This window comes from Phocoena phocoena, chromosome 3 (assembly GCF_963924675.1).
Source record: "Phocoena phocoena chromosome 3, mPhoPho1.1, whole genome shotgun sequence".
Classification (NCBI taxonomy): Eukaryota; Metazoa; Chordata; class Mammalia; order Artiodactyla; family Phocoenidae; genus Phocoena; species Phocoena phocoena.
In genome coordinates this window covers 100,300,580-100,372,668 of record NC_089221.1, presented here as the reverse complement: position 1 = coordinate 100,372,668, position 72,089 = coordinate 100,300,580, and positions in this window count along the sequence as shown.

The window sequence follows — 72,089 nt, the reverse complement described above, 5'->3', positions numbered from 1 at the left end:
AACATATTCAACAACATTACTGACCTACTTAATCTGGTACACTGCCCAATGATAGTGAAATGCACATGAATATAATTATATAACTTATGACTGCTGGATGTGGTACCCTGTCCTGAAGACTTTCTCACAGGTCAAAGTGTTTATTTTTATTAACATATGCCCTTTAACATTTAATAGTAACTCAGGCCATGACATAAATTCTTCTATATGGACAGCTACAATTATATATTGAGTTGATCTGAGTCAATGATACATTGTACCCTATTAAAATTTTAATAGGAAAAGAAGTCCTCAAGAAATAAGATATAAACCAAAATGTACACACTGTAAGGGCTGGATCTATGATCTACCTTGTTAACTGCTATGTCTCTAATATTAGCAAGTAGTAGACATTTGAGATTTATTGCACAAAGATATGTGTAAATCCATAAATGAATAAAGATGAATGAATTCAGATGGTCAAAAGTGCATTTAGCTTCTCTCTGGCTTTAATTAGTTAAGTTATATTAGGTGAACAAAACAATGTATCTCATAACATCAACTCTAACAATAGCCTTAAAAAATTCACTTAGATACATCTTTCTTCTCACAAAAGAGTGGCTACTAGTCATAATTTATAAAGAGAAAATGTTAAGAAAGCCACAGACAATTAAGCAATCTTCTTGGTCATATGACTAGTGAGTGTAGAATTTCTATACTAAGTTAATATGAAATGAAATGAAATTAGTCTTTTCTTGACCTAAGAGAGGCTGTATTCTGTTTTGAATGCTGCTCTTAATAACACAGTTTTACTTAGAGCCATTAATTATCAGGTTAATATATCAGTGGAATTTTTGACTTAATAAATCATCTATGAGATATTTAATAACCCCTAACTTTTTATCACTCCCAAACAGCAGATTTTGTAGAGGTCAAAAACATTGACCAGAATAGTACCTGCTTGATGCCAGCTCTCAAGAGGAAGTTTAAATAACAAACTTCACACTCTACTGTAACATCCAATCTTTATCACATCTCCCTATTGAAGCAAAGTTGTCCAGAGAGAAGTGTGAGGCTGAGTAAAAGGAAGAAAAACAGAAAGTATAAAGAAGGTTATGAGTTTCTTCACTGAAGACTCAATTATTTTCTAGCTGACTTTTGCCTCTGACAACTGGTGGAAGGTAGAACAGGGGAAGAGGACTGGGTCACCAAGAAACATATGAGAAAGGGCTAGTATCCCCAACCCTTCTTCCAATCTTCTCTTTAGAATTCTGCCATAATTCTGTATTGAATAGGTAGCTTGAAATGACAGAGACAAGTGAGGTTAGTTCCTGTAATAACATGACTTGAGTCAGTTTTATGAATGTAAAATAGAGTACTTAAAGAGCATGGGCTTGGGAGAAAACTCTTAGTTTAAATCTCAAATTTGTCACTTAGTACCTATTGGAGATTGGACAAGAACACTGAACTTTCAATACCCCAGTTTTTTCATCATAGAATGATGGCAATCTATAGAGTTAAAGATTACATGACAAAAGTCTTAATACACTTCCTGGATGATTACTAGCACTTAACAACTATGTATAAAAAAGTGACTCTATGCTGAGTATTTTCACATAAGATGGTATAAGAAAATACAGATCTAAGATCTAAGTTAAATCTAAATATCAAGGATTAGCACTGAAAATTTGGTAAAACCAAACTGAGGACAATTAAAATAGCTAATTTACTTTCAGCACTTACTCTGTTTAAATATTTTTACATCCTGCTTAATTTTAATGATGAAAGACATTTCAGTCAATTTCCTTTCTTTGTTCTTCTATTTTAGTCCAAAATGGCAATTCTCATTTGCCTTTGACAATCTTATGAAAGAATTGCTTATCTAAAATTCTCTTGAAAATTGGCATTGTGCTGCTTTGATGAATATGTTTCTGTTTTCTATATTTAAATGCACTTTAAAATGGGTGCTCTGACAAATTAGATGCAAAATGTTTTTTCTGTTATCTGGCAATGGCTGTCTTTTACTACCTGTGGTACTAAAAACATCTCTTCCTGTGGTGATAAAAGGATATTTAACATTTAATTGTCTCAAATCACCTGTAGTTAAGTTTCTTTATGAGAGTTTGCATAACAGGAAAAGTAATGTTCAACAAGTTTTTAATAAACTAAATCACCACAGGAGTAGTTACTAACCAACAAATAGTTTGCAAACATACATATTTTAAAAGAGGTATCAGTGCTAAATGCCTGGTGTTAATATTAAAGATTTCTTAGGAACCTATTTTATTTTTATTATATTTTAAACTGTGATAAAAAATAATTTTATTTGTATAATTTTTGTCTGTATACCCATAATAATAGTTACTACCTTAGCTTTTAAGTTAAATTAGGTCTCATTTGTTTATTTTTGCTTTTGTTTCACCTTAGGAGACAGATCCAGAAACAGATGGCTATGATTTACGTTAAAGAGTTTTCTGCCTATATTCTCTACTGGGAGTTTTATAGTTTCTAGTCTTATATTTAGAACTTTAATCCATTTTTAGTTTATTTTTGTATATAGTATGAGAAAATTTTCTAAATCATTTTTTTACATGTAGCCATCCAGTTTTCCCAGCACCATTTATTGAAAAGACTGTCTTTTCTTCATTGTGGATTCTTGTCTCTTTTGTTGTAGGTTAATTGACTATAAGTACATGGTTTTATTTCTGCATTCTCCATTCTGTTCCATTGATACATGTGTCTCTTTTTGTACCAATACCATACTATTTTGATTACTGTAGCTTTGTAGTATAGTCTGAAGTCAGGGAGCATATTTCCCCCAGCTCTGTTCTTCTTTCTCAAGATTTTCTGGCTCTTTGGGGTATATTTTTCTTTCTATACAAATTTTAAAATTATTTGTTCCAGTTCTCTGAAAAATGCCACTGGTATTTTGATAAGGATTGAAGTGAATTTCTAGATTGCCTTGGGTAGTATTGTCATTGTAACAATAGTAATGCTTCTAATTCATGAGCACAACATATATTTTCATATGTTTGCATTATCTTCAATTTCTTTCATCAGTGTCATAATTTTCTAAGAACAGGTCTTTTACCTCTTTAGTTAGACTTATTCTTAGGTATTTTATTCCTTTTGATGTGATTGTAAATGAAATTGTTTTCTTAATTTCTCTTTCTGATACTTTGTTGTTAGTATACATGACAGATTTCTGTATATTTTGTATTCTGCAATTTTACTGAATTCATTGATGAGTTCTTGTAGTTTTTTTGTGGTGTCCCAAGGATTTTTTATGCATAGTATCATGCCACCTGTGAAAAGTGACACTTTTATTTTTCTTTTAGAATTTGGATTTCCTTTATTTCTTTTTCTTGTCTGATTGCTGTGGCTAGGACTTCCAACACTCTGTTGAAGAAAAGTGGCAAGAGTGGGCATCCTTGTCTTGTTCCTGATCTTAGAGGAAATGCTTTCAGTTTTTCACTGTTGAGTATGGTGTTAGCTGTGGGCTTACTGTAATGGCCTATATGATGTTGAGGCATATTCTCTCTATGCTGAATTTACTGCTGTTTTTATCATAAATGGATGTTGAATTTTGTCAAAAGCTTTTTCTGTATTTATTGAGATGATCATAGTTTTATTCTTCAATTTGTTAATGTTGTGTATCATATTGATTGATTTGTGGCTATGGAACTATCCTTGTATTACTGGTATGAATCCCACTTGATCATGGTGCATGATCCTTTTAATGTATAATTTGAATTCAGCTTGCTTATATTTTGTTGAATTTTTTACACCTATGTTCCTCAGTGATATTGGCCTGTAATTTCCTTTATTTGTGATACTGTTGTTTGGTTTTGGTATCAGGGTAATGCTGGCCTAGTAGAAGGAGTTATGAAGTATTTCTTCCTCTGCACTTTTTGGAACAGGTTGAGAAGTATAGGTATTAAATCTTTGCTAAATGTTTGGTAGAATTCACCTGTGAAGCCACCTGGTCCTGGACTTTTGATAGCTGAGATTTTTTTAAATCACTAATTCAATGTCATTCCTGGTAACTGTTCTGTTCATATTCCTGATTCAGTTTTGGGATATTATACATTGCTTTGAATTTGTCCATTTCTTCTAGATTGTCTATTTTATTGGCATATAATTGTCCTTAGTGATTTCTTATTATTCTTTGTACTTCTGTAGCATCAGTTGTAACTTCTCCTTTTTCATTTCTTATTTTATTGATTTGCACCCTCTCTCTTTTTTTCCTTGATGAGTCTAAAAGTTTAACAATTTTGTTTATTTTTTTTCAAAGAACCAGTTCTTAGTTTCATTGCTCTTTTCTATTGTATTTTTAGCCTCGATTTCATTTATTTCTGTTCTGAACTATATGATTTCTTTCCTCCTACTAACTTTTGTTGGGTTTCTTTGTTTTGCTTTCTTTTTCCAGTTCCTTTAGCTATAAGGTCAGGTTATTTATTTGAGATTCTTCTTGATTTCTGATATAGGCTTGTATCATTATAAACTTCCATTTTAGAACTGCTTTTGCTGCTTCCCAAAGATTTTGGATCACTGTGTCTTCATTTTCATTTATATCCAAGTACTTTTTACTTCTTTTTTGATTTTTTCAGTGACCCATTGTTTGTTTAGTAGCATATTGTTTAGCCTCTACATGTTTGTGTTTTTTACAGTTTTCTTCTTGTCATTGATTTCTAGTGTCATAGCACTGTGGTCAGAAAAGATGCTTGTTATGATTTCAACCTTCTCAAGTAGACTGAGAATGATTTTGTAGTATGGCCTGTGATCTATCCTGGAAAATGTTCCATGTGCACTTGAAAAGAACATGTATTTTGCTGCTTTTGGATGGAATGTTCTATACATCCCTATTAAATCTATTTGATCTAATATATCACTTAAAACCAGTGCTTCCTTTTTAGCTTTCTGTCTGGATAATCTGCCCATAGATGTACATGCAGTGTTAAATCCCCTATGATTATGATAATACTGCCTATTTTTGCTTTATGCTTGTTAACATTTGCTTTATGTATTTAGGTGCTCTTATGTTGGGAGCATATATATTTACAATTGTTATATCTTCTTCTTGGAATAATCCCTTAATCATGGTGTTATGTTCTTCTTTGTCCCTTTATACAGCCTTTGTTTTAAAGTCTATTTTGTGTGATATAAGTATTGCTACCCTGACTCTCTTCTTGTTTCCATTTGCATGAAAATCTTTTTTTCATCCCCTCATTTTCAGTCAGTTTGTGTCTTTAGATCTGAAGTTAGTCTCTGGTAGCTAGCATATATATGGGTCTTGTTTCTGTGTCCATTCAGTCACTATATGTCTTTTTATTGGAGTATTTAGTCCATTTACATTTAAAGTAATCATTTATAGGTATATACTTATTGCCATTTTGTTAATTGTTTTGGAGTAGTTTTTGCGGCTTTCTCTTGTTACTTTCTTATTTTGCATTTTTTCATGTTATTTGATGATTATCTTAATATTATATTTGGATTTCTTTTTTCTTTTTGTGCATCTTTTATAGATTTTTAGATTGTTGCTACCATGAAAGAAATAGAATTATACAGTGCTGTATGTGAATTATATCTCAATAAAAGTGGAAGAAAATAAAAATAAAATTTTTTTAAATCTTTATAATTAAAATTTTTGTGAGAGAAAAATAAAACCCTTATTATCATGAGTCATGAATTTTTTCTATAGGAAAAATAATAAATCATGGCATCTTAGAAACACAATGATTAGACATATTAGATTATTAGATGAACAATATCTAGCAAAGGACTCACCAAGTAGAAGACTCAATAAATGTTTCTTTCTCTCTACCCTTTCTCTCCAATGTATACACTATATAAATAGGAAGAAGAATAAAACTCAGAGAAGAAAATAAGAATATAAATTTGAGGAGGCATATGAATAAAAATGGGGAATATAGAACATCAATAGACAGTCTGGCTAAAGCTCTGTGCTTAACTGTGAAAAATCACAAGATTTCTCATATGGTGAGATATTTCTGAAGAAGCCATGGGTTACATGGTAATCTACATCACATAACAAGGAGAATTTTATCTGAGCTATTTATTATATTTACTTAATTCTCACAATTTTAATATTTTAGGTCCGAGATATTCTAAAATACAACCAATACTATATATTAATGTAACAAGTTTTTTCTTTGAAACTAAAATTGCCTCACAGACATAAACCCTCTGTCCCATCATTCTCTTAATATACTGTCAGGGAAGAAATCTATGAAAAAAGAAAGGGCTGAGACTAGAGTGAGAGAGGCTCCTGGTCACAGAATTCAAGGAGGTACATATTTTTAGGGTCCTTCAAGTCTAAGACTCCTTGACTTGTGTGTCTGAGTTATTTCACCCTAGTCCTGGCCATTGGAGGGGTTTGTAGATAAAAGCTCCATATAAGGTGAAACCAAAAGAGTAACCAAAAGAGTAACCAAAAAATTAAAAAATAAAATAATCTACTTTAATTCAGTGTATTTACATTAATATGCCACCTGCCAAATACCTGCCAAATACCTGAACTCTCTTTCAATTATAAATTAAGAAGTTTTCTAGGAGATAAGACTGACCTGAGATTTTGGTCTCTGACATTTTAACCAATCTAGCATAATGACTTAAATAGATTAAAACTAAGTAAGGAAGATATAAGTGGACATACAAAACTTTTTAATGCCATTAATCTAGGTGCAAGAAAAACAATGCAAACACTACCTGGAAGCTCCTGAATACTGGCAGTGGACTGTAGTTTTCCCAGGCTCACATGTTTTCACCTATGTGAGTCACTGTGCCTGTGCCTAACTGTGGATGAAAGTTCATTTTCTAATAGCAAAGCCCAGGAATAAAGTAAACAAGGGCACTAATGGCAAATTTGTCTGAGTGTAAGCTTTAGCAAAATCTCTTATATTCTTTGAACATCGGTTTCTCCATCTCTAATTAAATGGTTGAGCAAATAATCTTTGAGGTTTACTCTGACTTGAAAGTTCTTTGAAATCTTGGCTATTCCATTTGCTTTTGGTCATGTGACTGATAAGACCACTTTTTCTCAAATTCCCTGTTGGGGAAAACAGTTTTTCCTGTCCTTACACAACATGGAACTGTGGAGGTTAGCCTTGGGACTTCCAAAGGCATGGCTATGATAATATCTCATAGCCTCAGCAATTTTGAGTCAAATATATATATAATTTCTACAATAACCTTTAGAAAAGCAAACTGTGAATGTTCTGGTATTTCGTTCTATTGCTTTATTGGTTCTTTCTTCACATGATGGACTTACTAAATAAATTATAGTTTGAACTGATTTTTAAATAACTGTGTATCATTTTCCTGTTAATCCTTCATAATATCTAAGTGGCCATTAATTGGAATCAACAGCAAAAATACTGCTAAATGTATAGAGCAAAGTGCTATCTTTTTCAGAACAGCTTTTCCAAACACACAGCTTAATTTTTAAAATAGTGTAGTTTCAGCATCATTTAACCTCTGCCCCTACGGCCACAGTAAATTTTTCTTAAATTGGGATGATGTCCTACTACAACTGAATACCAAATATGTAGTTAGCCAGCTTTCCATGTTAGGCCACTTCAATTTTGTGGCTTAGGTAAGTCCCTGAACCATTAAGAGGCATTCATTACTGCCAATAAAACAAAGTGTCCTCATGTAGAAATATCCTTAAGCTTCATGGCCTTCGATAAAGTATTAAATTTTCAGAACTTTTAAAAAGCTTAAAGAGTTTTAAAAGTTTATAAGAGGGCAAAATACTGGCAAAACAGAGATGACATATACACCTAGTAATAACATCTAACATTAAAAAATCTTGTAGAATACAGAATGCTAAAAGATAAGATTAGATATAGACACATGAACTATTCCATAGTCATTACTAATGGTTTATTTGTTTCTAGATAATGGCTTGGACACTCAGCTTAATAAATGATATGAATCCTTTACAGCTCACTATTGCAGACAACCCAGCTTACAGTTTTCAATAAGGTATACAGAAGCATCTAACACAAGGGTAGGCAAACTATGGCTTGCAGGCCAAACTCAGCCCACTGCCTATTTTTGTAAACAAAGTTTTATTGGAAGATGCCTGTTTGTTTACTATTGCCTATGGCTGCCTTCCTACTACAATGGCAAAGTTGAATTGTTGTTTGCAACAGAAATCATATAGCCTGAAAAGTTGAAAATATGTACTATCTGGCCATTTACAAAAAGTTTGCCAACTCTGATAGAACACATTAATTTATGCTACTTTAATTGTGACCCACATAAATTACAAGAGTTATGTGAACTGTCATAGTTTTATAAAAGATCTCTCCCAAGCTAATAGAAATATTACATTGCTCTCCTCTAGATGATAGATTATTTTGCTTTTAAAATTAAGATTCTGTGTATTTTAATTACACATAGCATGATTATGAACTTAATAAAAAGAAAAAGGATCATTTAAATAAGTAGTGGATATAGTATATATTTGTTGCCAAGTACCCAGCTAAGTAAACAGTGAGAAATATATCCACTTAAACCTATAGGAACTTACATTTATAGACCATGTTAAAGTACATTCATTTCTCTTCATTATGCCAAGAGATAGAAGGAATACATCCCCTCTTTAGAAGACTAAAGATGGTTAGATAGGTTTCAGAGATTTACAAATATGATATGATGAAATTGTTGCATTAAATATCACATATTCTGTCTTTTAGTCAACAGTTTATCCATTTAACATGCTCATTAATGACATGAAATTGTTTGAATTATCTGCACACTCTCAGAGATGTTTCTCTTCATCAAACTTCCCTCTTGGCAAAACTGCCCTCCTGAGTGTCTCTCAGTGACTTATATGAGAAATAAACAATACTGTTCTTAACTAGACCAGTGTTCATTGAAAGCACTGCTTCAATAATGTTTTCTAGACCTACTCCACCCATCTAGAAAGACTGAAAATAAATTCTAAATCTAGAGGATAATACTAGTTTTTTCTTCTAGCAGAGTTGAGACTGGGATGACACAGTGAGGCATCTGCCTTGGCTGCAAAATTTAGGGGTATGCCAAAAAGTTTGTCCATCAAGAAAAATAATGTTTAATGCTATACTTTAAAAAACTAAAACTGATGCAAAAATCTATGGGAAACAAAATGTCAAGATTTTCAATCAAGATAAGATCAGTAACAGTGCCTTGTAGAGCCATATTAGATACTGAACCAAAGGAAAAATTAGTAACATCAATCTTGTTTTGAATTAATTTTGAATTTTTTTGTGTCCTTTTAATTTTTTCATTCAGAGGTAGGTGTGTCTCTCACCTCACCCTCATCCCATCCCTGTTTTTGCCCAGTTAACTCAAAGTTCGTCAAATGGAAAGTTGAAAAGCCCCTTTGTGAGTAGTTGACTTTCAACAGAGTAAGAGAACTGTAGGCAGTTTGCACTGGTGGTTGATATTGATACTACCAGTCTAAGAGAGGACATTCCTTACTTCTGTTTTTCATCCCTTTCCCACTTCCCTTCTATATCTCTTTATATTCCCTTGGCCTTTTTTTTTCCCCCTCAAGACACATATAACACAAACCTGGTCTTGTGCCTAATATTCAGAGATAAATAAAGGCCTGACCTCTGCTCTTAGACCTAGGTGCTTAGTCCTATGTTATTAGTTTTTTTTTTTTAATTGGATAATTGGTCCAAGGACAGTGAAATCCCAAAGGACAAAAATTGTTTATTATTAAACATAGACGTCACTTCTTTCCCCCTTTAGCTAACAAGCAGCAAAGGAATCTGTGGGTATTCATTGAAATGTGACCATTTACTGCATTCTGCAGCATTTCCCAGGGCTTGGCTAATGTATAGGATATTATATGGCCAGCTTTACCATGAATGAATGAAAAGACAAGAACTTGTGGCAATTTCTTTTCTAGAGACTACTAGGAAAAGATGACCCACAGATTGGCCAGAACAGCCTTAACGTTCCTCTCAATTTGATTCAACTTTAGACAGGGATTTTTCCTGACTAGAGTTCCTGACCTCTCTTTTCTTAGAGCATTTACTTTAGAAACCTTGCAATTGTAAATTCTTTTTCTACCCCTCCGAGCTATAAATCTTCTCTCAGTCTCTTGCCATATTTACAACTCAGAAATATTTTTCACAAGGACTCGAGAGCTCTCCTTGAAATGTAATCATGAAGGAAGAAAGTACCTGCTATAGACTGACTGTGTCGCCCAAAATTTATATGTTGAAACCGTAACCCTGCCCCATGTGCCTGTATTAAAGATAGGGCATTTAAGGAGGTTATTAAGCTTAAACAGAATCATAAACATGAAGCTTTGATACAATATAACTGGTGTCATTATGAAAGAAAAAAACCCGAGAGATCTCAAATCTCTCTCTCTTTCTCGCCTTTGTGAGGACACGGCAGCAAGGTCATCATCTGCAAGCCAGGACGACAGCCCTCTCTAGAATCCAACTCTGCTGACACGTTGATCCTGGAATCCCTAGCATCCAGAACTGTGAGAAAATAAATTTCTGTTGTTTAAGCCACCCAGCCTGGGATATTTTGTTATGGCATCCTGAGCAGACTGAGACAGCACCCCTATCTGCCAGTCTCTGTGGAAGGGTAGGAGCCTAACTTAGAGAAGTGCCAAACACAGATGGCCAAATCCTATTGGCCAGCCTTCCTCGTAACTTCTTCCACTCTTTTTTTACTAACTTACTCTAGTGCTTAAAAATTCTCCTGACTTTTGTTTAAGGCAAGATGAAGTCACTTTCTCTCCTTTATTGCAATAGTGTTAGATAAAGTCTTCTTTGCCTGTTTAACTCAGTCCAGTGCAATTTTTTTCTTTGACAAAGTTAATTATCCACTGGTAGTTTGTTTATTCTCTGCAATCTTTTGCTATTTTTCTTTTTTTCTTTTTTTTCCTAACCAACAGCATGATTATTTTAAATACACATGAAATTTTGTTACTAAATATTGAGCCAATACACTGGGTTTTGTCTGTAATTCTTCAAAGTATTTCCATGAAGAGAATTCTCTTCCTAAAAACATTGATTTCTGATGAATCTGTTGAATTAATTTCATGTAGAGATTTCTCTTTTTTTAAATACTCTGCTTTGTGCTACACGAAGATTGGAGGTAAACACAATCACTAAAGTATTCAGTAAAACAGAAAGATTTCTGTTTTCTAGAAAAAAATACTTTTTAAATAAAAGAACTGTCATTTTTTGTTTTTTTTTTCTTTCCATAAAAGCTTGCAGTAGGTTGCCAAAAAGACTCAGTTTTCGCTGGACTATCTCTGTTTTAGAAACCAAAGTCCAGTTTCCCAGGAAGCTTCAGTCCCATGTAAGCTGGTTTAATAGATTTGTCTTCCTCTTTTGGTTTTCTCTAAGATTAGCTATCCACCAGATCATAAGAAACATAGCCATTGCAAATGATCAACATGTTCTCTATTGGGCTGACAAACTGCATTAGATAAGGATAGTAACAGAGGGAGAGAGAAAAAAAAATGGAGAAAGAGGAAGAAAGAAGAATAACAAAGGTAGAACACTTTCTTATGTCTACTACCACATGAGGAAAACTACGATTCTTAACATATTTGTTTACAATTACTAAATAAAAGTACACAGCTATTGTGTCTGTTTTTAATGCATGTATAAAGACTGCTACATTTAAATATACTTTCAAGTTTACTTATCCCCCAGTAAATGTAAAGACATACCAGTATTGTGAGGGATACCAATGTATTTTCAAACAAAGATAAATGCTTCAGAGCAAAACTGACTCAGCAAATGCACTTCCCTGAAAAAAAAAAAAATGAAAGACAAATTTAATAGCTGAACTAACCACTGAACAATCCTGCAAAAGGGAAAAGTGCTTGAGTTATTGCTCCTGTGAGTACCTCTAACATTTTTATTACTTCCAAATGCATAATAATGACATTTCAGGAAAATTACCATACTTAGAGACAGATTTTTAAGGGAAAAGTTATTTCCTGAGCCCAGATCTCCAGCTATCATGATAATAAAAATTTCCTGCCCATGGCAGCATTCAGCTAGCTCAACCTTCTTACACCTTCAACTTGACAGACCCAAGGACACAGACATCCACACAGTGAAACTTAAAATTTCTTGGTTGGTTTTATAGGAAAAGTGTGTTTTCAATAACCTTAGCTTTTTATATAAGCTATTTTCTTCCGTATAGAAAAAGGAAAGAAATATAAAAGCAATGAAAGAAATATTTATCACACAGTTCTCCCCCTCACAATTCTATTCAATTCATTCTGTCCACTAAGAGAAATCTTTTCAGATGTATGAGTTTAAAAGTGGTTAATATATTTAGGTGTATATTACTGTTTGGGAAAAAGATCATATATGCTTACTCACATATGTACTATGTATGCTTACTTAGCTTTAGAATATATGTACTTTTCTAATCTTATATTTTCTTCAAATTAGCAATCACCACCACCAACAGTCCCACTTTCATACGTTCTCCTTCATCTGAGAAATTTATAAAAGCAATGGATAATATTGTAAAGAATTAAATATACAGAAATGTTTTCCCTTCTTCATGTTTCATCATGCCCTAACATCCAGCTCCCTATTCAGCTTGCCTTTTTTTTTGTGGTATGCGGGCCTCTCACCATTGTGGCCTCTCCTGTTGCGGAGCACAGGCTCTGGAGGTGCAGGCTCAGCAGCCATGGCTCACGGGCCCAGCCTCTCCGCGGCATGTGGGAATCTTCCTGGACCGGGGCACGAACCCGTGTCCCCTGCATCAGCAGGTGGACCCTCAACCACTGCGTCACCAGGGAAGCCCCAGCTTGTTTTTTATCTAGTTTATAGTCTTCCTACTCTGTGTGTATCAGAAATACCTAGAAGGACTGCCAAGCATGCAGAGGTCTCTGCTCAATTCCTGGACGTTCTTATTTGATAATGCCCAGGAATTCTTGTTGACTCTAAGCAGAGCCATCTTAATTAAACATCCCTTGACAGGTCTGAGTAAATTCACAAATAATATAATCCCTTCCCCTAAAAAATAAAAAAAAAAAAGTAAAACAAAATTCTCTGTATTGAGACAACTAGATGGTACTAAACAATATATGAAAATTAGACCAAGAAAACAACACAAGCTCCTGGGGATCAACTAAGTGCTGGACCCTATGCTGGGCATGAAAGGTAAAATAAAGTGGATGAGGTTTACATGGAGCAAGAAACCCAGTATTAAGAAATCGGGAGAGGAACTTCAAGATGGTGGAAGAGTAAGACGCGGAGATCACCTTCCTCCCCACAAATACATCAGAAATACATCTACACGTGGAACAGCTCCTACAGAACACCTACTGAACGCTGGCAGAAGACCTCAGACCTCCCAAAAGGCAAGAAACTTCCCACGTACCTGGGTAGTGCAAAAGAAAAAAGTATAAACAGAGACAAAAGACTAGGGATGGAACCCGCACCAGTGGGAGGGAGCTGTGGAGGAAAGGTTTCCACACACTAGGAAGCCCCTTCGCGGGTGGAGACTGCAGGTGGCGGAGGCGGGAAGCTTCAGAGCCACGGAGGATAGCACAGCAACAGGGGTGCGGAGGGCAAAGCGGAGAGATTCCCGCACAGATCAGTGCCGACCAGCACTCACCAGCCCGAGAGACTTGTCTGCTGACCCGCCAGGGCGGCTGGGGCTGGGAGCTGAGTCTTGGGCTTCGGTCAGAGTGCAGGGAGAGGACTGGGGTTGGTGGCGTGAACACAGCCTGGAAGGGGTTATTGCACCACGGCTAGCTGGGAGGGAGTCTGGGAAAAAGTCTGGACCTACCAAAGAGGCAAGAGACTTTTCTTCCCTCTTTGTTTCCTGGTGCACGAGGAGAGGGGATAAAGAACACCATCCGGAGATGGGCGCGAGCTGCGGCTATCAGTGCGGACCACAGAGACGGGCATGGGATGCTAAGTCTGCTGCTGCTGCCACCAAGGAGCCTGTGTGCAAGCACAGGTCGCTGTCCACACCTCCCCTCCCGGGAGCCTGTGCAGCCCGCCACTGCCAGGGTCCCATGATCCAGGGACAACTTCCCCGGGAGAACACACCGTGCGCCTCAGGCTGGTGCAACATCAGGCTGGCCTCTGCCTCCGCAGGCTCGCCCTGCATCCATACCCCACCCTACCCTCACCTTGAGTGAGCCAAAGCCCCAAATCAGCTGCTTCTTTAACCCAGTCCTGTCTGAGAGAACAGATGCCCTCAGGCGACCTACATGCAGAGGCGGGTCCAAATCCAAAGCTGAACCCCAGGAGCTGTGCGAACAAAGAAGAGGAAGGGAAATCTCTCCCAGCAACCTCAAGAGCAGCGGATTAAATCTGCACAATCAACTTGATGTACCCTGCATCTGTGGAATACATGAATAGACAACGAATCATCCCAAAATTGAGGGAGTGGACTTTGGGAGCAACGATATATATATTTTTTTTCCCCTTTTTCTCTTCTTGTGAGTGTGCATGTGTATGCTTCTGTGTGTGATTTTGTCTGTGTAGCTTTGCTTTTACCATTTGTCTGAGGGTCCTGTCTGTAAGTTATTTTATTTTATTTTTTATTACTTAAAATTTTTTTTTAACTAATTATTTTTTATTTTAATAACTTTATTTTATCTTCTTCCTTCTTTCTTTCTTTTTTTTCTCCCTTTTATTCTGAGCCATGTGGAGAACAGGCTCTTGGTGCTCCAGCCAGGCATAAGGGCTGTGACACTGAGCTGGCAGAGCCAAGTTCAGCACACTGGTCCACAAGAGACCTCCCAGCTCCATGTGATGTCAAACGGCGAAAATCTCCCAGAGATATCCATCTCAATGTCAAGACTCAGGTCCACTCAACGACCAACAAGCTACAGGGCGGGACACCCTATGCCAAACAACTAGGAAGACAGGAGCACAACCCCATCCATTAGCACAGAGGCTGTCTAAAATCATAACAAGGCCACAGACACCCCAAAACACACTACCAGACATGGACCTGCCCACCAGAAAGACAAGATCCAGGCTCATTCACCAGAACACAGGTACTAGTCCCCTCCACCAGGAAGCCTACACAACCCACTGAACCAACATTAGCCACTGGGGACAGGCACCAAAAACAACAGAAACTATAAACCTGCAGCCTGTGAAAAGGAGACCCCAAACACAGTAGGTTAAGCAAAATGAGAAGACAGAGAAACAAACAGCAGATGAAGGAGCAAGATAAAAACCCACCAGACCTAACAAATGAAGAGGAAATAGGCAGTCTACCTGAAAAAGAATTCAGAATAATATAGTAAAGATGATCCAAGATCTTGGAAGTACAATGGAGAAAATACAAGAAACGTTTAACAAGGACCTAGAAGAACTAAAGAGCAAACAAACAGAGATGAAGAACACAATAAATGAAAATAAAAGTTCTCTACAAGGGATCAATAGCAGAATAACTGAGGCAGAAGAATGGATCAGTGACCTGGAAGATAAAAAGGTGGAAATAACTACTGCAGAGCAAAATAAAGAAAAAAGAATGAAAACAATTGAGGACAGTCTCAGAGACCTCTAGGACAACATTAAACACACCAACATTCGAATTATAGGGGTTCCAGAAGAAGAAGAGAAAAAGGGACTGAGAAAATATTTGAAGAAATTATAGTTGAAAACTTCCCTAATATGGGAAAGGAAATAGTCAATCAAGTCCAGGAAGTGCAGAGTTCCATACAAGATAAATCCAAGGAGAAACATGCCAAGACACATATGAATCAAACTATCAAAAATTAAATACAAAGAAAAAATATTAAAAGCAGCAAGGGAAAAACAACAAGTAACATATAAGGGAATCCCCATAAGGATAACAGCTAATCTTTCAGCAGACAGAAGGGAGTGGAAGGACATATTTAAAGTGATGAAAGAGAAAAACCTACAACGAAGATTACACTACCCAGCAAGGATCTCATTCAGATTTGATGGAGAAATTAAAAGCTCTATAGGCAAGCACAGGCTAAGAGAATTCAGCACTCTCAAACCAGCTTTACAACAAATGCTAAAGGAACTTCTCTAGGCAGGAAACACAAGAGAAGGAAAAGACCTACAAAAACAAACCCAAAACAATTAAGAAAACGGTAACAGGAACATACATTTGGATAATTACCTTAAGTGCAAATGGATTAAATGCTCCAACCAAAGACATAGACTGGATGAATGGATAAAAAAACAAGACCCGTATATATGCTCTCTACAAGAGACCCACTTTAGACCTAGGGACACATACAGACTGAACGTGACAGGATGGAAAAAGATATTCCATGCAAATGGAAATCAAAAGAAATATGGAGTAGCAATTCTCATATCAGACAAAATAGACTTTTAAACAGACTATTACAAGAGACAAAGAAGGACACTACATAATGATCAAGGGACCAATCCAAGAAGAAAATATAACAATTGTAAATATTTATGCACCCAACATAGGAGCACCTCAATACACAAGGCAAATACTAACAGCCATAAAAGGGGAAATCGACAGTAACACAATCATAGTAGGGGACTTTACCACCCCACTATCACCAATGGACAGATCATCCAAAATGAAAATAAATAAGGAAACACAAGCTTTAAATGATACATTAAACAAGATGGACTTAATTGATATTTATAAGACATTCTACCCCAAAACAACAGAATACACATTCTTCTCAAGTTCTCATAGAACATTCTCCAGGATAGATTATATCTTGGGTCACACATCAAGCCTATTGGTAAATTTAAGATAATTTAAATCATATCAAGTATCTTTTCTGACCACAATGCTATGAAACTAGATATCAATTACAGGAAAAATTCTGTAAGAAATACAAACACATGGAGGCTAAACAACATACTACTTAATAACCATGAGATCACTAATGAAATTTAAAAAATACCTAGAAACAAATCACAATGAAAACACAATGACCCAAAACCTATGGGATGCAGCAAAAGCAGTTAAAAGAGGGAAGTTTAAAGCTATACAAACCTATCTTAAGAAACAAAAAACATCTCAAATAAACAACCTAACCTTACACCTAAAGCAATTAGAGAAAGAAGAACAAAAATACCCCAAAGTTAGCGGAAGGAAATAAATCATAAAAATCAGATCAGAAATAAATAAAAAAGAAATGGAGGAAATGATAGCAAAGATCAATAAAACTAAAAGCTGGTTCTTTGAGAAGATAAACAAAATTGATAAAGAATTAGCCAGACTTATCAAGAAAAAAAGAGAGAAGACTCAAATCAATAGAATTAGAAATGAAAAAGGAGAAGTAACAAATGACACTGCAGAAATACAAAGGATCATGAGAGATTACCACAAGCAACTATATGCCAATAAAATGGACAACCTGGAGGAAATGGACAAATTCTTAGAAATGTACAACCTACCAAGACTGAACCAGGAAGAAATAGAAAATATGAACAGAGCAATCGCAAGCACTGAAATTGAAATTGTGATTAAAAATCTTCCAACAAACAAAAGCCCAGGACCAGATGGCTTCACAAGTGAATTCTATCAAACATTTAGAGCAGAGCTAACACCTATCCTTCTCAAACTCTTCCAAAATATAGCAGAGGGAGGAACACTCCCAAACTCATTCTATGAGGCCATCATCACTCTGATACCAAAACCAGACAAAGATGTCACAAAGAAAGAAAACTACAGGCCAATATCACTGATGAACATAGATGCAAAAATCCTCAACAAAATACTAGCAAACAGAATCCAACAGCACATCAAAAGGATCATACATTATGATCAAGTATGGTTTATCCCAGGAATGCAAAGATTCTTCAATATACGCAAATCGATCAACATGATACATATTAACAAATTGAAGGAGAAAAACCATATGATGATCTCAACAGATGCAGAGAAAGCTTTTGACAAAATTCAACACCCACTTATAATAAAAACCCTCCAGAAAGTAGGCATAGAGGGAACTTTCCTCAAAATAATAAAGTCCATATATAACAAACCCACAGCCAACATCGTCCTCAATGGTGAAAACTGAAACCATTTCCACTAAGGTCAGGAACAAGACAAGGCTGCCCACTCTCACCACTATTATTCAACATAGTTTTGGAAGTTTTAGCCATAGCAATCAGAGAAGAAAAAGAAATAAAAGGCATCCAAATTGGAAAAGATGAAGTAAAGCCATCACTGTTTGCAGATGACATGATACTATATATACAGAATCCTAAAGATACTACCAGAAAACTACTAGAGCTAATCAATGAATTTGGTAAAGTACCAGGATACCAAATTAATGCGCAGAAATCTCTGGCATTCCTATACACTAATGATGAAAAATCTGCAAGAGAAATTAGGAAAAAACTCCTATTTACATTGCAACCAAAAGAATAAAATATCTAGGAATAAACCTACCTAAGGAGACAAAAGACCTGTATGTAGAAAATTATAAGACACTGATGAAAGAAATTAATGATGATACAAATAGATGGAGAGATATACCATGTTCTTGGATGGGAAGAATCAACATTGTGAAAATGACTCTACTACCCAAAGCAATCTACAGATTCAATGCAATCCCTATCAAACTACCACTGGCATTTTTCACAGAACTAGAACAAAATAATTCACAATTCCTATGGAAACACAAAAGACCCTGAATAGCCAAAGCAATCTTGAGAACGAAAAAAGGAGCTGGAGGAATCAGGATCCCTGACTTCAGACTATACTACAAGGCTACAGTCATCAAGACAGTATGGTACTGGCACAGAAATATAGATCAATGGAACAGGATAGAAAGCCCAGAGATAAACCCACACACATATGGTCACCTTATCTTTGATAAAGGAGGCAAGAATATACAGTGGAGAAAAGACAGCCTCTTCAGTAATTGGTGCTGGGAAAACTGGACAGCTACATGTAAAAGAATGAAATTAGAACCCTCCCTAACACCATACACAAAAATAAGCTCAAAATGGATTAAAGACCTAAATGTAAGGCCAGACACTATCAAACTCTTAGAGGAAAACATACAGAGAACACTCTATGACATAAATCACAACAATATCCTTTTTGCCCCACCTCCTAGAGAAATGGAAATAAAAACAAAACTAAACAAATGGGGGCTTCCCTGGTGGCACAGTGGTTGAGAGTCCGCCTGCCAATGCAGGGGACACGGGTTCATGCCCCGGTCCGGGAAGATCCCACATGCCATGGAGCGGCTGGGCCCGTGAGCCATGGCCGCTGAGCCTGCGTGTCTGGAGCCTGTGCTCCACAACAGGAGAGGCCACAACAGTGAGCGGCCCACATACCGCAAAAAAATAAAATTAAAAAAAAAAAAAAGGGACCTAATGAAACTTCAAAGCTTTTTACACAGCAAAGGAAACCATAAAGAAGTTGAAAAGTGAACCCTCAGAATGGGAGAAAATATTTGCAAATGAAGCAACTGACAAAGGATTAATCTCCAAAACATACAAGCAACTCATGCAGCTCAATATCAAAAAAACAAACAATCCAATGTAAAAATGGGCAGAAGACCTAAGTAGACATTTCTCCAAAGAAGATATACAGCTTGCCAACAAACATATGAAAGAATGCTCAACATCATTAATCATTATAGAAACGCAAATGAAAACTACAATGAGATATCATCTCACACCAGTCAGAATGGCCATCATCAAAATATCTACAAACAATAAATGCTGGAGAGGGTGTGGAGAAAAGGGAATCCTCTTGCACTGTTGGTGGGAATATAAATTGATACAGCCACTATGGAGAACAGTATTGAGGTTCCTTAAAATACTAAAAATAGCACTACCACATGACCCAGCAATCCCACTACTGGGCATATACCCTGAGAACACCATAGTTCAAAAAGAGTCATGTACCAAAATGTTCATTGCAGCTCTATTCACAATAGCCAGGACATAGAAGGAACCTAAGTGTCCATCATCAGATGAATGGATAAAGAAGATGTGGCACATATATACAATGGAATATTACTCAGCCATGAAAAGGAATGAAACAGTTATTTGTAGTGAGGTGGATGGACCTAGAGACTGTCATACAGAGTGAATTAAGTCAGAAAGAGAAAAACAAATACCATATGCTAACGCATATATATGTATTCAAAAAAAAAAATGGTCAGAAGAACCTAGGGGCAAGAGGGGAATAAAGATGCAGACCTACTCGAGAATGGACTTGAGTATACGGGGAGGGGGAAGGGCAAGCTGGGACAAAGTGAGAGTGGCATAGACACATATACACCACCAAACGTAAAATAGGTAGCTAGTGGGAAGCAGCAGCATAGCACAGGGAGATCAGCTCAGTGCTTTGTGACCAACTAGAGGGTTGGGATGGGGAGGGTGGGAGTGAGGGAGATGCAAGAGGGAAGAGATATGGGGACATATGTACATGTATAATTGATTCACTTTGTTATAAATCAGAAACAGACACAGCATTGTAAAGCAATTATACTCTAATAAAGATGTTTAAAAAAAAATGAAATCTGCATTTTCACACACCACTCAGTATGCTGCATGTAAGCTCTCTTCCTTTCAAGGCTACTTTGAGGCTTTTATGCATAGAATTTTCCCATTGTTTTTTCAATTTATTTTTTATTGGAGGGGGAAATGGGAAGCTGGTGTAAGGTAGTGAAGAACTTGTCATAGTCTGGCTCCCTCCATCAGTGCAGACACACACCTGCATTACCTAGGGAAGATGCTGCCTTCACTGACAATAATTGGTGATGTATAGACAGAAAAGTTTCTGTGAAGCCAGAAAAATTATTCTGTACATTTACTTTCTTTCATAAAGAAACATTAACAATCTTTCATACTCCTGACTCTGAAAAATCTTCATTTTAGTATTTGAACCATATTTGCATCTGAAAAAAGATATTTAAAAAACTAAAAGTTAGAGAAAGAAAAGTTATTGAATGACATACATGAAATTTATTATACTGAGCAAGGATAAGTTGTAGTAGCTATGATGTCTTTTTCCTGCTGCCCTTTGATCTTTTTAACTTTCAAGTTCTGTTAGATCCTTTGGTTAGATTTGTAATGTTAGTGGAAAACACTTATTTTTAAGGGGAAGAGAGAGAGAGTTTGTCTTAGTAGTGAAGGCTAAGGGGAAAATTGACTGTTGCAAAGTTGAAAGTAGCATAACTATAAAAACAAAAGTAAATACAAATGAAACAGTCAGGACTTAATCAAATCATAGCCCTTGAACCACATCACAGAAGCAAATACAAATGTTCTATATTTTTGGTGTCAATAATAAGCTTGTGGGTCCTGTAATCCACTGGGATTGATTTAAAATTCCAAAATGTAAAATCATTTTATAATTACTCAGCTAATTTTTTTTTGCATTTTAGTGAAAAGTTTTATTATTTGAATTATTTAAATGAATACTTAGTTTACAAATCTTTAAAGAAAAGAATTGCTAGGATCCCCATTTTTACCTCTGTTGTAGAACTTGAAATATTTTTTCCCTTAACTTTGAAGAGTAGAGTGCATTAAGAGAAATATCGTCATGACCAACATGAAAATTTATAATTTAGAAATTTAAGAATTTTGAGGTAAAAACTTCCTACATCAAAGGTTATTTTTTAATCAAAATTGCAGAATTTAATTAGGTATCTAATAGTTAATGAAAATGAGTAGGTTTACTGATGCTTATTAATTCCTAATCTAACATTTTTAGTGCCATTCCTGAGAGTACTCATGGAATTTATTATTTGCCTAAAAATATACAATAAATAAATTTCCCAAATTATTACTACCTATAGAGAAGAGCTACACTCTGGTAAATTATGTCACAAAGCACATTTGTCTTAAGTAAAACTGAATCCCTCCCTCCTGACCCCTGGCCACTAGCTTTTATCATGCCATTGAAAATACCCACTTTTTTTTTTTTTTTTTGCCACACCATGTGGCTTGTGAGATATTAGTTCCCCAACCAGTGATTGACCCCAAGCCACAGCAGTGAAAGCACCGAGTCCTAACCACTGGACCACCAGGGAATTCTGAAAATACTTACTCTTGAAAAAGATTCTTTGTGCTCTGAAAGAAACAAAGTATGCTTTAAAGTGAAGATATTATTTTATATTATATTCAACTGCTAAATGATAAAATTCTGAAAGAATGCTAAAATATTTATTTACTGTAATTCTAATTATTGAACAAATCTAAGAGAGCAGTCTTTAATGTTTCAGTAAGTATTCTCATTTTCATATAAAATTTCTGATGATAACATTTCATCATTTTTGTAAGCTCTCTTTATCCCTTTTTCTACATGTTGGTAATGTTTTTTAACAAGATGAGAAGTGAAACTTAAGAATTAATGTATGTATTGAATCAGTACTTAACAATGGGAAAGCAAAAAGCGTCTGCAAGAATGAGTAAACTGTGTGGCTACTGGTGAGAATCTAAGCCCAACTACCATTTTAAGAGCTAGGTCAAGGTGGACATGGTAGATCTCTATTTAAAAGCAGTGTATGGGCCAATTAAATAGAACAGAACAAAAACACAATAAAACAAACTAAAGAAAATGACTACAACAATAACAGTGGCAGACTCATGAATGTGTCATGATTTGGAATAACACAGTTCAGGTCTTGGCAAAACCATTTAATTAATTCTCACTGTGATCCTGAGCCATCCATATCACTATTCCATCCATATCCCTCATTTGTGAAAGGAAGAGGTTGGATCAACCATCTCCAAGTAATTATCCAGCTTTAATGATTTCCGTATTCATCTGACAAATAATAACTTCAGTAGGGCCTATGAGCATAGTAAAATTTTGCTAATTGAGTCTGATTAAATTTTTCCAGTATTGCTGTAGAGAAGCAAATTGTCACAGATCACTCACAATAATGTAATAAAAAATGAAATCAGAAATAATCTCAATTAAATGTCAGCACAATAGAATCAATTTGCATATCTGGGGTGTAATTCAGTGAAATCTGTGCTAAAATGCACAATTTCCCTGCTTATATTAATAAAAAGTAAAATATTTTTTTTAGAATAATCTTAAAGTTATCTAAACCTATCAATTTAAGGAGTTGGAAACTGAGGCCCAGAAAGGTAAAGAACCACCTAAGAACAGAATTAATGGCACAGTCACAATTCATATCCTGGCCTTCTGATATCTAAAAATTACATTGTTTTTTCTACTCTATTGTGCTAACTCTCATCTCATCTAAATAAGGAATATGGGAAATTAAATGGCCTAAATTCTTCTGCTGGTCTAAATTTCTTAACTAAATATCATGCATAGGGCTTCCCTGGTGGTGCAGTGGTTGAGAATCTGCCTGCTAATGCAGGGGACATGGGTTCGAGCCCTGGTCTGGGAGGATCCTGCATGCCGTGGAGCAACTGGGCCCATGGGCCACAACTACTGAGCCTGTGCGTCTGGAGCCTGTGCTCCGCAATAAGAGAGGCCACGATAGTGAGAGCCCCGCGCACCGGGATGAGGAGTGGCCCCCGCTTGCCACAACTAGAGAAAGCCCTCGTGCAGAAACGGAGACCCAACACAGCCAAAAATAAATAAATAAATAAAATTTAAAAAATTATATATCATGCATAAAGTAAACTAAAAATTGTTCATTAAATATGTAAAACCAAAACTCTTTAAATAACCTCACCATTTAAAATGAACTAATTGAAAAGTGTGATTTTCTCTGCTCCCTCTTGAAATTATACTACCAAGATTTAAAAAAAAAAAAAAAGACAAAGAATAGGAAAGGTAATTACACAAATGAAATTTGGAAGACAGATACTTTACTATTAGATGACTTAGAAAGCTGAATTCTAAATTGGTTATAGAGGAGCTATGGAGCAAACTAACACCAAATAATCTCAGAGAAATTGAGGAGTTTGAGGGAACAGATCTCTCTGAAGCTGGGTTACAGATCCTCTGCCCTATCCTGTGGGTAAGAACACTTTTCCCCACTCATGGGAAAACTAGAATTTTCCTCCCTAGATTGAACTAGGGAGCTGTGGAAGTGGGAAAACACATGGCTCCCAGTGAGAATGTGGAAACCATACTGGAAAAGGAGATTAAGGGAAATTCTTCCTGTTAAGTGGTAAGTTCCAATATCCTTCCTCTATTTGGCCTGAGAACTTGGGCAGCCAGAGTTATGCCTCTTAGCGGCTTCCTCTTATGCCTAAAGTGGGTAAGTCTTCTCTGGGGAAGTTTATTAGCTACAGGGAAAATCCTCAAGCCACTGGAACTGGGTATCAGATAATAATTTTTTTAAAAAGTCCAGATCTAATATCCTAGAGTAAAGCCCGGCAATCCAGAAGGTACAACGATGCATTTCCATGTAATTTAGTTCCCATGTGTTTAAATAAAGGTTAAAGTAAAGGAAATTGGAGAGTAGTACAAAGCAGTGATCCAAAGAAAAGTGCTAAAATGATTTAATAGCTTCAGAAAGAATAGGGAAAATATTACATCAATAAAATTTTGTGGTATAAAAAGCTATAAGAAAAAAATATTGGATTATGAAGAACCTGAAGTTTAAAATCTGATGGCAAAAATTTAATGTTTAAATAAAATGTTTGGAAAATAAATTGGAAAGAGTCTTTAATGATTTTATTTATTTGCTTAATACTATTTAATGAAATATTCTTTGTCAGGTGCTGAAGATGTAGTAGTAAGGAGACAAAACCCCCTTATAATGAGTTTTTTTACTCTATTAGGAAAGTCATAATCAAGGTAAAGAAGAAAAATAGGGCACTGGTAGTGTTAATAGCTAAGGGAGAAAAAAAAAAAAAAAAGCAGAACGAGAATATGAAATTTTGGAAGAGGACTGAAGCTGTAGATTGGGCCAGCCAGGGAAGGTGTCTTTGTGACTTTTGCAGAAAAGATCCAAAGGAAATGACGCAGCTAGTGATGTTGACAACTGAGTGAAAACATGCTAGCAAGAGAGAACAGCCAAGTCTCTCAAGAGCATGCGGGCCTGTTCCAAGAACACCAAGGAGCAGTGTCCTGGAGCTGAGAAAATCAAGGAAGAGGAGTAGGAAATTAAATCAGGGAGGTAAAGGAAAGCAAGACTGTGTAAGATCTAACGAGTCAAGATGAGGTGGGCTTTGAGCAGTGGGATGATCTGAGATTGCCAGAAATTAGAAATGAAAAGGCAAATATCTCACAAAATTAAAAACAATATTGGCCAGCACATAAAAGAAACAGACATTGTGCAAATATAATCTAAAAAGCAACCAAGAAGTAATAGATTTAAATAGAAGGATTAGAGAGAAAATTTATATATAGAAAAGAGGCAAAGGAAATCCAACATGTACAGATTTAGAGCTCTTTCCAAAAGAAAATCAAAATAAGGTATATATGCTTTTTAGAAAAAAAAATAACTTTCTAGAAATAAAAAAAGGAAGAAAAGAAGACTAATATGCATACTGAAAGTTGTACTATGTTCTAGATAAACTTGATTCAGAATGGTTCATGCTGAAACATATTCTTTAAAAAGGTTAGTAGAATCTAAAGATAAAACATTTGGGGAGTAACCTGGCAAAAACTGATTGGCTTATAAGTGCAAAAAGTAAGATGGCCTCAGATTTCCACCCAGTAATATTCAATCTAACAAGATACTCAAGGAAAGAAAAGTACTCAAGGAAAGAAAATGTAAGTCAAGTAGCTTATTTTTACATGTCTGTCCTTCAAGTATAGAAGTTTCAGAGAGTTTTGAGTACACAAAAATTCACCTACATAAGTCTTTCTCAAGAAAGCTATTAGAGAATAAATTTCACACAATCAAGAATTGGTTTGAAAACCATTGCAAAAGGATTGACAAGGATCACTGTATTTAAGTATAGGACTATGTCTAAAACAAATGTATTAGAATCACAACAAAGAATACAAATATTATATGGTCCAACAATATGTATAGATAGAACTAAGAACCTGGAAAGAAAAGAATGAGAAATTATTTTTAGATAAAGTGAGTCTGTTGATTAACTGCTGCTAATCTACTATAATCAAGTGTAGCACTCAAAGTATATCATTTATAATTTAAAAATTAATGATATACTAACATAGTTAACAATTTCAAGAAAATTTTTGTAGAAATACAGTTTCATCATCTATTATAATATCAGGTGGTGGAGACAAGAAGAGAAGAGGGGAAGAAGAAATTTGCTGATTTTAACATTTTTCACTCTACAGAAATAATAATGTAAATATTTTGTTTTAAGAAATAGGCCTTTTCCACTAAAAGTGAAAAATTAAAAATTTAATATTACCCTCCAGGCTTAGATTATCCTTGATTGTAAACTGAACATGAGTCAAAAAATGTAACGATGGTTAATTAGCAAGTCTTATACAGGGATAGAGCAAGAGCTTCCCAACAAATGTGTCAGAGCACTCTTAAGATGCTAATGGTTTACAGGCAGACTGAGATATCAATTCCATCAAGCTTTATGTATTCAGGGTGGGGCTGAACTAGTCAGACTCCCCAAGGGGTTTTATCCATCCAACAGTGACCAGTCTCTTCTCTTTACCCTAGTAAGTTGTAAAATATAATCATTTCCAATATGCTTTAATGTAAGGGGGAAAAAAAAGACACTTTACAACAGGGTGCTGGGTGAACACGAGAGAAATCTTACACTGTTTACTCACTCACATGTAATTGTTGCCTGGCAATTTGATTTAAGAAAACTCTGGAAAAGTACTAGAGAGAATTAAAATGAAAATCACACAGGTAAATAGAAACTTCGAGAAGAAAAAATTGTAATTGTGCTAGAATTGGTTTTAATTAGACATAAAGGGAACTTTTTTCTGACTTGCTAGGTTGCCAATAAACTACTATAATATTTTATGGAGTTATGGAGAGAAATGATATCTATGATAGTAAAATTCAAAATAGGGGGTGGGCAAATAATCTCACTGTTTCTGAGATTCATTCATCTGGATAAGAACTAAAACTTAAAGTGTCACCTTCATATTGCCCCTTATGAAAGTCACTATACAACTGGATTATTGAGGGAAAAAAGAAGTAATGACACTAGATACTCAAGAATAAAATTCAGGATGTTTCTTTTCCAAGGTTAATAGATTTAGCATTCTACCTAGAATATTTTACTTTCAGGACAGTTTGACGTTATAGACATTATTGTCCCAAATGGTGCCAATGCTATCATTACCACAGCCATCCGTGTTCTAACCTGGAGTCATCCTTTAACCCCAACAGGCAGCAGATTAATAGTCTTAGACTGTGGAAGGGAAGGATGTATTCCAAAGTCCAAAGGAGTACTTTGTCAAAGTCTAAGAGCTAAAAATAAGAGGACTAGATAATATAAACTATATTTATGGGAATCTCTAAAATCAAGTTTGCCATTTCTCAACATGTTTTCAAGAAAAGAGTTAAATTTCCAAAATATTTCTATCAGATTTGTATTCATTTTAATTAATAAAGATTCTACATGCCTCAATTATCTTTTCATAAATATATAATCAATATTAAAATATATTCATGAAGAAAGAGAGAGAGACAGAGAGCACTCCCCTGTTGTATTTTTTGTAGTGGAGGATATTATAGTAATGAAAACAGTACTTAAGGGCTCATTTTTATATCTAGTACATTTCAAGTAAGTGTTAAATCCATTTTCCTTTCTAAAAAGTATGCATTAAAAAACTCTACATTTATTTCACGGTTATGAAATAGGATAGGTAACATGACAGAAACATGTTACCTAAAGTACAGTACACAGTAGGACTTAAACAGGAACAAGGCAATAGATAAAAATGTTAGAATTTTATTGTGTTTCACATGGGAGAATTCCAATATTAATGAAAGAATGAAAGAAAAAACAGGAAGGTAGGAAAGGAGGGAGGGAGGGAGGGAGGGAGGGAGGGAGGGAGGAAGGAAGGAAGGAAGGAAGGAAGAAAAAGGAAGGGGGGTATGTAATCTGGAAAGGCAGAAGTTACATATGACTATAACCAGAGACACAAAGTCATAAGGAATCCATTCCATAATCCTTCCCCTCTAACAAGACAGAATAAGACTGTTTTATTATTTTGGAATTCTGGTTAAAGTCCCAAATCTAAGGATAATGGGTCGCTCTAGAGCAAGGCTTTAGATAACATCCCATCCATTATAAGAATGAGATGGCCAATAGGTCCTTGGATTTTCAATTCTATTATCCACCTTCCTATAATATAAAACAAGGCTGGCGTTTTGTTAGAGATCAATTGATTGATGAAACTTTGCTCATATTTTCACAGTGGCTTGGGTGTATACTGAGACATAGGTAAAAGGTCTGCTAACAAACAACCCAATCCAAAAATGGGCAGGTTCATCAACAGATGAATGGATAAAGAAGATGTGGCACATATATATAATGGAATTATTGCTCTGCCATAAAAAGAAATGAAATTGAGTTATTTATAGTGAGGTGGATGGACATAGAGTCTGTCATACAGAGTGAAGTAAGTCAGAAAGAGAAAAACAAATACCGTATGCTAACACATATATATGGAATCTAAGAAAAAAAAAAAAGGTCAGGAGGAACCTAGGGGTAAGACAGGAATAAAGACACAGACCTACCAGAGAATGGACTTTAGGATATGGGGAGGGGGAAGGGTAAGCTGTGACAAAGTGAGAGAGTGGCATGGACATATATACACTACCAAACGTAAAATAGATAGCTAGTGGGAAGCAGTTGCATAGCACAAGGAGATCAGCTCGGTGGTTTGTGACCACCTAGAGGAGTGGGATAGGGAGGGTGAGAGGGAGGGAGACACAATAGGGAAGAGATATGGGAACATATATATAGGTATAACTGATTCACTTTGTTATAAAGCAGAAACTAACATACCATTGTAAAGCAATTATACTCCAATAAAGATGTTAAAAAAAACAAAAACAAAACAAAAATGGGCAGAAGACCTAAATAGACATTTCTCCAAAGAAGACATACAGATTGCCAACAAACACATGAAAGAATGCTCAACATCATTAATCATTAGAGAAATGAAAAACACAACTACAATGAGATATCATCTCACACTGGTCAGAATGGCCATCATCAAAAAATCTACAAACAATAAATGCTGGAGAGGGTGTGGAGAAAAGGAAACACTCTTGCACTGTTGGTGGGAATGTAAATTGATACAGCCACTATGGAGAACAGTATGGAGGTTCCTTAGAAAACTACAAATAGAGGTACCATATGACCCAGCAATCCCACTACTGGGCATATACCCTGAGAAAACCATAATTCAAAAAAAGTTATGTACCAAAATGTTCATTGCAGCTCTGTGTACAATAGCCAGGACATGGAAGGAACCTAAGTGTCCATCGACAGATGAATGGATAAAGAAGATGTGGCACATATATACAATGGAATATTACTCCACCATAAAAAGAAACGAAATGGAGATATTTGTAGTGAGGTGGATGGACATAGAGTCTGTCATACAGAGTGAAGTAAGTCAGAAAGAGAAAAACAAATACCTTATGCTAGCACATATATATGGAATCTAAGAAAAAAAAAAAGTCATGAGAAACCCAGGGGTAAGACAGGAATAAAGATGCAGACCTATTAGAGAATGGACTTGAGGATATGGGGAGGGGGAAGGGTAAGCTGGGACAAAGTGAGACAGTGGCTTGGACATATATACACTACCAAATGTAAACTAGATAGCTAATGGGAAGCAGTTGCATAGCACAGGGAGATCCGTTTGGTGGTTTGTGACCATCTAGAGAGGTGGGATAGGGAGGGTGGGAGGGAGGGAGACACAAAAGGGAAGAGATATGGGAACATATGTATATGTATAACTGATTCACTTTGTTATAAAGCAGAAACTAACACACCATTGTAAAGCAATTATATTCCAATAAAGATGATTTTTTAAAAAAGAAAGAAACTGGACAGAGTTATGGGCAGGAAGAGTAGAAATTGGCTTCACTGGAAATTGGTACAAAGTCAGAAAAGTGCCCAGTGGCCCCAGGAGAGGCCAATAACCATCTACTCTTTTTTTTTTTTTTTTTTTTTGCGGTACGCGGGCCTTTCACTGTTGTGGACTCTCCCGTTGCAGAGCACAGGCTCCGGATGCGCAGGCTCAGCGGCCATGGCTCACGGGCCCAGCCGCTCCGCGGCATGTGGGATCTTCCCAGACTGGGGCACGAACCCGTGTACCCTGCATCGACAGGCAGACTCTCAACTACTGCGCCACCAGGGAAGCCCTAACCATCTACTCTTTAAACAGCCCTGACTGTGAAGAGGACTGGTTCCAGTATACAGGGTGAAACCAAATCTACATGAAAGGTACCAATAGGTGCAGCTTGAAAAATTAGAGTAATATAGAGTAACATGTGAAGCACATCATTAAATTTATTTCCCCAAAGGTACGTAGAATCAAGTTTTTACCTTACCTCTTGGCTGAACTGTATTTCAGTTGTCAGTCCAAGAGCATGTCTTTGAGAAAAGGTAAAACGATCCTTTCAAGGTCAAAAATTGCAATGTACATGCAAAACTTTGGATACATTAAATGGCTTGTCCATAAACTGACTCAATCAGTGTCAATGAAACATTATAATTTCTGTGTGTACTTAACTCCATTAGTCTTTGCTTCTTGGAGGGGTAGTAACACAGTTAACAACTTAGTTTTAGCTACTTAAATATAATTTTGCTTTGAGAGCATGGATTGCCGTCAAAACCCTAACAGTAAGTGTAATCATGGAAATTATCACCGTCTTAGTTTGAATTCCCCCAAAGCAGGCACCAAGTTACGGTTTGGACATAAGTAATTTATTTAAGTGACAAGAAAGAAGCACAGATGAGGAAGTAGAAAAAGAGACAGAGGACAGAAAATTCAGTAGAACAGCAGTCCCCAACCTTTTTGGCACCAGGGACCAGTTTCGTGGAAGACAATTTTTCCACGGACCAGGGTGGGGGGATGGTTTTGGGATGATTCAAGAGCATTACGTTTATTGTGCACTTTATTTCTAGTATTATTACACTGTAATATATAATGAAATAACTGTACAACTCACCATAATGCAGAATCAGTGGGAGCCCTGAGCTCCTATTCATTTGCCACTCACTGATAGGGTCTTGATGAGCCTGCAAGCAATTGATTTATTATGGTCTCTGTACAGTCAAACCTCTCTGCTGATGATAATCTGTATTTGCAGCCGCTCCCCAGCACTAGCATCCTCACCTCAGCTCCACCTCAGATCATCAGGCATTAGATTCTCACAAGGAGCATGCAACCTAGATCCCTTGCATGTGCAGTTTTCAGTAGGGTTTGTGCTCCTGTGAGAATCTAATGCCGCCGATGATCTGACAGGAGGAGGAGCTCAGGCAGTGAAGAGAGTGATGGGGAGCGGCTGTAAATACAGATGAAGCTTCGCTCGCTCACCCACCACTCGCCTCCCGCTGTGTGGCCCGGTGCCTAACAGGCCACGGACCACTAGCAGTCTGTGGCCCAGGGGTTGGGGACCCCTGAAATAGAAGTTTTGATAAACACTAATACAGACAACTGGGGATAGAATCCCTTGAACTACCCAAATCTATTCATGCCCTGTATTGTATATATTTGGATACTGACATTTCAAGCAATTGGCTAGCCAAAATCTTTGAAAAATTAGAGAGTTAGTAACAAGCTAGTGCTTGTAATTTAACAAGATGGAGTTCTACAGCTCCAGGAGGTTACAAGGCAGTAGTGGTGTTCAGCAACTCTCTTCTATTACCAATTCTTGATTTCTTTTTCCATTTGTTCATTCTTCTACTCATCTAGGTTGTTTACATGAAATGGCCTAGATTTAATCTCTAATAAGTATGAGCCCCTAGTTATCTTGGAATTGTACATTAACCATTTTCACTGATTGTTGAAATATCACCACAGTGATTTCCAGCCTCCAGACATACTCTACCCTTTCTGCAATAACTATTAGCAACCCTAGGTCTTCATGATTATGTGTTGATTATACACAAGAATACAATAACGACTTTCTTTCTCTATTGTTCTATAAGAAAGAGCAGACATGTTTTTTAATTACTGGGGACACAGCTCTATTCAATAGCCATTGGTTCAGTATACACTGTATCCTGTATCATATATACATCCAAGCATCCACTCAAGCCTATCATCCCTATTTTAGATTATTGGTTGAGCTTAAGAGGTCATTCTACAATGTCCTCTAATGCTGTAGCTACCAGATGATATGATAGGGCTGTATGCCTACCCTACTTCTTTATTATAAAATTGATCCCTGGATCTAAGTCAATGTCATGATGGATCACATTTAAGGTAGACAAGAAGATGCTTCACTTAGATCTCCTTTCAAGAAAGAAATTTTGCACACTTTGGGAAGTACAATCCACAGACATGCCTAGCTGCCAGTTTTCAGTATTTTCCTGGGGTAGTCAGTATATGGTGACTAAAATAGATAGAGGTATAAAGCCCCAGCCATTTCTATCTTATGCAGGTCCACTCTGACAAGCAATGCTTGCGCCAAAGCTCCCCAATAGTTGGCCATGACTTGGTAAAATATACATCACAGTTCAACTTTGTAAAATATACATCATAGTTCAACTTCTCCCTATACATAACCCTGCTTTTCTCCTCTTTTCATATGTTTCAGTCTCTAATGAACATTTTATACTCCAAAATCCACTTTGGTCATCTCTAGAAAATCCAACTCAAGATAATTTGTACCAGAGAGGTCCAAAAAGGCAAGATGGCAATTCCTTGTCTTGTCTACTTGCTCATGCACATAAAAAGTCCAAAGTAGCCAGGTGGCAGCCATAGCTGAGAGTTCAATGGGACTTTTGAAGTGTATACTTGAAAAAGACTGGTTTGGGGCCAAGACCTCTAACCATGCAAAGTATAGAGTTTCAGAGACAAGAAGTAAAACGTCCCTCAATAGGTCAATTGGGAATGATGCTAAGTGGGACAACTTCTGCTCTTCCCCCTGTATTTTTCCTGTTAGGGGCAAAGTATAGTATTAAAGTATTTGCTACAATTCATATACTTCATACCTAAGGATGGACTCCGTGAACCTGCAGATTTTTGCCTGTAAATTGGTGTTTTAACTCTATCTCTTGTTGTTCATTCCAAGACTCTAGAAACTTCTGAGTAGTTGAGTACATGGCAGATAAAGTGGATTCCATGGTCTTAGAGACACTTCCATAATTCCATTGAGGGAAAGAAGGTCCCCTGATCAGTTCTAATGTGTGATACCCCATGCTGATAGACTAAACACCCTGTTTGGATAATGGTGCTGATTGGCACCTTGTAAAGATGAAAAGCAAACTCATACTCAGAATGTATTTTCCCTGTTAGAATAAATATATAACCTGTCTAGAATGGAAGGATTCAATGAATAAACTTGCCACCAAGTAGACAATAGGAATTCCAGAGGAATATAGTTACAGCAGTAACTAAATGAGCTTTTGTAAAAGAGAGCCCATGCTTTTGGGTCTATACATAGCCTCTTCTCTGCCACCATGGCCACTTCAGTGAGTTTTTGGTTAAAAAACTTGCTCAGGTCTGGAAACTGGACAAGGAAAAATCACTTTTTATTGTAAAGCCAACACTCAGCCCCCAAGACGTCCATTCTTACCTTCTTCTGCTGGTACAAACTGAATAGTACCCTTGTTAGCTGCTCATTTATTTTTCCCCTAGGAATGACATATTCTGTTAACCAACTCCATAACATTCTGCAGTCAAACTCCTCTAGCTGCCACTCCTACCCTACCAGTCCATGACAAATGCATCCGCCCAGCTCATGGAGGTTAAGTGCTCCTATGTGGCCTCTGTTTTTTCAGGATTCCATTATCCCAATGTTATTTATGATCCTGTGTGTATCCTCTTGTCCTTTCCATAAACATCACCATCTGATAGGTTTTCCAGCCTTGCATAGTATATCCACTCCAGCTTGCTCACCTCTCTGTACCTTTTAATACTTTCTTCCACCAACTGTCACTGCAATTCTGCCATTTCTACTTCATTTAGCGTGAGCCATCAGTTTTTCCATAGATCCTTACCAGGGTATTTAGTCTTATATCCCAGGAGATTGGTCCCAAATAAATGAACTCAGGATGCAATTCCACTTATACATTACTGGCTCCTGATGGTTGTTCTGCAATTCTTATAGAGTGTAAGATAGCTTAGGTTATAACTTAATCCTAGTTTAAGGCCTAGAGGCCAAAAATGGAGGTGGAAACTAATCTTGAGTGCCATATATGACTTGCAGGAAAGAAGCATTTGCACTCCCTTAAGGGAGAATTCTACCTCTTAATAGGAAAGGGTACACCATTTCTGTTGGCTCAGAGAGCTCACAGGAATCTGACAATTCTTGATTTGAGGGGACATTAATCCATTCCCTTTCTATGTATCTGGGATCCAATTTTTTCCCAACTAGACCCTAGCAAGGAAATCTTGACTATGTTGAGAGTTTAACTTCTTTTGGAAATTGTCTTTTCTGATAATTAGAACCTGAGTCTGATTCTCAGCTTGCTATTCTCTCCGACTGCAGGAGATATTAGCCTCTTCATATGCTACCAAGGAAGACTTCAAGCTTTAACATTTAGCTTGTAAATGGAAATTAATCACTCAGTTTTTCCAGAAATAAAAGATTTTCCAAAGCAACAATGAAAGTGGATATAGGTGTTCAACCCAGTCTTCTCCTGCCACCTTAGAATGTTCAGCTGTACTAAATATCTCCCCTTTGGTCAAATATTATAGGATTTCATTTATTTCCATATCAGGGCCTCTGCTTTAGTATAGAAGCATTCAGGGCTATGCATTCCATCTACTTTATAGCTCCACCATTCTTACAATCAAATTCTGGACCTAATTTTTAGCATAATTTTCTCTCCTGCTTTAGCAGATGAGAATATCTTTAAATGTAGCTATAGATGTCTTCTGGATTTTAGAGCATGCTCTGAGTAAAGAGTTGGCTGCACTGATCCTGTATTATCTGTCTTCAAAACTTTTGGGGCAGTTAAAAAAAGCCACCCAAGGCTTTAGAGTCAACATTGCCCTTACATCTTTCAATTAGCAGAACTATTACATAAAATGCTAATTACTCTTCCAGCTAAACACCATCCCAATTTACCACATGGCAAGAAAGATGGTATAACACTCAGTGGTTATTATCACTCTTTCCACTTACTTCCCTAAAATGTTCCATGTTGCCATCTGACAAATGAGTAATTCAATTCCAGAATATTATTCCACAGTTCTGCTTTCTTGGGCCATTTCCTTTACAACCATCATGGTGTGGGAGAAAGCCCTCAGGCAAAAGATCAGAAAGATTTAGAAGGTTGGTGTGGAAAGATATTGTCCTATATATTAACTCTCCACAGTAGTTACTGAGAGTTGAGCTGAAGTTACATAGGTGGGCATCAAAAGTGCCTCTCACAATCATTTAATCATTGTTCTTTAAAAGGTAATTCTGATGAAGTGCTTGAACATATTTCCCCTCTGCCTACTACATAATTTTCCAAAGAATACATCTAAACATAAAATATATAAATTTGAATATTTAGTTAATCCACTGTTTATACCTGTCTTCATGATCAGTTCAACAGCAGAAGAAAACCTGGGTTACTTGAGCCAGCCTATACCAATAAAAAAAATCTCTGTAAAACCATATTTGTTGCAGCCTCTTAAATGATTTAACCTAATATAGATTTTTGTTATCCTTTAGCCTAAAATGAATTTTGAAATAAACTTTTGTTATGAAAAGACAACTTGTTTAATAAAGTAGTATCAAAACTATAAGACACTGATAAAAGAAATTAAAGATAATACAAACAGATGGAGAGATATACCATGTTCTTGGATTGGAAGAATCAACATTGTGAAAATGACTATACTACCCAAAGCAATCTACAGATTCAATGCAATCCCTATCAAACTACCACTGGCATTTTTCACAGAACTAGAACAAAAAATTTCACAATTTGTATGGAAACACAAAAGACCCTGAAAGGCCAAAACAATCTTGAGAAAGAAAAATGGAGCTGGAGGAATCAGGATCCCTGACTTCAGACTATACTACAAAGCTACAGTAATCAAGACAGTATGGTACTGGCACAAAAACAGAAATATAGATCAATGGAACAGGATAGAAAGCCCAAAGATAAACCCATGCACATATGGTCACCTTATTTTTGATAAAGGGGGCAAGAATATACAATAAAGACAGCCTCTTCAATAAGTGGTGCTGGGAAAACTGTACAGCTACATGTACAAAAATGATATAAGAACACTCCCTAACACCATACACAAAATAAACTCAAAATGGATTAAAGATGTAAATGTAAGGCCAGACACTATCAAACTCTTAAGAGGAAAACATAGGCAGAACACTTTATGACATAAATCACAGCAAGGGGGACCTTGAAGATGGCGGAAGAGTAAGACGCGGAGATTGCCTTCCTCCCCACGGATACACCAGAAATACATCCACACGTGGAACAACTCCTACAGAACTCCTACTGAAGGCTGGAAGAAGATCTCAGACCTCCCAAAAGGCAAGAAACTCCCCACGTAACTGGGTAGGGCAAAAGAAAAAACAGAGACAAAAGAATAAGGACGGCACCTGCACCAGTGGGAGGGAGCTGTGAAGGAGGAAAAGTTTCCACACACTAGGAAGCCCCTCCGCGGGCGGAGACTGCGGGAGGCGGAGGGGGGAGCGACGGGTGTGGAGGGCAAAGCAGGGAGATTCCTGCACAGACGATCGGTGCCGACCGGCACTCACCAACCCGAGAGGCTTGCTGCTCACCCACCGGGGCGGGCGGGGCTGCGAGCTGAGGCTCGGGTTTTGGTTTTGGACGGAGCTCAGGGAGAGGACTGGGGTTGGCGGCTTGAACATAGCCTGAAGGGGTTAGTGCACCACGACTAGCCGGGAGGGAGTTCGGGGAAAAGCCTGCACCTGCCGAAGAGGCAAGAGACTTTTTCTTCCCTCTTTGTTTCCTGGTGCGCGAGGAGAGGGGTTTAAGAGCGCTGCTTAAAGGAACTCCAGAGACGGGCGCGAGCCGCGGCTAAAAGCGCGAACCCCAGAGACGGGCGCGAGCCGCGGCTGAGGGCGCGAGCCCCCGAGACGGGCGCGAGCCGCGGCTGAAAGCGCAAACCCCAGAGACGGGCGCGAGCCGCGGCTAAAACCGCGGACCCCAGAGACGGGCGGGAGACGCTAAGGCTGCTGCTGCCGCCACCAAGGGGCCTGTGTGCGAGCACAGGTCACTCTCCACACCCCTCTTCCGCGGAGCCTGTGCAGCCCGCCACTGCCAGGTTCCCGGGATCCAGGGACAACTTCCCCGGGAGTACGCACGGCGGGTCTCAGGCAGGTGCAACATCACGCCGGCCTCTGCCGCAACGTCACGCTGCCTCTGCAGCAGCAGGCCCGCCCCGCACGTAGTGCCCCTCCTACCCCCATCCCCCAACCCCCGGCCTGAGTGAGCCGGAGGCCCCGAATCAGCGGCTCCTTTAACCCCGTCCTGTCTGAGCGAAAAAACAGACGCCCTCCAGCGACCTACACGCAGAGGCAGGGCCAAATCCAAAGCTGAGCTCCTGTGAGCTGTGAGAACAAAGAAGAGAAAGGGAAATCTCTCCCAGCAGCCACAGAAGCAGCGGATTAAAGCTCCACAATCAACTTGATATACCCTGCATCTGTGGAATACCTGAATAGACAAGGAATGATCCCAAATTGAAGAGGTGGAATTTAGGAGCGAGATCTATGATTTTTTTCCCTTTTCCTCTTTTTGTGAATGTGTACGTGTATGCTTCTGTGTGAGATCCTGTCTGTATACTCTTGCTTCCACCATTTGTCCTAGGGCTCTATCCGTCCATGACTTTTTTTTTAAAAATTCTTTTTCTTAATAATTAAGTTTAATTGTAATAACTTTATTATACTTTACCTTCGTTCTTTCTTTCTTTCCTTCCTTCCTTCCCTCCTTTAGACAACGAATCACCCCAAATTGAGGAGGTGGTCTCAGGGAGCAGGATTTATGATTTTTCCCCCTTTACCTCTTTTTGTGAAGGTGTATGTGTATGCTTCTGTGTAAGATTTTCTCTGTATAGCTTTGCTTCCAACATTTGTCCTAAGGTTCTATCTGTCCCTTTTTTTTTTTTTTTTTCTAAATATTTTTTAATTCAATAACTATATTATACTTTATTTTATTTTTACTGTATCATCTTTCTTTCTGTCTTTTTCCCTTCTTTCCCTCCTTCCTTCCTTCCTCCCTCCCTCCCTCCCTCCCTCCTTTCTTTCCTTCTTTGCTTCTTTCTTCCTTCCTTCCTTTCCTCCTTTCCTTCTTTCTTTACTCATACTTCTACTAATTCTCCCTACTTTTTCTCCCTTTTATTCTGAGCTGTGTGGATGAAAGGCTCTTGGTGCTCCAGCCAGGAGTCAGGGCTCTGCCTCTGAGGTAGGAGAGCCAACTTCAGGACACTGGTCAACAAGAGACCTCCCAGCTCCACATAATATTAAACGGTGGAAATATCCCAGAGACCTCCATCTTAACACCAGCACCCAGCTTCACTCAACGACCAGCAAGCCACAGTGCTGGACAACCTATGCCAAACAACTAGCAAAACAGGAACACAACCCCACCCATTAGCAGAGAGGCTGCCTAAAATCATAATAAGGCCACAGACACCCCAAAACACACCACCAGACGTGAACCTGCCCACTAGAGAGACAAGATCCAGCCTCATCCAGCACAACACAGGCACTAGTCCCCTCCACCAGGAAGCCTACACAACCCACTGAAACAACCTTAGCCACTGGAGACAGACATCAAAAACAACGGGAACTACGAACGTGCAGCCTGCAAAAAGGAGACCCCAAACACAGTAAGATAAGCAAAATGAGAAGACAGAAAAACACACAGCAGATGAAGGAGCAAGATAAAAACCCACCAGACCTAACAAATGAAGAGGAAATAGGCAATCTACCTGAAAAAGAATTCAGAATAATGATAGTAAGGATGATCCGAAATCTTGGAAGTAGAATGGACAAAATGCAAGAAACAGTTAACAAGGACCTACAAGAACTAAAGATGAAACAAGCAACGATGAACAATGCAATAAATGAAATTAAAATCACTCTAGATAGGATCAATAGCAGAATAACTGAGGCAGAAGAACGGATAAGTGACCTGGAAGATAAAGTAGTGGAAATAACTACTGCAGAGCAGAATAAAGAGAAAAGAATGAAAAGAACTGAGGACAGTCTCAGAGACCTCTGGGACAACATGAAACGCACCAACATTCGAATTATAGGGGTTCCAGAAGAAGAAGAGAAAAAGAAAGGGACTGAGAAAATATTGGAAGAGATTGTAGTTGAAAACTTCCCTAATATGGGAAAGGAAATAGTTAATCAAGTCCAGGAAGCACAGAGGGTTCCATACAGGATAAATACAAGGAGAAACACGCCAAGACACATATTAATCAAACTGTCAAAAATTAAATACAAAGAAAGCATATTAAAAGCAGCAAGGGAAAAACAACAAATAACACACAAGGGAATCCCCATAAGGTTAACAGCTGATCTCTCAGCAGAAACCCTACAAGCCAGAAGGGAGTGGCAGGACATACTGAAAGTGCTGAAGGAGAATAGCCTGCAACCAAGACTACTCTACCCAGCAAGGATCTCATTCAGATTTGATGGAGAAATTAAAACCTTTACAGACAAGCAAAAGCTGAGAGAGTTCAGCACCACCAAACCAGCTTTACAACAAATGCTAAAGGAACTTCTCTAGACACGAAACACAAGAGAAGGAAATGACCTATAGTAGCGAACCCAAAACAATATATAAAATGGAAATAGGAACATACATATCGATAATTACCTTAAATGTAAATGGACTAAATGCTCCCACCAAAAGACACAGATTGGCTGAATGGATACAAAAACAAGACCCTTATATATGCTGTCTACAAGAGACCCACTTCAGAACTAGAGACACATACAGACTGAAAGTAAGGGGATGGAAAAAGATATTCCATGCAAATGGAAACCAAAAGAAAGCTGGAGTAGCAATTCTCATATCAGACAAAATAGACTTTAAAATAAGGACTATTAAAAGGGACAAAGAAGGACACTACATAATGATCAAGGGATCGATCCAAGAAGAAGATATAACAATTGTAAATATTTATGCACCCAACATAGGAGCACCTCAATACATAAGGCAAATACTAACAACCATAAAAGGGGAGATCAACAGTAACACATTCATAGTAGGGGACTTTAACACCCCACTTTCACCCATGGACAGATCATCCAAAATGAAAATAAATAAGGAAACACAAGCTTTAAATGATACATTAAGCAAGATGGACTTAATTGATATTTATAGGACACTCCATCCAAAAACAACAGAATACACAATTTTCTCAAGTGCTCATGGAACATTCTCCAGGATAGATCATATCTTGGGTCACAAATCAAGCCTTGGTAAATTTAAGAAAACTGAAATTGTATCAAGTATCTTTTCCGACCACAACGCCATGAGACTAGATATCAATTACAGGAAAAGATCTTTAAAAAATACAAACACATGGAGGCTAAACAATACACTACTTAATAATGAAGTGATCACTGAAGAAATCAAAGAGGAAATAAAAAAATACCTAGAAACAAATGACAATGGAGACACAACGACCCAAAACCTATGGGATGCAGCAAAAGCAGTTCTAAGGGGGAAGTTTATAGCAATACAAGCCCACCTTAAGAAGCAGGAAACATCTCGAATAAACAACCTAACCTTGCACCTCAAGCAATTAGAGAAAGAAGAACAAAAAAACCCCAAAGCTAGCAGAAGGAAAGAAATCATAAAAATCAGATCAGAAATAAATGAAAAAGAAATGAAGGAAACAATAGCAAAGATCAATAAAACTAAAAGCTGGTTCTTTGAGAAGATAAACAAAATAGATAAACCACTAGCCAGACTCATCAAGAAAAAAAGGGAGAAGACTCAAATCAATAGAATTAGAAATGAAAAAGGAGAAGTAACAACTGACACTGCAGAAATAAAAAAAATCATGAGAGATTACTACAAGCAACTCTATGCCAATAAAATGGACAATCTGGAAGAAATGGACAAATTCTTAGAAATGCACAACCTGCCAAGACTGAATCAGGAAGAAATAGAAAATATGAACAGACCAATCACAAGCACTGAAATTGAAACTGTGATTAAAAACCTTCCAACAAACAAAAGCCCAGGACCAGATGGCTTCACAGGTGAATTCTATCAAACGTTTAGAGAAGAGCTAACACCTATCCTTCTCAAACTCTTCCAAAATATAGCAGAGGGAGGAACACTCCCAAATTCCTTCTACGAAGCCACCATCACCTTGATACCAAAACCAGACAAGGATGTCACAAAGAAAGAAAACTACAGGCCAATATCACTGATGAACATAGATGCAAAAATCCTCAACAAAATACTAGCAAACAGAATCCAACAGCACATTAAAAGGATCATACACCATGATCAAGTGGGGTTTATTCCAGGAATGCAAGGATTCTTCAATATACGCAAATCTATCAATGTGATAAACCATATTAACAAATTGAAGGAGAAAAACCATATGATCATCTCAATAGATGCAGAGAAAGCTTTCGACAAAATTCAACACCCATTTATGATAAAAACCCTCCAGAAAGTAGGCATAGAGGGAACTTTCCTAAACATAATAAAAGCCATATATGACAAGCCCACAGCAAACATCATCCTCAATGGTGAAAAACTGAAAGCATTTCCACTAAGATCAGGAACAAGACAAGGTTGCCCACTCTCACCACTCTTATTCAACATAGTTTTGGAAGTTTTAGCCACAGCAATCAGAGAAGAAAAGGAAATAAAAGGAATCCAAATCGGAAAAGAAGAAGTAAAGCTGTCACTGTTTGCAGATGACATGATACTATACATAGAGAATCCTAAAGATGCTACCAGAAAACTACTAGAGCAAATCAATGAATTTGGTAAAGTAGCAGGATACAAAATTAATGCACAGAAATCTCTGGCATTCCTATATACTAATGATGAAAAATCTGAAAGTGAAATCAAGAAAACACTCCCGTTTACCATTGCAACAAAAAGAATAAAATATCTAGGAATAAACCTACCTAAGGATACGAAAGACCTGTATGCAGAAAATTATAAGACACTGATGAAAGAAATTAAAGATGATACAAATAGATGGAGAGATATACCATGTTCTTGGATGGGAAGAATCAACATTGTGAAAATGACTCTACTACCCAAAGCAATCTACAGATTCAATGCAATCCCTATCAAACTACCACTGGCATTTTTCACAGAACTAGAACAAAAAATTTCGCAATTTGTATGGAAACACAAAAGACCCCGAATAGCCAAAGCAATCTTGAGAACGAAAAAAGGAGCTGGAGGAATCAGGCTCCCTGACTTTAGACTATATTACAAAGCAACAGTAATCAAGACAGTATGGTACTGGCACAAAAACAGAAAGATAGATCAGTGGAACAGGATAGAAAGCCCAGAGATAAACCCACGCACATATGGACACCTTATCTTTGATAAAGGAGGCAGGAATGTACAGTGGAGAAAGGACAGCCTCTTCAATAAATGGTGCTGGGAAAACTGGACAGGTACATGTAAAAGTATGAGATTAGATCACTCCCTAACACCATACACAAAAATAAGCTCAAAATGGATTAACGACCTAAATGTAAGGCCAGAAACTATCAAACTCTTAGAAGAAAACATAGGAAGAACACTCTATGACATAAATCACAGCAAGATCCTTTCTGACCCACCTCCTAGAGTAATGGAAATAAAAACAAAAATAAACAAATGGGACCTAATGAAACTTCAAAGCTTTTGCACAGCAAAGGAAACCATAACCAAGACCAAAAGACAACCCTCAGAATGGGAGAAAACATTTGCAAATGAAGCAACTGACAAAGGATTAATCTCCAAAATTTACAAGCAGCTCATGCAGCTCAATAACAAAAAAACAAACAACCCCATCCAAAAATGGGCAGAAGACCTAAATAGACATTTCTCCAAAGAAGATATACAGAATGCCAACAAACACATGAAAGAATGCTCAACATCATTAATCATTAGAGAAATGCAAATCAAAACTACAGTGAGATATCATCTCACACCAGTCAGAATGGCCATCATCAAAAAATCTAGAAACAATAAATGCTGGAGAGGGTGTGGAGAAAAGGGGACACTCTTGCACTGCTGGTGGGAATGTGAATTGGTTCAGCCACTGTGGAGAACAGTATGGAGGTTCCTTAAAAAACTACAAATAGAATTACCATATGACCCAGCAATCCCACTACTTGGCATATACCCTGAGAAAACCAAAATTCAAAAAGAGTCATGTACCAAAATATTCATTGCAGCTCTATTTACAATAGCCAGGACATGGAAACAACCTAAGCGCCCATCATCGGATGAATGGATAAAGAAGATGTGGCACATATACACAATGGAATATTACTCAGCCTTAAAAAGAAATGAAATTGAGCTATTTGTAATGAGATGGATAGACCTAGAGTCTGTCATACAGAGTGAAGTAAGTCAGAAAGAAAAAGACAAATACCGTATGCTAACACATATATATGGAATTTAAGGGAAAAAAATGTCATGAAGAACCTAGGGGTAAGATAGGAATAAAGACGCAGACCTACTGGAGAACGGACTTGAGGGTATGGGGAGGGGGAGGGGTGAGTTTTGACAGAGCGAGAGAGAGTCATGGACATATACACACTAACAAACGTAGTAAGGTAGATAGCTGGGGGGAAGCAGCCGCAAGGCACAGGGATATTAGCTCGGGGCTTTGGGACAGCCTGGAAGGGTGGGATGGGGAGAGTGGGAGGGAGGGAGACGCAAGAGGGAAGACATATGGGAACATATGTATATGTATAGCTGATTCACTTTGTTATAAAGCAGAAACTAACACACCATTGTAAAGCAATTATACCCCAATAAAGATGTTTAAAAAAAAAAAAAAAAAAAATCACAGCAAGATCCTTTTTGACCCACCTCCTAGAGAAATGGAAATAAAAACAAAAATGAACAAATGGGACCTAATGAAACTCAAAAGCTTTTGCACAGCAAAGGAAACCACAAACAAGACGAAAAGACAACCCTCAGAATGGGGGAAAATATTTGCAAATGAAGCAACTGACAAAGGATTAATCTCCAAAATTTACAAGCAGCTCATGCAGCTCAATATCAAATAAACAAACAACCCAATCCAAAAATGGGCAGAAGACCTAAATAGACATTTCTCCAAAGAAGACATACAGATTGCCAACAAACACATGAAAGAATGCTCAACATCATTAATCATTAGAGAAATGCAAATCAAAACTACAATGAGATATCATCTCACCAGTCAGAATGGCCATCATCAAAAAATCTACAAACAATAAATGTTGGAGAGGGTGTGGAGAACAGGGAACACTCTTGTACTGTTGGTGGGAATGTAAATTGATACAGCCACTCTGGAGAACAGTATGGAGGTCCCTTAAAAAACTACAAATAGAACTACCATACGACCCAGCAATCCCACTACTGGACAAACCCTGAGAAAACCATAGCTCAGAAAGAGTCACGTACCACAATGTTCATTGCAGCTCTATGTACAATAGCCAGGACATGGAAGCAACCTAAGTGTCCATCGACAGATGAATGGATAAAGAAGATGTGGCACATATATACAATGGAATGTTATTCCGCCATAAAAAGAAACCAAATTTAGCTATTTGTAGTGAGGTGGATGGACCTAGAGTCTGTCACACAGAGTGAAGTAAGTCAGAAAGAGAAAAACAAATACCGTATGCTAACACATATATATGGAATCTAAAACAAACAAACAAAAAAGTGTTCATGAAGAACCAAGGGGCAGGATGGGAATAAAGATGCAGACCTACTAGAGAATGGACTTGAGGACATGGGGAAGGGGAAGGGTAAGCTGGGACAAAGTGAGAGAGTGGCATGGATGTATATACACTACCAAACATAAAATAGATAGCTAGTGGGAAGAAGCCACACAGCACAGGGAGATCAGCTCTGTGCTTTGTGACCACCTAGAGGGGTGGGATAGGGAGGGTGGGAGGGAGCGAGATGCAAGAGGGAAGAGATATGGGGATATATGTATATGTATAGTTGATTCACTTTGTTATAAAGCAGAAACTAACACACCATTGTAAAGCAATTATACTCCAATAAAGATGTTTAAAAAAAAAGGTAGTAACAATGATGATACACAGTGAGTAACACCTGACTAAATTTTGAAATTATAAGGGAAAATTAGTAAAATTGGATAAAGAGGTAAAATGTAAGTGACTATATGTGGAGTGAGAGACAGTGAAACCTCAGTGGACCGTTGAGGAAGAGGAAAAGTTATCTGGCTTTATCATTCTTAGCTATTGTTTTGAGCTTTTTTTTTTTCCCCAAAATATTCAGCTTTTTCAAGATTGATAGAAAAAGTGATTGAAGTTTTCTAAGATTAGTAAGTAAATTTTAGAGAACAATCCTATAATTAAAATATAACTATCTTCTTCTTACTGGTAGACAATCAAATCTATATGTAAATTATAACAAAATTTTTATAATGATTGGATCAGAGAACAGTGTTTAAAAGTGTACATCAATACTATGGAGTCAGATAATCTTTTTCTGCAGTAAATATGGAAAAGAGCTACCAATATTCTCTACTACTGCCCTCTTAGCCATATAGTCTATCCTTGTATGATAAAAAATGGCTTATATCTACTTTCCTAATTGATAATCCATTTAAAAGAAAAGTCCTTCATTATCAGTAAGAAAAAAAATATAGTATGTTTACATAACCTGTGTTTCATAAATTAATAAGATGGAAAAAATTAGAATTTTAACTTTTGTACTATTTTCTTTAACAAATAGCTTAAGTATATAAATGAAATGGAAAAACGTATAGTTAAAATTTAAACCAAAAAGGAAATTCACAAGGGCTCAATAAAAATTTTGCTTCCTAGGAATATGATTTCATTAACATAATCTACACAAATGTATTCCTTCACTTCCTGCTATTTCTTTGCATATTATGTTCTTCTTATTTCATAGAAACAGTACAAGTTATCTCATACCAAGATACTTGTTGTCTCACACTTGCTTTGTTCACTTGTTGATTTTCCCATTGATTTTCCATCTGGCCCAAAACAGTGTTTTTGTAAAACTTTAAAGAAAAGATAAAGGAAGCTTTTTCTGAAATTCTCATAATAACCTCACATGCCTATGCTGTAGTGAGTCTTCAATCAAAGGAAAAGAGGAAAGGATATTTGGGTTCAAGTAAACAGAAACAATGGATTAGAGATGACTCATGACATCTTTAGAAAAAACATGTAAATTTAATGGCAGTGAAGAGCTTTGAAATATGAATGTTTACAACACAGGCAACTGCTCCAAAACTTCAATTCCCCTACAGTGCCCATCCATCTGTAATAGATGATTTTGGACCACTCTTCTCAACTGTGCTTTCCATAAACCCATAATGAAGATGATGCTAAATTATTATTTTTATAAATCATCACAACAAACATATTACTTCTATTTTATAGAGAAGAAAACATACTCACAAATAGGTGCTAAATAACTTTCCCTAAAACTGGGGTTTCTAACTCTAATTCTTTATACAGTATTACCTTCAATCTCATAATATTTCTTCCTGCTTCTCACGCATATATCAATCTCAACTTTTATCTCACGTGCCCATATACCTCTTGTCTTTTTCCTTCCTTCCTTTGAATTCACTCCACACACTCAGTTATCTTTACAGGTGATGCCTCCACTATAAGGCTTTTGTAGTACAGATTTCCCTTTGCCCTAAGGGACAGAGTATATGGAACTCAGCTCTATATACTAACATCAATCATTTCTCTTATACCATTTTGAAGATAAAATCAATTCACCTTTGAAGTAGCCCTAATACCTTGATAAATTGTTAAATGTACAGCAAAGACAGAGGATTATAAGATACTTTCTCTGAAGCATTTGGTGTATTATTGAACTTTATCCAGAGCATCCTTTCTATTAAAGACAATATCTATGCCATAATCTGTGGATTCAAAATTACAAGCATAGTGCTAGCCCCAGAGCTTGTTAAATATTTCCTCAAAAAAAAAAAAAAAAAAAAGCCTTATTTGCTTGCTACTAACCAAATGCCTATCAAAATTCAACTGGAAAAAATGGAATCCTTTTTAAAAAATTGACCCAATATTTGACTAGAAAGATAAAAAGCTAAATAAAATTTATAAAAGAAAAGATAGAAGCATCCTTGGAAAATTTGTTTTCCAATTTTAAGTTTATACCTACGAGTAACATAGAAATTATTTTCAAATTGTTATTTGAAGTTTCTATAAGTAAAAGAGAATTGCCATTTTATTTTCTTTGCCTGTATCCTTATGAAACGTGAAAATATTAGTGTACCGAACACAGGAAAACTCAAGGCAGATATCCCAAATAAATAAATATTTAAAGCAAGGTTGTCAAAAAAAAAAAAAAAAGCCCTGATGAAGACCCATGCTTTAGATCTATATATTTTCATATTACACAGGAATTCGTGGATATAAAAGGAGAGATATATTAAGATTAATTTACATGGTGATATGGAGAAATCAATTTATCTTGTTTCCAACCTAAGTCCTTTCCTTTGATACAGTTTGAAAAGCAAAGAGTGCTGTGGCATCTGTCTTTATGACATAGCAGAGAACAACTAAATAGAGGGCCTGCCCTCATGGAGCTTTGTAATGCTGAAATATTTTATTCCTTCAAATTTTACATCTGCATGCCTTTATTGAAAAAACTGAAGCCAAATAGATAATTGTCATTAATGAAAATGTTCCCACAATCTACAAAATAGATTCATATGTAGATATATATGGTAAGATTTTAGGTCATAAGGTAAACTGGTGACACATGAGATATATATATCCAGCCATACAATTCAAACAAACATTAACCTAATGACATCTTTTCTTCTCTGGTTCTGGTCTTTCTATCACTTACAGGTGTGACAAAAATTTTAGAATAGCAAAGTTCTCAGGATCACTATACCACAGAAGGAGGAATTAACGAAGAGGTAAGAGAAAGTGAGTGCTGATAGAACAAATTTTCTTAAAGCGCAAAATAGCAGGCAAGCAAGAGCACAATTTGAAGAGTTAGCCAAGGAAAGAGTGGGATAAATCAAAATAATCTTAGGTGGAGAGCAGAAATTTAGGGAAGCTTAAGACAACTGAGTAGAGTCACACACTGAGATCTTCTGTTGTGGGAATAAATCTAAATCCCCAAAAATGTTTGGAAATTTTTGAGACATTAGTAGAGGGAAAATAATAGAAAATCAACAAGAAAAGAATAGAACATGAGAAATATGGGTTAAATTTGCTGTGATTACCAAGACTTTGCGATTTTGTAGGTGAAATTCCTTCAAGTAATAAAATTCAGTGGTTGGCTGTGTATACAAATGGTTGAAATAGATCAGACGAAATATCATTAGGCTTGAGGAAGGATTGTGAAACTTGCATGTTCTGTGGGTCATCAGTGGGGATGCTGCGGTCATCAAGATAATAGAATGTGGCCAAGAAGAAATGAAAATATGAGACAAATACAGAAAGCCTTGGCAAAAGATTACAAAAGAGTGGGATGACTTGTTTCAAGAGGAAATTTGATTTTGTGAAAATTTGAGTAATGTAAACTCTAAAAATTAATAGGCATTGAGACTAGGTAAACCTCCTTACTTCTCACTTAAGCTAAGGTGGTATTAGAAGATTCCTTGCTTAGGCTTTTACTGTATGGAAAATGGAATTAGCAGGGGAAAGATTAATTTTAGCTCTGGAACTTAATATTGTGTGAGTAATATTCCTATCATGAAATTTTGGTAGAAGGACTTGAAGCTGTGTTCTCATGACACATTATGGCTATTCATATAAAATATTGGGAAAGGATCCTGAATAGGATGAAGAGTGATTAAATACTGTTTAAGATCATTAATTATTGGGTTAGGACTATCCTGCTATCTAAGACATGTCTTGGTGACTTCAGTAAGAATAGAGGAAGAAAGGAAGAGGAAACATTAGAAGTGATGGAAGGAAGGGCATTTATAACATGTAAACAAAAAGAACAAAGTGTCACTCACCATCCCATTATACAAAGGGTTAAGTCACAACCCTCTGCATTCACCCACCCCCACATCAGTGCAATCTGAGGAGAATTTAAGATGAAAAACAGGATTAAACATTTTGTGCTTTGAATATACAGGCCCCTAGATAGTTAAGATGCATATTTAAGGAAGAATTTCAATGACCCCAGGTTCTAGTATCTTCCCATACCTAGAAAAGCACTAAAATCATTAACTTGAGGTATCTTTTCTTTGTGATTAGTAGTACTCTTTTAACAAGATGTACATCTGACAGCAAGTATTTCCCAGCCCCCCCCACCAAAAAAAAAAAAAAGAAGAAGAAGAAGAAAATGTATATAGGCCACTCTCCTAGCTCTTTGAAGCAGTTCCCTCAGACCTATTGAGAGGCTGTTTCCTGGGCTCTAGTCCTCAGTAAGGTTCCTGAATAAAATTTAACTCACAACTTTTATGATGTGCATTCTTCTTTAAGTCAACAGTTTTGTGACTTAGGTGGGACCCAGAGCAGATTTCTCTACTTAACCTACTATGAGGATCCGGAGGCTTGGTACCAGCAAGGGCTCTTTATGTCCCTCTGCCTCCTTGGTGAGTCCAAATGATTGGGTAAGTTTCTCCTGGTCTTGGATTTCTGATCCTGGTTAACGATCCTGAGCTTTTATTTGGTGGTGGATAAGCTCCTAGCTGTGAGGAGTAGGGTTTCCCTGAACTTCAGGCAGTTCAAGAAAGAGGTACCTTGAATTGAGTTGAAAGACATTGCAAGCAGAATTGAAACCTTTATCTTTTTTCTCTACTTAATCCCTCCAGAATTTCAAAAATCTGAGTATTCTTATTTTTTTATGGCAATATAGTTATTTGTATAAGTTCAATAAGATTTGTTCACCTTATAACAGGACAATTGGAAACATTGGTTATATTACTATAGTTTTGACTGGAAGGTTACATTTGAGAATATACAAAAAATCAAATATAACCAGACAGCTTTAAAGAGCTAAAATAGACTTTATGGAGCCATAAAGCCCCTTGGAAAAACAATCTGGTACTTTGCTAATAGAGTTCCCAGCAGCCTTATCAGGTGAATTATGGAAGGCCATTTCTTGGCAGGTACAGGAATCTCAAGATATTTTGGGGTTCTGGAGAAGAGAGGAATCCACTCTAATCTGTAAGTATTACAGGCGGAATCTGATGACAAATCCTTGGTATGACTTTCCTGGTCTTGAGAGGCCTTTTAAAGTTTAATCTGAGATTCCTTATAAAAAGTTCTAGCAAAACCAACTTAAAAGCATCTATATGATTAATTATATTTATGATTATATTTATGTAAATAATTAAGCCAAGTTTATTGTAACCAGACTGATTTTGCTAACAAATTAGCCTTAATTTTGCAGAAATAAGGGTAATTTTAGTGACAAAAATTATGTTTCAATAATATACCTTTGTGGATATTAAGTTTTAATGTTGTTAACTGTATTGGAGGTTTGGTATTTACTGCCTAAGACTCACTTCCTAGATAGCTCCTTGTTACTATGTTGCATTGTTGTAGGGTTTAATTGAACTATTAAAAGGACATTCTAAGCTTGTTTCTGAGGTTAATCACAGTAATCTACCTTTGGATAAAGATCAGATGCCTCATGACTTACAACCAGGATTATATATACTAGAAAAGACAATTCTTTCCAGCATAAATGGAAAGTCCCTTATTAGGTACTTTTAACTAGCTTGTGCATAACAAAACTGAAGAGGATTAACTCTTGGATTCAAAGTTTCAACTTAAAAGGGCCCCTGTAATGGACTTGTCTACAGAGAGGACTGCTGACTTCAAACTCACTTTAAAACAATGTTCAAACGAGAAGAAACAACAACTACACCAGGATGAGAAGAAGATGACATCAGAAGTAGACAGCTATCTCAAGATACCAGACCTAACCTCAATGATTATTTATAGTGTTTCTGATTCTTGGACTTTTGCACAGTATAGCAAATGTTTTTGTATCATAGACACAATCTATGCAAATTTGAGATATCAATCCAATTGTTGGCTTTGTGATCAATTACCTGTATCCTTTACCTTCTTGTTTATTTTCGTGGATTTTTCCTCTCCAAGGCTCTGATTGGATGGCCCTTAGAAAATTTATTTTAGAAGGAAGCTGTACTTCTTTTCAGACCACTATTGCTATTACTAAATGTGATCCCCTTGCTTGGCAAATCATACTTGCTCTGACCCTGGCCATAAATATGAATTTTCTTTTAAAGTTACTTAAGTTCAGTCAGCACAACAAGCAAAATTCTAGTCAAAGAATAAAACTTCCCAATTATTAGGAGGGCCCCTCCTTCAGTTATGGAATAGATTTATATGGTTAACACCAGGCTATGGTAATTTAAGTTTAAAGGCTCTGCCTATATTGGGAACAATTAAATCATAATAAAGATAATGAGTCTAATAATACCAGGAAATTAGGTTGGTGCTATATGAAAAACACCAACACATCATTTCCCTTAAAGATAGCAGTTGGTATGGAACAGACTGGGTCTGGCGACCAGGAATATACTAGGTCAATCTTAAAGGAACTCAATGGCTTTGTGGCCCTGGTTTCCACCAGTATGGATAGGAAGATAGACCTTAGGATTCCCTTGAACTCAAGACCACAAGTGTGCCACTTTAGATATGACTCCAACAAATTTATCTTTAGTACAAGCCTGATGGATCAAGAATTCTGTATTTCATTGGTATGAACATTTAGCAGCTATTTTTCTGCCTTCAGTAGAACTGGAAGATATAATTGCCCACACCAAAGTCTTAATAAAATTCACCCAACAGGCTTTAAATTATAGTAATCAGGCTATTAGCCTACTGAATTCTGAGGTCTTTATGATGAGAAAAGCAGTATTACAAAATTGCATGGTTCTTCATATCCTTACAACATCTCAAGGAGACACCACCACCACAATTTAAACTAAATGCTGTGCTTTATACCAGATGAATCTTCTGATATAACACATTTAATGACCCACGTGAAAACAGATTTCTGACTTAAGTGATTCCCTTCTTAGTCTTGGTGATTTTTTGATCTTTTAAAGAGCTGGTTTGGTTCTGGATTCTCATGGCTTAAGTCTCTACTTATGACCTTACTAATGCTACTAGTTATGTTCCTTATATCCTGTCCATTTTCTAAGATTGTTGTTTCTTGCATTATACAATGTGTAACCAGGTCTCTGACAAAATCAATGATGGCTAAACACCTTGAAGCAATTGATCACGTATATAGCTCTATGTAAAATTAATTGTAATAGTGCAACTCTAGATATGGGAAGAAGCAACAAGAGACAACATTTTCTGGATCACAAAAGACTAATAAGACAGAGGATTTAGAGAATGTTTAGCTTACTAACAGGGCTTAATCCAAATACAGCACATGAATGGCCTATCAACTAAATTCTCCCCTGACCTAGGAATAAGCCTTCCTCATGCCATAGGACAAATTGGTAATGAAATGTCTCCTAAACCTTGATCAAAGTTATGACCAAAAGAGGGGAAGCTGTAAACAAAATTAACAAAGAGTGTCACTCATCATCCTATTATACAAGAGGTTAAGTCACAACCTACCGCAGTCAGTCACCTCCACCACCAGTGCAATCTGAGGTACAGGCCCGTACATAGTTAAGATGCATATCTAAGGAAGAATTTCAATTACCCCAGATTCCTGTATCTTCCCATACATAGAAAAGCACTAAAATCATTAACTCGAGGTATCTGTTCTTTGTGATTAGTAGTAATATTTTGCCAAGATGTCTGCTTGGCTACATGTATTTCTCAGCCAAAAAATTCACATATATACTGGCCCCTCTCCTACCTCTTTGAAGCAGACCCCTCAGAACTACTGAGAGGCTGCTTCTCAGGCTTCAGTCCTTAGTAATGTCCCTGAGTAAAACTTAACTCACAACTTTTATGTTGTGCATTTTTTTTTTAACTTGACAAACAAAAGGGTTTCTTACAACAAAGTTGAGGGAATCTCAAATGGGTAGATGGTGGGAAGTATAGGAATGGACAAAAATAGGGAAGGTCTGGATAGAGTTGAGTCTAGAGATGGAAAAAGCCACAGTGAAAAAGAGGGTTGGATAAGAAGTTTGGACCTAAGGATCATTGATCATTTCCTCTTTGAGGTTATTTTTTTTAATATAAAATTTGACAGTGTTTGCTTGAATTTGTTTAAATTTATTGGAAATCAAGCATTACTTAAATTTTGCAATATTTTAAACTAATTAGAAAACACAGTAAAGTACTTTCCAAAAGAGAATCTTATTGTAAAAACTTAGTCTTGATTTTGTTATTGAAAATATCTGTATAAAAATCAAACCATTAAGATTATTTATAGATAATATAAATACTTTCTCATACACACAAGCACATAATTAAGTAAATAATTAAATATTTCATTATGTGTTTCTCAGGGGAATCTTGTAAGAATCTATAGAAATATATGCATTTTTAAAAGTTGATTGCAAATATTTCTCTACTTATCAACTGCTAAGAAACATCAAACTACTTTTATAAACATCACATTAAATTGAGACAGATTTCACTGTGTTCTGGCTTTGGTGATGCCCCTATCAAAACATTTTAGAATCAGAAAGTGTGGATTTTATTTAAATAGATTAGTGCAGTTTCAATCATGTCATGATTTCTTTTGTGACATTTCTTGCAATTTATCAGCTTTTTCTGAGTTTCCAGTGGTGGTTGGATGGTGATGATGGTAAACAGAAAAAATGGTCCTGGAAATATCAGCTAAATTCAGGGAAAGGAACAGCATATGCTGCAAATAAAAAAATCTTCAGAAACAATTTCAGTAGCTCTTAGTGTTATATTTCCAAAGGGGGAAAAAAAAACAAAACCGAAAAAAAAACAACAACTTGGTTTTCGATGATGCATTACCAGTGTGTAAATACTTAATTCCAAGCTCTTTGGTCTGTTCAATTTTCTTAAATCTAAAACTGCTCTAAAAAGTAAAGTCTCTTAATTTTAAAAAATAAATAAAAATAAATGGTCTCTCTAGACTCTATATATCTCGTTCTGTGATTCAACAAATAGCTCTGGAAATAGTGATTTAATTATAATTTACAGAAATCATTATATAAATGTCCTGTCTCTATGGTTTTCCTTAGGACTGGGTATTTGGAAAGAGATGGAAAGGATTTTTATTTTGCAATATTTTCCAAAAGAGCTTTCAGATTACATTTAATCTTTATAACTATTATTTTTCTTACTGAAAATTTATGTCATTTATTGCAATTGCTCTGGGCTAACAGATTATTGGTTCACACTGTTTTCAGTATTTTCTGGATAACTTATTTGAGAGTAGATGGTACTGACTGCACATTCCATGGGACAAACATGATTCCAGGCAAGTTTTCAGTCAAAAAAAGTCAGGTGAATTATGAAAAGATAAAGCTTGCTTATCCAGTTTTAATGAAAATTTAAAATCATACATATGGACTCATCAGTGAGCTGAGGACAGTTTTATGTCTTTGAGCTTCAATAGGTTCTATGATTTTGAGGCAACTTTAATTCTTGTGCCTCGAAAACACAAAAAAATTGAGTCCTCTAAAACATGTTTTAAAAGGGAATTCTGCTGGATAGCATGGAAATGCCCTAAATGATATGGTTGCCTACAACTAGGATTTCACACCAGCAAGTCAGTGGAGAAAAAGAAAATTTGTGCTAAGAAATAATCTAGGTTACTTGTGCTTGTGATGACTCATCTGCTATTCCTGGCACAACTTGCTTCCAACAATCATTGAGAAAATCATGATTACCAAAAAGACAAGAGCATAAGACTATTGTGGAAATATTGTTTAATTTTATCAAGAATGTCAGTAACTGGCTCTGGAATATATTGTCATAGTAACTTTATATCTCATTCTTTCCTTAGTTGTTTAGTTTAAATTTTTAAGCAATTAAATTGAGTAAAAAATAAAAATAATGTAAAGCATTCAATGAATTTAAAATGTTATTTTAATAGGTAACTAACAGGTCCCACAGAATATTATAATTAATTTCTTTGAATAAAGTAAAATAAAAAATATAATTCACATTTGGTATGGTCCTTAAACACCCTAAAAATAGATTTTTCATTAAAATATTTTGTATTTTTATTAATGCTTTGGTCTTTTCTTTAACCATGATGGTGGAGGGAATATCTATTGGCTTATTTGTTTTTACCTAAAATGTAAGATCTTTTAGAGGAATATTCTATTATTTGCATAAATTCTTAGAGGATTTTATTAGTAGCTGTGTAAAACTTCTCCAACTGGGTTACATGAAACCTTGGAGGACATGCCAAGTGTATGTGCATAAGTTCTTATAGGACAAAGTATATTTAATTAGAACACCAGTCTTATTCAAAGATTTACAGAGGAAAAGTGAGGTAATGTACTCTTAATGGATCTATTAGGGTAATAAAAATGTGTTGCTCTTTGGAGAAAAATGCAAAGATTTTATGTGTAAATACAAAAGTGCAAAGAAAAGTTATTCTCAAAGCTGGACACTTCCAACCCCAGACCAAGCCCTTGGCTCTGTCCTTACAGGTAGGTAGGGAGCCCAGTTCTAATATAAGTGGATAATAGTAAGCCAGCATGGTTATGTTACTGCTACCCCTGTCCTCTTAAATAAACCTTAGGAAACGAGACATCATGGGTTGTAGCATTAAGAAAGGATGATAACATTGAATTTACTCATTTAATTATGTATTCATGCACCCAACGCATAGGTGTTGAGAACCTACTATCTTGCGAATTCATCAAGGAAAAATATAATCTCAGTCTCTCTTTTCATAGAACTTACATTCTAAGTGGCCTACGCTGTGGCACAAATGGCTTTAATCACAGAAGACTTTTAGGCAATTAAGTATCACTTCAGAACATAATTACGTACTAGGGAAGAAAGAAGAGCATGAGCACCACAAAGAGGGCCAGTCTCTCGTGTTACTTGTCATCAACACTTTCTTTGCAAGACCCTTTGTTCTCACACACATGTAATACCAGACACAGCTACACCCAGAGCTCAATCAGTTTTGAACAAAGCAGCCAGTACAAACTCAAACTCACTAGCTACTAGAGTCTTGGATTTTCTTGCTGCTGCTATACATAGCTGAATTTATGAGCAGTAGTGTACTAGGAAATAGTTAACAACTGGCTCTCTGGCAAAAAAATTTAAAAAAAAGTATACAGCTACAGACCTACAGATATGGATATACAGACATGTATCATAAAATTGTACTAATGTAAAGGATGTACAGCACACAATCTACAAGTAATAGTAAAATGTATTCATTATTGTCATTTCCATATAACCAATTAATTCTCAGGTTGTTTCAGTTGATATTTGCCAACCTTTTGGATTTGTTGCCAACTTATAATTTCAGTTGATGAGCCAGTGTAGTTGCAACATGAATGCTGGTTGATATTTTTCTTTAATGAGTAAAATGATAGTGAAATCATAGGCATGTTGAACTTTACTCATTTGTCAATGATGTAGGCTACTTTTTACTGAAAAGGGTTCTCAAATACTGTAGAATATTTCCTCTTTTGTGTGTGTGCTATACACAATATAACAGCTACAGACACCATGCACTTGGAAGTTTAATCTGCATTATGAACACTGCCCCTACCATTTTCTAGAGAAACAAAGCACCTTTCTTCCTATTTCAAGCTTCCAGCATGATGTCACCGAATGCACAGTGGGAAAAGATACACAATAGTCCCTAGTTTTGTAGTATCAATATTTCTACCATACAGATTGATACAATAAATAACCCCACAATTATAGATGAGAAAAACAACCCTAAAATTAGAAAGCAGTAACTTTTGCATATTGATATGTTATGTAATTAATTTTAATTTATATAATTTAATTTTTAATAATAGTTCTTTAAAAAATGGCTTGCAAAATTTCTGAAAATTTCACAATGGGCTCTCACAAGCACTTATGAACCAACTTCAGCACAGCACTGCTCATGAGCCTCTAGTAAGCCCCAAACACCTGTACACCCATAACACCCTTCCTGGTTTGCTAGGAACTTTTCTAGGTTTTAGCACTGAAAGTCTCACATTCCAAGACACTGGGACATTTGGTTACCCTAATCCATGGACCATCCAAAATAGTTATGTAACTGCCTAGTTACTAATAGAGCTGAATTTTTCGCCTGAATTTATAGCCCTTGCAAATTCCTTTCCCCTCAGCATCCCTGTCCTCTGCTGCAGCTGTTTGCTAGGATGATAGACTCTGTAAGATGAATTATTGTCATGGTCCCAGTCACTGTCAGATTTTGAATAGCACAGTTGTACTATTCACCACCTTGAATTTGTTGTAACTCAAGTACATACAGCCTAAGTTCATCATCTCCTTTTGGTTTATTGAAATCAAGGCTTTGGTACCCTTAAGTCCTCTTTCCTTCACATAATGGGATCTCTAAATATTCAGTTGGAAGAGCAATTCTGAAATTAAATGAGATTATGTTCACACAGTGCCTAATACAGTTGTTCATTAACTAGTAAATATTACAATAGTATTCTTATGATTATTCCCAGTCCCTTCTTAAACCAACCATTTATTTTCCCTGGCAGCCCTTGCTGAGAGCCAGCCTGCCTCTCAGCCAAGTATGTGCAAATCTTGCAGAGCCCCTCTCCATTACATATGATTGAAGAAAGGAGTCCTATGTCTGGCACTTCACACTGGAGTAATGAGGATCAGCCATTACTTGCACCAATGATTCAGTCCCCAATTCTGTCCTTTTTGCCCAAGCAAGCGCTAAACATAGCTAATTCATGCAGTCAGCCTCTATGAGCCACATTTTACTTCAAGTCCTTTATTTCACAGTTGTCTTTCAAATTTAACCCATATTCACATCCAGAAAGAACAGGGGACCACTTCTTGCCAGGGTGAGAAATGCTTCCCACCTTGATGTTATAGTTTTGGCTGGAAATCAAATCTAGGAAAAGGAGTGCAAAATGTGGGTAGTGAAGACTTCTTCAATTCTTTTTTCTTGTTTTTAGGAAATTGTTTATATAGCTAACTTGAGATAGGACCTAAAAGGTAAGCCAGTACTCTAGAGTAGAGGTCAGTAAACCCTGGACGGCCCACATTCTGCTGTTGTAAATAAAGTTTTATTGGAACACAGCCCTGCCCATTCATTTACATACTGTAAATATCAGCTTTTGCACTACAACAGCACACATCACTGCATAGTTGTGACCCAGACCAAGTAGCCTATAAAGTCTATATATTTACTATCCAGCCCTTTATAAAGAGAAAATGTTTGCCAATCCCTGCTCCAGTGTCTAAAAGAAATACTTTAATAGCTTTGCCTGGTCAGGGGTAGATGACTTGGGAAAGGGGAATGCCGATCTCTAGCTGCTCCTAGTTTTTCAAATCAGGAAGAGGACATGCTCTTGCTCCTTCCTCAAATAAAGTTACATAGGCTCTTGCTGTGAATGCATTTACCTAGAATGTATTGGAGACCAGGACTAAGGCTATTGCTTGCTTTGACAGAATTTTCTAAAACCAAAGTCAGAGAGAGTCCTAACAGCCTGCATTGTCAGATATTGATGTTTATTCCGAAAATGCTGGGATGGTTTCTGTTTGCCAGGCAGCTTTCAGAACACCATCATCATTTTCCAAAAATTATATCTGAATTCACCTGACAGTGAAAGATTAACAAGTTGCATCGCCCTGGGCCAAAATTAAATTTGCTCTTTCATGAAAAAACAAATTCATCTTTTGTGTAGAGGAATAATCATGAGTAGAGATTAAGAAATTCTTATCATAGGCTGAGATTTATACAACAAAATCAAGTATAATAATCTTAGTCAAAAAATGCATTAATTACACTGTTATTCTTCTACGGTGCTTCATTGGAGAGTTGCCTGAATTAAAACTATTTCCTTCTCAGTCCTTACATTGTTTTTCTCTACATGTTTTCATAAAATAAAACCAAATCACCATGATTATTGAATTTTGTGAAGTCTGCTTCAATTGATATAGTAGAAAATTAGGTGAGACTGGATTCTTACTCGTCGATAGTTTTTGTTTTTGGTTGTTTGGTTTTATTTTTAGTATCTTTAAACAAGAAACCACATTTTTGCCTGAAGCACTGGCAATATTAGGTGTTTGAACTGGGGAAGCTCTCCCAAGATTGCATATCATGAGTAATTTTTTTTTTTAAAGAATGCCATAAGTCTCCCTTGTTGAGTAGATGTCCTTTAAGTGTTTTCCAGTAGAAATGATAGAATTATTGAGTCAGGCCCTAGAAAGTGGCATAAGTCTACCCTTCATACAGATATGTGAAGAAATAAAGTCTGGGATAGAATGACAATCTACCTTATGAGCAGATCTATTTTTCTACTTCATGGCACAAGTGTGGGGATGAGGGTGGAGGGAGCAAATTGCTTGGGGTGTAGGGACAGGCCTGAACATGTCCAAGTAAGCTGTCATCACCACTGACTCCCTTCTCAGGGCTTACCACTCATGGATATATCTACCCACCAAAAACCCATACAAACACACACACACATGCACACATACTGAGTCATTCATGGTTTCAAGAAATTAAAAGTTCGCTAAACATAGTCACCCGAGAAGCCAATTTGAGTTCAATGCAATAAGTACTGACTCTGCCTAATTCTCCTTCACTCTTGCTTGCACAGCCCAAAACATGATCAGGGTGGAGCAGACGCCCACCTTTATGTTGTCACTCTTGACTGGGCTTTAAACAAAGTCAGTTTTAACTTATAGCAGAATCTTGGGTGTGGGAGGTGGGAAGAATGATAGGGCCTGATGAAAATCATAAGGAAAATGGATTATCTATTCGCCGTTCTGCTTCAGTACTCAGTCTCACAGCCATGTCGTCTTTGGTGGCAATGGAGGGAAAAGAAAGGCACACTCTCTGTTATCTTTGTTGTTAAAACCATCCCCAATCTTTAAGGCAAATAGTGTCCTATGAGAAAAGTATTCCTTCATCTACAGAAGAAAAATTTAATTTTCTTTACTGAAGTACTCAGGAACTTTGGTTACAGCTTCACTTCAGCAATTATTACCCTGTGGAACTGATAAAATAATGAGGCATACACATGATTTGACGACAAGTGAGAGTGGGGCAGGGTTTGGGAATGGGGGCAAACACTTTTGATAATTTATTTGTGAGAAACAACTCCCTCTCTTTTGTTTTGCTCCCTGTAAATATATTTTTTTATCCCCCTTAAAAGCTCCACTCTACGCAAACTCAGTCTTTCCAATAGCCATAGATTTCTAAATAAAGCACTAGTGATTTAAGGTCTTTAAAAACTGAGCAGAAAAATTAACACAAAATGAGATTCATTAAAATTTATATTACTTATTTTTCAAGGTAAAATGTTATTAAATTAGTGAGTGTTTATTTATACACATAAGTACAACTACATTGATAAATGCACTATCAATGTGGCATCTTTATACCACCATTTGATGAATGTTTATTGAATGAATAAATAAATAAGTATTATATGCATGACACCTGTTTAGTGATATAAAGAAGGTCAATCATATGAGACAGACCTTGCTCGAGAGATTACATTTTAATTCCCAAGTCAAATATATACCCTGTGTTGAAGGGTAATATTTTGAACATTAAATTGAGGGTAATTTTTCTTTTAAAAAGTATTATGAAACCTTTCAAACATTGAGAATATTGATAATAATGTAAAAAAAAGAAAAAAGTCCATGAATCCATCATGCAGCTAAAACTATATTTGTCTCCTCAGAAACATAATTTCACTAAACATTAGACACTGACATGTCTATGTTGAGATAAAGATAGATAGATCTATTTCACTCACTTTAACTGCTGAATACGTATAACAATTTATTTTTCATTCCTCTATTGGATGGTTGGATGATTTCCATTGAATAAAGTTTGTATTTCCAGAAAAAGTTCTTGCTACAATGTAATCTCTGAGATCATAGAGCCAGTAGTATCTATTGATCAGGAAGAAAGAAGGTGATGCTTAAAAGAAAAAAAAAATTGTTTGGACTTGATATTTAAGACACATTTTAAAAGCTCTTGTCAGAAATAAAAGTTTGGAGAGAAATGCATGTATTTGCAAGACTCAGATTTTATTAAAAGAAGAAAATCTTAATAGGTTCAAAATGCAAAAATAAAAATTAGAGAACTAAGAGGGCAACAGAAAAAAAATAAAAAGCTATAGGACTGCAGGAGGGCCTTGGAGAGGTTAAGGACCCATACACTGAGAACTATAAAACATTAATGAAGGAAACTGAAGACGATGCAAAGAAATGGAAAGATACCTCCATGTTCTTGGATTTGAAGAATTAATGTTAAAACGTCCATTTTATTAAAAGCAACACACAGATTTAATGTAATCCCTATCCAAATATCCACAATATTTTTTTTACAGAACTAGAATGAATAATTCTAAAATTTATATGGAACTACAAAAGACCCCAAATTGCCAAAGCAATTGTGAGAAGAAAGAACAAAGCTAGAGGTATCAAGCTCCCTGAATTCAGTCTATGCTACAAAACTACAATAATCCAAATAGAATGGTACTGGAACAAAAACAGACACACAGATCAATGGAACAGAATAGAGAGGCCAGAAATAAACCCACACACATATTGTCAATTAATTTATAACAAAGGATGCAAAAATATACAATGGGAAAAATACAGTCTCTTCAATAAGTGGTGTTGGGAAAAGTCAACAGTTCCATGTAAAAGAATGAAATTAGAACATTTTGTCACACGATATACAAAAATAAACTCAAAATGGATTGAAGCCCTAAATATAAGACTGGAAACCTTAAAACTCATAGGAAAATGTAGGCAGAACACACTTTGACATAAGGTAGCAATATTTTTTTTTTGAACCTATCTCCTCCAGCAAAGAAAACAAAAGCAAAAATAAAGAAATAGACCCTATTTAAAGTTTTACACAACAAAGGAAACTATCAACAAAATGAAAAACAACCTATGAGGATGAGAAAGTGTTTGCAAATGATTTATCTGATAAGGGGTTAATATATAAAATATATAAACAGCTCATATAACTCAGTATCAAAAAACAACCCAATGGGGAGTTCCCTGGTGGCCTTCTGGTTAGGATTCTGGGCTTTCACTGCTGTGGCCTGGGTTCAATCCCTGGTCAGGGAACTGAGATCCTGCAAGCTGCGTGTGGCCAAAAAAAAAACCCGAAACAAAAACAGCCCAATATAAAAATGGGCAGAAGGGTTTCCCTGGTGGTGCAGCGGTTGAGAGTCTGCCTGCTGACACAGAGGACACAGGTTCGTGCCCTGGTCCGGAAGGATCCCACATGCCACAGAGCGGCTGGGCCCGTGAGCCATGGCCGCTGAGCCTGCGCATCCAGAGCCTGTGCTCTGCAACGGGAGAGGCCACAACAGTGAGAGGCCCGCATACCGTGCAAAAAAAAAAAAGGCAGAAGACCTGAATAGACATTTTTCCAAAGAAGACATACAGATGACCAACGGACACATGAAAAGATGCTCAACTATCATTAGTCCTTAGAGAAATGCAAATCAACAACCACAATGAGATCTCACCTCACACCTGTCAGAAAGGCTATCTTCAAAAAGATCACAAATAACAAATGTTGGTGAGGACACGGAGAAAAGGCTACACTCGTGCACAGTTAGTAGGAATGTATATTGGTTCAGCCACTATGGAAAACAGTATGGAAGGTCCTCAAAAAACTAAAAATAGAATTACCATATGTTCCAGCAATTCTACTCCTTGGTATATGCACACCTTGGCGTATATCCAAAGAAAATGAAAACCTTCATTTGAAAAGATACATGCACCCCAATGTTCATAGCATCATTATTTACCACAGCCAAGATACAGAAGCAAGCCAAGTGTTCATCAACAGATGGATGGATAAAGAAGATGTGGTGAATGTATATACACAATGGAATATTACTCAGCCGTAAAATAATGAAATTTTGCTACTTGCAACAACATGGATGGACTTGGAATGACTTGTGCTTAGTGAAGTAAGTCAGACAGAAAAAGACAAATACTGTATGTTATCACTTATATGTGGAATAAAAAAAAAATAAAACGAACAATAAACTGTAACAAAACAGAAACAGATGCACTAGTATTGATAACAAGCTACCAGTGGGATATCAGTGGGAAGAGATATGGGGGAGGGGAAAGACTGAATAAAGGATAAAGAGCTACAAAATACTATGTATAAAATAAATAATCTACAAGGATATTGTACAGTACAGGAATACAGCTAACATTTTATAACAACTTTACATGGAGTGTAATCTGTAAAAATATTGAATCCCTCTGTTGTACACCTGAAACCGATATTATATATCAACTATAATTTTAAAAAGGGACAAAAAAGAATAGGAAGGGACAGGAGAGCTCTCTCTATAGGAGCATACACTGAGAAAAGGCCATGTGAGCACACAGAGAGAGGCAGCTGTCTACAAGCCAGGAAGTAGTTCTCACCAGACACTGTATGCCAGCACCTTGACCTTGGACTTCCCACCTCCAAAACCTTGAGAAATAAATGCCTGCTGTTAAGACCACCCAATTTAAGGTAAAAGCCTGCACTGACTGAACAAGCATTTTTTTTCAAAGGCAAACTGAATACTTCTGCCTCTCTTTTCCATATTTTTGATGAATCCTTTTCCTTGAATGTTAACATTTTTTCTAGAAAGGATATTCCCTTGTTAGGTCCTAAGACTGTCCATTTTGATTGCTTACCAAAACGAAAATAAAATAAAAATACAAGCAGTGTTTGTTGACTAACTTTTCCAGAAAATATTCTGAAAACTTGATATTTGTTTGGTTCTTCTTATTGTGCATAATAACATCTTTTTTTTTCTTTTACTTCTTACTTCTCTTCAGAGCAGCCACATTTTTGGTCTTGGATATCTGGACTTCCCTAGAACCTGAAAGGAGTATTTGGTGTTCTGCCATGTCCTAGAATGGCTTCAGTACTTCAAGGGAAAAGGAAATTAATTCAACTACAAAAAGAAAGGGAACTAAATGTTAAGGTTAAGGGAGAAGTAAGAAGGTTCTTAGAAAAGCAGATGTCTTTTAAAAAAATTCCTCCACTGCAACCAGAGAATGCAGAGTACCTGTGAGGGAATAATGTATAGACACCTGCGGTCTGAACACTATGCCTCTTACCCTTATGAGCCACAACTGAGGGTCAGCAACCTGCCTTGTCAGTGAGGAAGTAGGCATTTAATGTTTATGGGGCTCCCTGCTTTGGAAGAGATTAACTCGGCTTGAGCAGTGAGCAGTTCATCAATGACCATGATGGACTGAACAATGGAAGTTCAGCTCCCACATTTCCTGCAATACTTAATCCCAAGGTTTGTGTTGGAAAGGGGGCCCTGAGAAATTACTAATATTGGGCTTTCTGCCAAATGTGATGAGAGGCTAGTTGGGTTAAATCCGAGTTAGAAAAGTAAAAAAAAATTACCAAATACCATCATTTCAATTACAGTAGCACACCTAGCTCACAATGTCTTTGTTTATCTATTTTATATATAGTCATGTTTTTCTGTTCATCCCAGACTCCTAATTTAACCCTCCTCCCCCTTTCCCCTTTGGTACCATAAATTTATTTTCTATGTCTGTGAATCTGTTCCTGTTTCGTAAATAAGTTCATTTGTATTATTTTTTTAGATTCCATATATAAGTGACAGCATGTGATATTTGTCTTTGTCTGACTTACCTCACTTAGTATGAAAATCTCTAGGTCCATCTATATTGCTGCAAATGGCATTATTTCAAGATGAGAAATTATGAGAGAAACAGGACTGTGTCTAGGATCTTGCTTTTCACAGAGATTTCCAGACTTGATATTTAAGTTCAAATATTATTTTATAGCAGGTTATTTTCCTTAGGAGGTAAACACCTTTTTCATACATGAAAGCTTTTATGATCACCGTGTGAGGTATGTAACAATTATAAGGTTCTGAAACTCATTATTTTACTCTAAATGTCACCTTACAGCTGCTAGTCACATTATTACATACTTACCAAAGCTATGTCATTATCACATTTTTAAGAAACTAATCCTAATCATAGCTTGCAATCCTGAAATATAAAAGACCCAGACATGCACAGAAATATAAAAGAAACCAAATCTTTTGAGTGTTCCATATAAACAAACCTATAGAGGTACTGTAGAACCCGTCCGGTGGAACTAACTAAAGGACTGCAGTACCTCTATATTTCCCTTTGACATGGGTCTTTTGACTGACATCCCTTACTAAACAACATTTAAGAGTGCAAAGCATTTTAGGCACCCTCTGCATTATAAAAGGATATTTCCATAGTTGGCTCCATTTTTATTCTCTTTATTACTTCATGTGAAAATATGCAACTTACTATTTAACTTACTTAACATATTAAATTTGTGTCTACTTTGTTTCCACGTCTTAAAAATCCCAAATTATAGTTCAAAAAATTACACATTTTTCATATAGAAATGGCCAAACAAACCAGTTTACTAATAAATTTGTGTTTTAATTATAGGTGAAGCATATTAGAAACCACAGATGTATTTGTGGTAAGTATTGATTTTAATGTTGAGTACTGAAATCCAAGACAGGATATGTTACATGTCTTTGTTTACCTATTTTTAACTTCTCTCTCATTTATTTTTCTTTGCAATAGAGCAGGCAAAGTTTATCAAACCATTCTTCTACATAACACCTAACACCCTACATTTCTTGTTTCCATTTTTATTAATAAAACTTTGACTGCTCATATAAACAAGAATTCTTCCTCTTTGCTCTCTCATGGTATCTTTGCTATATATACTGTCCTTATATATGTAATAATTATGTAATAGCTTATTTCTGCAGAGGGACTCCCAAAGGTCAGACAATTCTTTTTATTAAAAACTGTGTATTTTTACGGGCCTTCCCTGGTGGCACAGTTGTTAAGAATCTGCCTGCCAATGCAGGAAACACAGGTTCGAGCCCTGCTCTGGGAAGATACCACATGTCACAGAGCGACTAAGTCCATGGGCCACAACTACTGAGCCTGTGAGCCACAAATACTGAAGCCCACGTGCCCAGAGCCCATGCTCCACAACAAGAGAAGCCACTGCAATGAGAAGCCCATGCACTGCAACAGAGTAGCCCCCAGTTGCCACAACTAGAGAAAGCCCGTGCACAGCAACAAAGACCCAATGCAGCCAAAAATAAAATAAATATATATTTTTAAAACTGTATATTTTTAAATAGTTTTTATTGCAGCCCCCATTTATACATACAAGTGATCCCACTCAGTAGTGGATATATAGTAAAGTTTTCAGAGAAAACTGAGTAACAGCTACTACCATTACTTCATTGTGAAAGACATCCATCACATATTAAAGACTTCAGGAATGTGACACTAGGTTTGAGATAAAAGAACCACAAGGGAAAAGAAGCCTATTCTCTGACCTTCAAACATTCCTTGTATCTGTTGTAATTCTTATTGTATTTTCTAAAAGTTCTTAACAAAACTATAGATTGTGAATGTCTAATCTGATTGTGAACTATGGAACAGAGTCTGAATCTCCTATTGCTTTTTGAGCATCTACTGCATACCAGATTGACATCAATAAATGCTTCTGTCTAATGGCCAAATATAGATGTTTTGCCAAGGTGACATTAATTACTGGTGGAAAATAAAAAAATATTTCCTACATATTATTCTTCAAGTTATATAATAAGAATAAGATAGATAAGAGTTAATTTGATTAAATCAAGATTTTAGTAATTTTATGGAGGTTTTTAAAAAATTAAACAACTATTATTTGTTATAATTATTCTCTGTATTTTTAGATTTAAAACATATTAGCTTCAAGTCAAAGGGGCACAGCTTGTTTCTTTCCTCAGTCCTCCCTTGTCTTTCTTTCCTTCTTTTTTGTTTTTTGTTTGGAAATAATGTATATTACAGATTTCAAAGCAATGACTTTGAATCTCAATTTATTCTGTGGATAATTAAGGAAGATAAATGCTCATTGGGTCCCTATTTTTCAGCAAATTAGCAGGAGCAGATTGTTACAAAGTCACTGGGAGTTGACCAAGTACAAATTCAAAGGGCTATAAAGGATTTTTGCCAAAGAGCGCTAAAAAGACAACTACAATTTTAAAATAATGTATTTAACTGAAAATAATAAGTTATTTATGAGAGAGTTCTACTCAATGGTGGAGGAATGACTTTAAAATGTTTTCATACAGTGTATCCCCCAGCGTGATTTCTTGACAGGTTTTCTCTTTCTCTTTACTGAAGGTATACCTTCAGTAGGTAATAAACCCAGAATTCACTTAAAAATGATTCCTGGATGATTCTGTTGAATAAATGTTGTTTTGTTTCTCTCTTGATCTTTCCTTCCTTTATTTCTACTATGTTTCTATTATTTTTTGTCATTATTTCATACCTTCCTAAATCAGTTCCTCTCTCCCTCTCTCCCCTTCTCCCCCTCTCTGTCTCTGAAACACACACACGCTCCTCAAATTGTTTGTGTATCAGGTACAGATCTGTCTTCCCTATGTTGGAGTCCCTAAAAGAAAGACCAGAGATGCCTGATTTTACTCTTTGATAGTAATGCAAGAAATTTTCTGAAAACTGTATTATCTTGTGCCGAAATCAGATATAAACTGCAATAGAAACATTGCTGGACAATTTTACTTTTGAATTTTAATGAAAAAATCAAATGAATTATTAGCAAAATGAATTCAAGAATGTATAAAAATAATTAGGGAAAATCATTACCAAGTATAATTTAATCACAGCAATAGAACACGTCTTAAGCTTGGCCAATTACTTTATGTAATTCACCAAACTGAGCCACAAAATTTCAAGGTCAAATAAGTGATCATATTCATATGTGTATAAAAAAATTTTGCTTAAAGTTTAGTAATTCATAATTTTAAAAAATCATAGTGAATAAGGAAAAAATTTAACTTAACTGGTAAAAGATATCTGTCACACAAAAAAAAGAATCACATATAACGGTGATGTCAGAAGATATCTCAAAAGTTAGGAGCAAGACAAGGATGCCTGCTATTATCATCCTCTTCAACACTGTATGAGAAAACTTAGGTAATATAATAGGACAGAGATTGAGAGAGAGACTGAGTTAAGGATTAGAAGAAAAGAAATAAAATGGTTATTGTTCACTTAATGTGTTATAGATTCATAAACCAATCCATGAGAACCTACCAATTATTACAACTAGTGACTTCAAATTTATACATTTGTGAAAGTTTACTACACAAAAATAATTTTTCTATAAACCACTAGAAACATTTAAGAAACAGACATTTTTAAGGTTATTATAATAGAAATAAAAACTGTAAAGCAACTGAGAATACAATTAACAAAAGTCAGGAAAGAATAATGGAAAAACTTTTAAAATGTTATGGAAGGCCATCGAGGCAGACTTGAAATGTAGAATATGCTATCTTTAATGGATGGCAAATAATACAATACAGATGACAATATTTATAAAATGAATCCTATCAATACCTAAATTGGGGTTGTCATAAAATTTAAAGTGTTCTTCAAATTCATAAAGCTAAAATATTGAGAAGAAAGAAAAATATATCCTATCAGATATCAGACTTTTTATCAAGTTTTATTTAAACCATATGGTACTGGCATAAGGATAAACAAATATACCAATTGGCAAAAGAAAGATTCATTCATACTTAGAAGCTTTGTAGAGGAAAGCTGGCATTACAAATCAGTAATGCAAGAAACCTGGAAATAGTACCCTTGAATCACTATTTTACTTTATACAACAATTTACCACAGTACAATCACATAACACAAGACAGTTTGGGCAAAAAGGAGCTGATTTAATAACTTTGGCAAACAGTATTTTGATTAGATGCCGTAAGACCAGAGGCAAAAATAACTATACATAAATACCAGACTCTAGATGATAAATTTGCTTCTCAGAGGGGCAAGAGGTAACATTTCTGGAATTACTTTATGTGTATACTAAGTTTGGAAAAACAAATTATAGGTATGTGGAGTCAGTTTCTCATTGCCATTATCAGATAAAGAAGTTACAACTAGGCAAAGTGGGGGTAGAGGAGTCTAGGATGACTTTTGAGGTAAATCAGAGTCAGGGTTATCAGTATGAACTAAAGTTTATGATACATGTATGAGAAAACATCAGAAGAACCTAAATTGAGGGACTTGAAAAATATCTACCTATTCTAAAAAGTGTCAGTGCCATGAAAAACAAGGAAACACTGAGAAACTCTCACAGATCTCTTTAAAGACTAAGTACACACACCGTCTAAATGCAGTGCATTATCCAGAAATCCATCTCGGAACAAAAAAAGGACATTATCAGAAAAACTGATGAAATCCAAGTAAAGTCTGTGGTTTAGTTAGTAGCATTGCACCAATGTTAATTTCTTAGTTTTAATAAATATAGCATAATTACATAAGGTGTTAACATCAAGGGATGCTGGATGAAAGGTATAATGGAAATCTCTTTGCAATCTTTGCGACTTATTACTAAATTTAAAATTATTTCAAATTAAACAGTTTAACAGAATGATTTCAACTTCACCCAACTTTCTGTTCCTCACTTCTTCTAAATGTAAAACACAAATAATAAATTACATAAAACATGAATTTTATTTTTAAAGACATTTATGTAGAAAAAAAGTATCAGCTAACATGTTTACTTAGTAAAATTACATTATGCAGAATATGACCTCCCTGTACAACCTAACTTCCCATCAAATGAGAATTGTTTAAGTGGGCTATAAAATTAATTGGATGTTTCATTTTCCAGGCAGTTTTATAAAAAGACTTTTTAATATTTTATGTTTTTCTAAATAACTGACAAATATTTTTGGGGTTAACCAAAATATCTCTTTGCATAAAATAAACAGAAAACCTGTAGTATTAAATGATAATGGTCATTTCTTTAGCAATTTTCTCTTTATCCTATTCATTAACACAATAGTTCATTTTGAGAGAAAATGTTTATGAAACAAGATTTGAAACCTAATTATATTTTAGTAGTCAAGACAAGAATTACACAGCTAATCCAGAACAACAGAGTCAAAAAGTAACCTCTATTTGAATTTATTTTATATTGTCTTGTTTGAGTCATGCGTGTATGTATGCATATGTGTGTGTGCATGATGGGATTGTATAATAATTACGTGCATTCCATGAGAAGCCAGTGAATGGACATAGGAAAGAAACAATATTGGGATTTTAATTGGTTCTCAGCCTCTGTAAGGCACATAAGGAAGAGCTGAACTTTATATTAATTATTAATTTTCTCTGATTCAGTCACTACCCTCTTATTTCTTTTAAATACTTCAAGTATTTATCACGTAATCATATTTTCCCAATTTTTATTACAATGGAATCCCTGGCCTTTAGTACAATCATTCACAAGCTTTAAATTCACCTGGAGTGCTTGTTAAAACACAATTTGTTAGGTCTCACTTTCAGAATTCCTGAATCAATAGGTCTGGATGGAGTGTGAGAACTTGCATTTCTAGTCCCTACCTTATAATGCTGATGGCATGCTAACCACACATTCTTATTGTATCCGTCAGGTGTTTCTGCTTCTAGTATTAAAAGTAGGTATTTCAAGCTTCTTCTTCTTTCTCCTAACACCCGATGTGGCAAGAAGGAATTACAAACTGGTAATTCCAAATAATGTGTTTAATGTGAATAAACATTTAGAATGAAAACAGATTTGCAAAGAAAGAACTGATATGTTTATAAAGATCATTCATTTCTCAAGAATTCTAAACCAGATTAACTACCATTTGATTGCACAGCTGATTATCTCTAGAACAATGCTACATTTTGCAAATCAATATATGGTTATCTGAGTGAAGTATAAATCAGAGAGCTCCTGAGACAAAATGGGGTTCTTCTTCTTATATACTGTCCTCCTTCTTCACCTGCTGAACAATGAGAAACGTCTGCTAAACAACAATTTAAAAATATCTCCATGGACATTTCTTTGTGAGTAGTATATAAGGAAGCTTTGATCAAAAGCAGCTTAACTGAGGCTTCCCTGGTGGCGCAGTGGTTGAGAGTCCGCCTGCCGACACAGGGGACACGGGTTCGTGCCCCGGTCCGGGAAGATCCCACATGCCGCGGAGCACCTGGGCCCGTGAGCCATGGCCACTGAGCCTGCGCTCTGCAACGGGAGAGGCCACAACAGTGAGAGGCCCGCGTACCGAAAAAAAAAAAAAAAAAAAGGCAGCTTAACTGAAAAACAAAAAATATTCTTTATGCCAAAGAGGCATGTTTTGGGGTGGAAAATTCTACTCCCCTTCATATATTTAGAATTTTCAATAAGAATAGGAAGACATTTAATGATTATATTTAATAGGAGTCCATGTTATACACAGATTTGGGTAGAACATTAAAATGATTATATACAGCTTTATTTTGAGGTTAAGGTAGTTCAGTGTTTTTATATAGTCTACATTTTTCTAAACAAAGGAGAGACACGATGGACTCTATTCTTAAAAAAAAAAAAGCAGCTTAACCAAAAAATGTGCCTTACGTTTTTTATTTATATTTCTAAGCTGAAGTATATCTGTAAACGAATTGGTATCACAGCTCTGCTAAATATTCTTATTATTTTTGTTATTGTTAGTGGTCTAGTAGCATGGATGAGGCTAGTACTTCATCAAAGCAATCAGAATTACATTAAAAATCATTTTTTTGTTGTTGTTTAATAGGAGTTTTTTTAATGACTTTTTTTAGACCAGTTATAGGTTTACAACAATTTTGAGAGAAAGATAGAGTTTTCCCATATACCCCCACCATCCTCATACATGCATAGCCTCCCCCATTATCAACTTCATTCACCAGAATGGTCCATTTGTTTGTTTGTTTTTTCATTCTTACCATGGATGAACCTATATTT